The sequence below is a fragment of the Megalobrama amblycephala genome, linkage group LG18 (assembly GCF_018812025.1).
Source record: "Megalobrama amblycephala isolate DHTTF-2021 linkage group LG18, ASM1881202v1, whole genome shotgun sequence".
In the NCBI taxonomy this organism is placed as follows: Eukaryota; Metazoa; Chordata; class Actinopteri; order Cypriniformes; family Xenocyprididae; genus Megalobrama; species Megalobrama amblycephala.
In genome coordinates this window covers 31,287,779-31,359,867 of record NC_063061.1, presented here as the reverse complement: position 1 = coordinate 31,359,867, position 72,089 = coordinate 31,287,779, and the positions used below count along the sequence as shown (strand labels likewise).

Below are 72,089 nucleotides of genomic sequence, written 5' to 3'. Positions count from 1 at the left end.
AGAAATTACAAAGTATACTGTACAAAAGTAAACTAATAATAAAAAATGTCTATTGTTTAAAAAAAAAAAAAAAAAAAAAAAAAAAAAGTATAGATTAGTAATTTAAAAACTGACCTAAACAGCTCATGTAAATCAAATAATTTGAATCATATTTTTGGAAGATATTCAGATAATACATGATATATAAAAGGCCTTTAATTCAATGTTAAAAAAAAATAAAAAATAAAAAATAAAAAAACAGTGAATAGGACACTATGACTATCTTATATGGTCATCATACAAAGAAGTTAATGCAGTTTAAAGATTTAAAAATACAAACTCTAACAATATTAGAGATGCCTTTATGCTTAATGAAGGCAGCATCTGGTCAGAGCTTGTTTATTTAGCTTATGTCTTAAATGATTTTGTGTTACATTTTGTTTCTTTACATTAATGGCATTTTAAATGTATCAAATAAAATGACCATTTTATTGTTAAAACTTCTTCCTGCAAGTCTTTATTTAAAACTTCAAACAAATCCTTAAAGTATTCCAACCTGCGCCCGAATTAGTGTACTTTATGGTTTAGACTAGATTTGTTTATCTTTAGCTTACACTTTTACCAAATATACACAATTCCATTTCTCACCAGTCTAGGGGTAGGAGTGAGTAATGAATTAACAAAAAAAAATTGTGGGAAAAGGAGAAAGTGTTCCATCCATTTTCTTTATTAGTCCTTCCTACCCATAGACTGGGGAGACATGTAATAAACTGGGGGCTAGTCCGGGATCACCTGATATTCCAGAGTCTGAGAGAAAGAAAAACAGAACAAACAAAGCAAAGCAAAAAATAAAAATGCATTCCCACCTCCACTTTATATACCTGTTCGGTCACCGTGGTTGTGCCAAGTAAGACATGTTCCTGGACACATTTTAGTTCTAAACCTATCCCTTCCCCTTAAACCTAACCCTACCCGTAACTTATCCTAAAATTAAAGGGAAATGAAAGGTGAATAACATAAACTTGATATAAACTGTAAACTTGTCCCTCAAATCTGGTTGTTTGGAATGTTGTTCCAGGATTAACAAAGATGTTGATCTAGGAATATGTTGTACTTTGTGAAATCAGCATATGGTCCTAGGACATAATCTATCTATTTTACCTATATTATAGAACGTCTCGGTTACAAAGGTAACCCTCGTTCCCTGAAGGAGGGAACGGAGACGTATGTCGGACAGACCGACGAATAGGAATCTCGCTAGAGAGGCCAATCTACTTCGAGTGTAACTAAAACAAGCCAATGCACATTGGCATGCAATCATATGCATCAGCTGCTCGCCTCGCAGCGCGGGTATATAATGAGCAGCAGGTGCGTTGCATCTTCAGGTTTTCGCTGAGGAGCCGAACCGGATAGGCGGCAGCATCAGTGGGGTACAGCGACTGTGGCGACGGGACGTACGTCTCCGTTCCCTCCTTCAGGGAACGAGGGTTATCTTTGTAACCGAGACGTTCCCATTCAGTCGGTCACGTTCGACGTACGTCGGACAGACCGACGAATAGGAATCCCTACCAAAGCGCCACAGGAGCTGCCCCCTTCCAGCGCTCTGTTGTAAGCCACCTGAACCCCCTTGCCTGAGGATGGTGGGACAGGGCTAACACAGAGAGTCGATCACTGCTGTTCCCCAAAACCCATTCAGTGAGACTATTGGATAACGCTGGGAAAGCGTACCCTTTCGCTGGGAAAGGAACGCTGCGGAAGCCACATCCTTCCCCGAAGGAGTTATGTGGAGAAGTACATAGGACTAACCCTGTAGGGCTGTGCTACACATGGAAGAGCTGGGGTGACTCCAACCCGATGAAGGGTAGGTTCTCCCAGAGGGAAAGACACGGGCTTCGTTTAGGAGCAACCGTGGAACCAACCATATGGGATCCCCGTAGGGTCACACATATGGAACCCAGCCTAAACCCGGTTCTCAAGGATACAACGGAGTATAGGCCTGGCGCCAGACGCTCCGCCACGTCGACTGCCGAAGGGATATCGGAGGACTCGACAGGGTCTGCCTTGTAGGGACTCTCTGGAGAAAAGAAGCGCATGTAGCGCAGCAAGCCGACACTAAGCCGGGGCCTCTCCGTGCCTCTGACCTGTGGCGAGAACACGGGAGGAGACCGGCTCGACACGAAGGCTATAGTATCTAGCGAACGTGTTAGGTGTCACCCAGCCCGCAGCTCTACAAATGTCTGTCAGTGAGGTGCCACGAGCCAGCGCCCAGGAGGATGCGACACCTCTCGTGGAGTGAGCATGCAACCTGAGCGGGCAGGGCACGCCCTGAGCTTGGTAAGCCAGGGCGATGGCATCCACTATCCAGTGGGCCATCCTCTGCTTGGAGACAGCCTTTCCCTTCTGCTGGCCTCCATAACAGACAAGAGCTGGTCTGAGGTCCTGAGGCTTTGGGTTCTGTCTATGTACAGTCGCAAAGCGCGAACTGGACAGAGTAAAGCCAGGGCTGGGTCTGCCTCCTCCGAGGGCAGCGCTTGCAGGCTCACCACCTGGTCCCTGAAGGGAGTGGTAGGAACCTTGGGCACATAGCCAGGCCGGGGTCTTAGTACCACGTAGCTATCACCCGGCCTGAACTCCAGGCACGATTCGTCGACCGAAAATGACTGCAGGTCCCCTACCCTCTTGATGGAGGCCAATGCAACCAGCAGCAAAGTCTTCATAGACAGAATCTTTAAGTCTGCCGATTGCAAAGGCTCAAAGGGAGCAATCTGAAGTGCTCTTAGCACCAGAGCGAAGTCCCAAGAGGGTATGGAGGGGGGACGAGGAGGATTTAACCATCTCACCCCCCTAAGGAACCTGACGACCAGGTCGTGCTGACCAACAGATTTGCCATCTATGTGGTCTTGGTAGGATAGCAGCAGTATGGACTTTGAGGGTGGAGGGGGACAGCCTACGCTCCAACCCTTGCTGCAAGAAGGAAAGCACGACTCCGATCGTGCATCTTCGGGGGTCTTCTCGGCGAGAAGAGCACCACTCGATGAACAGGTTCCACTTCGAGGCGCAAGCACGTCTCGTAGACAGTGCACGTGCCGAAGTGATGGTGTTAAGTACCTCAGGGGGTAAGTCACCTAGAACCTCCGCGTCCTGTCCAGGGACCAGACATGGAGTTTCCAGAGGTCTGGACGCGGGTGCCAAAGAGTGCCCCGTCTCTGAGAAAGCAGGTCCTTCCTCAGAGGAATGGGCCAGGGAGGGGTTGTCATGAGGAGTGAGAGTTCTGGGAACCAGGTCCGGTTGGGCCAGTAGGGCGCAACTAAGAGGATCTGCTCCTCGTCCTCCCTGACTTTGCACAGGGTCTGTGCAAGGAGGCTCACTGGGGGAAACGTATATTTGCGAAGGCCCCGGGCCAGCTGAGTGCCAGTGCGTCTGTCCCGAGTGTTCCCTCGGACAGGGGGTAAAACAACTGGCAGTGGGAGGTTTCCGGTGAGGCAAACAGGTCTACCTGAGCCTCTCCGAACTCTCTCCAGATCAGCTGGACCACCTGGGGGTGGAGTCGCCACTCTCCTGGCAGCTCAGCTCGTGATAGCTCGTCGGCCACATGGCTGAGCACACCAGGGACAAGAATGGCACGAAGCGACCTCAGACGCTTCTGACTCCAGAGGAGGAGATGGCGGGCGAGTTGCGACATGCGACGGGAGCGTAGACCACCTTGACGGTTGATGTACGCAACGGTCGCAGTGTTGTCCGTACGGACCAGTACATGCTTGCCCCGTAGCGGCCCTTTGAGGCAGCTCAGAGCAAGACGTAGTGCTAGCAAATCGAGGCAATTGATGTGCCAATGCAGATGGGGTCCCGTCCAAACCCCTGACACTGCATGCCCGTTGTACGTGGCACCCCAGCCGGTGGCAGAAGCATCTGTGAATACCACAGCATGCCGGGACACTTGTTCTAGGGGCACTCCTGCCCGGAGAAACAAAGGGTCCGACCACGGACTGAAGGCTTGGCAGCACTCCTGAGTGATTGGCACCAGGAACGTGCCGCGTTGCCACGCCCATCTCGGGACTCGGCCGTAAAGCCAGTGTTGAAGCAGTCTCATATGAAGCAGACCGAGCGGGGTTACTGCCGCCGCGGCCGCCATATGCCCCAGGAGCCTCTGAAAGAATTTCAGTGGGACCGCTGTCCTGCCATTGAACGTATTCAGGCAGTTCAACACCGACTGAGCACATTCCTCTGTGAGGCGTGCTATCTGTTCGACCGAATCCAGCTCCATACCGAGAAAAGAGAACCTCTGCACAGGGGAGAGTTTGCTCTTTTCCCAGTTGACCTGAAGACCCAACTGGCTGAGGTGACTGAGCACCAAGTCCCTGTGTTCGCACAACCGATCCCGAGACTGTGCTATAAAGAGCCAGTCGTCTAGATAGTTGAGAATGCGAACACCCTGTTCTCTCATGGGAACGAGGGCTCCCTCCACGACTTTCATGAAGACGCGGGGATACAGGGCCAGCCCGAAGGGTAGGACTCTGTACTGATATGCTCGACCTTCGAACGCGAATCTCAGGAATGGCCTGTGTCGCGGAAGAATCGAAACGTGGAAGTACGCGTCCTTCAGGTCGATCGCTGCAAACCAATCTCGGGGACGGATGCACTCGAAAATGCGTTTCTGCGTGAGCATTTTGAACGGTAGCTTGTGGAGGCTCCGATTCAAAACTCGCAGGTCCAAGATCGGTCGTAACCCGCCGCTTTTCTTGGGTACAATGAAGTAGGGGCTGTAGAACCCCGACCTCAAATCGGCTGGAGGGACCGGCTCTATCGCGTCCTCCGCCAGTAGGACTGCAATCTCCGCACGCAAGACAGGGGCAACGACATCTTTCACTGTAGTGAAGAGGACGTCCCTGAACCTGGGGGGATGCCGGGCGAACTGAATCGCATAGCCGAGCCTGATGGTCCAAAGGAGCCAGCGAGACGGACTGGGGAGCGCTAACCAGGCTCGCAGAGACCGTACAAGCAGGACCAAAGGGACCAGCGGCGTACCCGCAGCAGGGCAGCGAGGTGGAACTAAGGGACGCGGCTCGGGGGGCTCTCTTTGTGAGGCGGCCCGAAGCGGCATCACAGTGTGCTAGGCAACACTTCCTGGTTCCACGGATGGACAGAGGGAGCAGTCGAGGCTTTGGCTGCCCGCTGCACGCTGCTGTCCGCTGGCGACAGAAGAGGGGGATGAGAGTGGTGAGGTTTTTCTCCTCCCACTGCTCTCCAACCCTCTTCAGACCTGGAAATGGAGGAACTGCTCTTTTAAATTTGGGTACCGCTGCCTCTTGGGTCAGTGGCGGAACAGAAACAAACCCAATAAAAGGATTTACCACCCGGCCCTCCTCCAGGGGTGGAAGAGCAGCCCCACCCATCTCTGGGTCGCCCGTCTCAGGGGTGATTCTCACCAACCACTTAAACAGCTGCAGAGACGGGAGGCGTCATCTACCCGCAATGGACACAGCAGAGCCTGCTGGGCCGGAGTTTCTTGCAGGGGACGACAACCTTGGCGACGAGCAGACTGAGGGGCGGCCCAAGAGGAACTCAATGGTTTGTCATGGGAAGCTCCCCGATCCGCTACTAACTGAGGAGAACCACTGGGCTCAGTCCTCGACAGTGTCACCGAAAAGGCCACCTTGTAAGATGGGAGCATTGAGAAAGCATTTAGCTTGACAACCTCTCGCACCTCACAAGGTAAGCCAGGGGGCACTTCTGGACCACTGAGGTGGACATCGTCTGGCTGAGGGCCTGCGCCGTGACTTTGATCACGGTTAGTCAACAAGCGCAGCTCAACCCCAGCACAGAACTACCCTCATGCAAAAAGAGTGCCTTGGCCTCACATGCAGGGTGGGTGTGGTCTGTGTACAGCCACCCCATCCAAGAGGGTAGTGAGAGAGGAAAAACTTATGGAATGCCAAAAGTGCCAAAATCTGCATATTTATGGCACCAATATACCCCCATACTGCCAAGTTTTCCATGCACATCTGGAAGACCCAGGAAAGCATGGCTGTAAACTCCGAATCTGAATCAGCATAAGCACACACCATTACAGTGGGCAGCGTCACCCTCATTTCCAGAGCATAACAGCACTCTCTCCGATGCTGCAATCGACGTTTGTCCCTCAGCTGGAGCTCTGAATGAAATGCTAGGTTCTCCTATGAGAAGGACCAGCAATCCAATCCAGAAACTGCACAGCTTGCAATGCGCTAGAGAGGGAGGGGCCCTAGGGGGTTGGTTCCCCGAAGGAACCCCTCAACCTCATGTCACCCAAGCCATATCAGCAAAGTAGACCTCTTCTGGTGCACCAGAGAGGGCGCTACAATGGAGATTATGCAAGGGAACCGCGCATCTAGAGCGCCGAGCGAGCGCTGGGTTGCTGTGACAACCCGCCCTGCAGCCCGGCAGCTCGACGGCACACGACACGCAGAGGAGCGAGAGGTCTCCCAGAGTGTCGATCGATCTCCCAGAGTGTCGGGCAGACCCGCGGCTGTGCTTATACACACACAAGCGGCAGCTGGCCAACAACAGAGGGGACTCAAGCTTCCCGGAGAAAGAAGAGTCACGACCGGCGTGTCGACGTGATCATGTTCTCATATGAAAACATGAAACACCCACGAACATCGTTTCAGCACGCGCCCAGACATGTGAAACAGTGATCGTGGCCGTCAGTGAGGACAGCAACGACCGCATCCAGAAACACAAGTAGGATGTCATCTTTAAAAAGACGCAAATCTACTTGTGTAAGCTCTTTCAGGGACTTTACTCTTTTAAAAGTGCTGAAGCACGCAGGGGAACGGCCGCCGCAACACAGACAGGGATTGTGTGCAGCCTGTCGTGTGCTCTCTCTCTCTCTTTGAAGGCGCTCACTCTTACCAGCCGTAAAAACGGCTTTTCAGCGCTCAAAAGCGCACCGTACCGGCCGTGAGAACAGCCTTCTGACGCTGTCAGACAACTATTTGCTCAAAAACGGCAAACGAAACAAAAACAGAAAAAGAGAGGACTTCGACCCCGCTGCTGTGCTGTTCGCCCGCACTCGGAAAAAAAAGAGAAGTTCAACCAAAAAGCTTGACTCGTCTTCTAGCAGACACTCGCTTGCAGAGAACAGGAACAAACACCGTTCGGCTCCGAAGCGAAAAGCTGAAGATGCAACGCACCTGCTGCTCATTATATACCCGCGCTGCGAGGCGAGCAGCTGATGCATATGATTGCATGCCAATGTGCATTGGCTCGTTTTAGTTACACTCGAAGTAGATTGGCCTCTCTAGCGAGATTCCTATTCGTCGGTCTGTCCGACGTACGTCGAACGTGACCGACTGAATGGGAACCCGACATTTTGATGTTATGTCATTTATCAATTTATCACATAAATTAAATCATTTCACAAAACATTTGAGTCTTAAAGGTTACAATCTATTAAGTAAAATTAAAGTGTGCTACAATCACTAGCTAAATTGCTTGTGGGGTTAGGAGACAATCACATATATTGTGGTTTGTTTTGTGTTTGCTTTTCATAGAAAAGTTAATAATCTCTGACACAGGGTCACCTGTCACTATGTCAGGTGTTGAATGAAAACCTACACTATTTTAAATGTAAATGTATTAGTTTTCACTATATGTTGTGGCATTTGCATCAACACCCTAGACGTTTCCAAGGCAGCAAATAAACAGCATGAGAGTTCAAAACAAGCACCTGGAATATCTACACATACCTACAACACTAGGTACTCCACAGTAAAATGCAAATGCTAACATCATTAGTATTATCTTTAAAAAAAGGTAATTTATCACCTATATCAAACAAACAAAAATACTAACTTACCCAAACAAAACAAGGGTCCACTCTGCACCACTTACATACTCTAGTCTAGAATGCTGTAAACACAGACAAGTGGAGTATAATGGTCTGATTCGATTACATGTAAATTAATTGTATACAATGAGGAAAATTTGTATTGTTTTATATACAAATATTTTGATTCTTCCTAAGAGATGGGTATCTCATATTTGCATATTAAGTTTTTATGTATATTAATATGAAAATGTGTCTTTAGGTCTGCATTTTTATGAAAAACATGGATTTGTATGCACGGATATGAAACAATATGAGGACAATTTGCATTGTTTTGTATGATTGTTACTATGAGAGGGCCATCTCAAATTTAATCTCATATTTGCATTTTAGGTTTTTTTTACATGGCATGACATTTTTTTAAGTCATACATATATATCTGAATGTGACAGTTGTGAAATCAAAATCAACACAGGGACTGAGGCCGATTCAGAGAGATCATTCAATCTTCAGGTGACACTCTTTTTTTTTTCCACTGAACAATCTATAAAAATGTCACTGTCATTACTAGGCTTAAAGATTATAAAGATTAATGTGTATGTAAAATAAGCTGTGACTACAGTGTAAATTTGTTGATTTTGATGATTCCAAAGGAAAATGATTTGTTTTACTATGCAAACGATGGCTGTTAACAACTCTTAAAAATAAAGGTTCCATAGAAGAACCATTTTTGGTTTCCCAAAGAACCTTTCAGTGATCAGTTCTAAATCTAACTTTTTTTTTCTCTTGTGTGAAGAACATTTAAAAGATCTAAAGAACCTTATTCAACTTTTAAGAACCTTTTGTGGTTCCATGGATGTTAAATCAATGCCAATAAAGAACCTTTATTATTAAGAGTGCAGAATCACACTTTTAAGTAATTTATTATTAAGATGTAGATTTGTTTTGATGTTGTTTGCAGTACAAAACACATTTATAATGTTCTCTTCCCATAGATCGCAGTTTTATTTTTGATGTTATACAAGCTTCTAAGCTGAGAAAATAAACAAGAGGAGATGAATAACTTGACAGTGAACTTCACATCTGCGGCATCTATGAACTCCACGACTCAACTGTCAGTTAACATTATAAACATTATTGTGTACGGCTTTAATTTGCTGGTTGGTCTTCCTACACACTGCTGTGTTATATGGCTCATCGTCGCAGGAAAAGGAAGTGGAGTTGCATTAGAGTTCTTCAACCTCAATCTCTCTGTTTGTGAGCTTGCTACCTGTCTGAATTGTTTGTTCTTCATATTGTCAAATTGGTTTCCAAGTATTTGGCCATTAGCAATATTTTTTGTAGGACTAGGCATCACTGGTCGTCCTCTGTTTCATTGTCTGATCTCTGTTGAGCGTTATCTGGCAGTGGTTCATCCTGTAACCTTTCTGAAGTTTAAACCACTCAGATATAAAGTGATTTGCTCCATTGCGGTCTGGATAATCACTTCTGGCTCCTGTTTAGTCTGCATGATCACAATGTTAGCTAACTTGTATACATACATATGGTTCTTCTTGATGCAGCTTCTATTCTACATCTCCATTCAGTTGTTCTGCTGTTTGAGTGTTCTCAGAGCTCTGAAGCAGTCAGGACCAGGAGAGAAAGGGAGAGAAAAAGAGGAGGAAAATCAAGTTAAAAGAAGAGCATTTTATATCATTCTAATAATTACTGTGAACATGTTTGTCATATATCTACCATTTGTTATTGCTGCCTTGTTTACCCTTTTTGCCCAAATGATTATTCAAGTACTATGGGATATTGGTTTCGTTTTTTTTGTCCTGGCTGCATTTTTACAGCCTGTTCTTTATCTTTACCGATTTGGAAAACTCTCTTGTCTCTGTTCTCCATAAAGCCTGCATGTGTGATATTTGAAGTGATATTTTATGTTACTAAATATTACTTTAAATATTACGAACATTTATTTCGGATTGAAAAATAATCATTAGACTTACAATTGGAGCTTACAAACACTTTTGTTATGATCTGCTGTTAATAGTTATGTTTTATTTGGAGGTTATCAAAGTGATTGTGTATTGCATTTCATGTAGACATTTTATATGTATTAAGCCTATTATATTTATGTCATATAAATGTAGTTTGTGATGTTGTTTGTTTGTGGTTTATTTCATTTAGTTTCTGACACTAACTTTTATCCATTTCAAGTTTTGCCATATGCATTAATAAAACCATTCATTTTGAACTGAGGTGATTTATTCAACATGTTATGTGGGAACTGAAGCTATTTAAATGCAACATGAAATATTTTTGTTTAACCATATGCCAAACGCAGAGAGAGTACACAGTTTAAATAATTCTTAACAAGCAGTACACATTTTAATTTTGTTATTAAGGTAATATTCTGATTCAAAAATATAGTGATAACTGTCAGCATATAAGACAGTATGCTATTTCCCTGCACCCTTCAGAGTATTTACTTCAAGTGCCTTTGTAGTGAGTATAGGGCATACATTTAGATCCTCAATTAAAAATTGCTCCTTTTTAAGCAACTGCTTTGATTTAAAACAATGTAACTTGATATAATATAATGGAATGTTAGACTTGCGTAAAGATGTGGTGGCGTAAAAAGAACGGCTGGATCTTTTTTGACTGATTCATTGAAATGAACCGTTCAAAAGAACCTTCCCTACACATCAATTGAGGACTGTATCCCTGTCAGGAATGAGCATATATCGGCACAGTCAGTATTTTTACATTTCTGCTTTCACTTTTGTTTGAAATAAAATAAAATAAAAAGTAGCATGTAATTATGTTTAAAATTTCAAAGAAGGACATGCCTTTTTAACCTTCTGTAAAAGTAAATATTTGCATGTCACATGTTAGGTATTTATATAACTGTGCTCTCATAGTAAATCAGTCTACAGATCACTGGTCTGGATTGACATCACTCTAAAGGTGAAAAAGTCTTTTTTGATATTTGTGGTTATCCATGTAAAAGTTGAGGCTATTTAGATGCATTAGCTATTATTTAGATTATTTTAGATTATAGATCATTATTTTTGATTTAGATTATTTGTGATTTGATTCATTCAGTCACACCCTTTTTTGTCTCGTATGACACTTATACTTCTCTTTTTGTCTCCTTTGTAGACTACAATTGCACAAATATTTACTAATATATTTGAGAGGCACTGAGCATGAACATCTCCACTGAGAAATTCACCTCACCTGAGGATCATCCTTCCACCATTGAACCTTTGTTACTGACATATATATATATATAGATTCCTAAATGTAGAGTTACTACAACATTTTTTTGCAAGGAATAGGCATCACTGGTCGTCCTCTGTTTCACTGTCTGATGTGTGTTGAGCGTTACCTGGCAGTGGTTCATCCTGTTATCTTTCTGGAGTACAAACCTCTCAGATACAAAGTTGCCTGCTCCATTGTTACCTGGATAGCAAATCTTATATCTTGTGTGTTTTGTCTGTGATTCATAAACCCGTTTTAAGGTTAATTTTGCATACTTTTACCTGTCACAGTTCTCAGTCTACCTCTCCATAAACCTGTTCTGCTGTTTGGCTGAGAGGGAGAGAGAGACATGAAGGGAAGAGCATTTTATGTCATAAAACACACTAACAACTACTGTGACTTTACTAATCGTTTATGTTTATGTCATTGCGATATATTCTGTCAATACCATCTTTCCTGGGTCTGGATTCACTGAGTATTATACTTGATTGCTGGCTTTGTGCAGCCTCTTCACTTTATTTACAGGGTTGGTAAACTGCCCTTGTGCAAGTGTAACTAGCTGCTATAACACTTTTTATTTGTAACAACTTGGTCATTTACAAAAATTTGGGTGGTGGGTATTAGGAATATCTTAACTTGTAAACTACATTTTTTTCCCCACAGTAAAAACCCTGCTGTCTTATTTCCTACCTGTCACAAATTCCCTGTGAATTATATAAAAACCATGTAAATGTCTATACTGGAAATTTGCTGATGTTGCAATTACCTACAGAGGGCACTGAAAGATGCAGCTGAAAAAAGAGAGAAATTACAAAGTATGCATATACTGTACAAAAGTAAACAATAATAATAAAATAATGTATATTGGTTTAAAAATATATATATAGATTAATAAATAAATACTGACTGAAACAGCTCATATAAGTCAAATAATTTGAATCATGTTTAGAAGATATTCAGATAATATATGGCATATAAAGGGCCTTCAATTAGATTCATATAAAAAACACTGTTTCACAGTGAATAGGACACTATGACCATCTTATATGGTCATCATACAAAGAAATTAATGCAGTTCATTTAAAACTAAAAATACATGCTCTAACTAACAATATTAGAGATGCCTTTATGCTTAATTAAGGCAGCATCTGGTCAGAGCTTGTTTATTTAGCTTGTGTCTTAAATTATTTTGTGTTGTATTTTTTATCTTTACATTAATGACATTTAAATCGAATAAAATATCCATTTTGTTGTTAAAACTGCTTTCTGCAAGTCTTTACTTAAAACTTCAAACAAAGCCTTAAAGTATTTTAACCTGCGCCCGGGTTAGTACTTTATGGTTTAGTCTAGATTTGTTTATCCTTAGGCTACACTATTACCAAATATACATTATTACATTTCTCCTCAATCTAGGTGTAGGAGGGATAATGAAAAAAACATTGTTGGAAAATTAGAAAACATTCCCTTCATTTTCTTTATTAGTCATACCCATAGACTGGGGAGAAATGCAATAAATTGGGGGCTCGTCCGGGATCCCCACCTCTACTTTATATACCTGTCCAGTCACAGTGGTTTTGCCAAGTAAGTCATGTTCCTGGATCAACATATTTCAGTCCTAAATCTATCCCTTTATCCTAAACCTAACCCTACCCATAATGTATCCCTAAAATCAGAGAGAAATTATATGTGAATAATACTGATGTAGAAGCACCTAACCCTGGTTGTAAGACATAAACTATAAACTTGTCCCTTAAATCTGATTGTTTGATTGGAATGTTGTTCCAGGATTAACAAAGATGTTGATCTAGGAACATGTTTTACTTGGTGAAATCAGGTTCACCATACAGGTCCTGGGATGTAACGTACACATATAATTATGTTACCTATTTTATAGAACCCCTCATTTTGATGTTGCATATTTTATGAGTTTATCACATAAATTAAATCATTTCACAAAAACATTTGAGTCTTAAAGCTTACAATATTCTGTAAATGTAAAGTGTGCTACAATCACTAGCTAAATTACTTGTGGGGTTAGGAGACAATCACATATATTGTGGTTTGTTTTGTGTTCACCTTTTAAAGAAAAGTTATTCATCTCTGACACAGGGTCACCTGTCAGGTGTTGCTGAATGAAAATTGCCTGTTATTTGTTTCTGTCACAGCATAGACTCACATTGGCTACACACATGTCATAAGGTTTGTTTTTGTTTTGTTTTTTACAGTACTTTAAATCTTGTCAATGTATTAGTCTCCACTATACGTTGTGGCATTTGCACCAACACCCTAGACGTTTTCAAGGCAGCAAATAAACAGCATGAGAGTTCAAAACAAGCACCTGGAATATCTACACATACCTACAACACTAGGTACTCCACAGTAAAATGCAAATGCTAACATCATTAGTATTATCGTTAAAAAAAAGGTAATTTATCACCCATATCAAGCAAACAAAAATACTAACTTACCCAAACAAACAAGGGTCCACTCTGCACCACTTACATACTCTAGTCTGGAATGCTGTAAAAACAGACAAGTGGAGTATAATGATCTGTTCTGCTTGCAATGAAAAGTCAACAAAAGAAGTAGAACAGTTAAAATTAAGATACTTGTCTGAAGGCAATCACTTTTATCCTGGAGAATGCTCAGAACAATACCAAGCAGCATTTGCATGTATATATTTATATGAAAACATGGTGTTGCCACAAATGTATTTGAATGGAAAATATGGATTAAAAATATAGTTTAGATTACATGTAAATTATTTGTATACAATTGTTTTATATACAAATATTTTGATTCTTCCTAAGAGATGGGTATCTCATATTTGCATATTAAGTTTGTATGTGTATTAATATGAAAGGTGTGCATTTTTATGAAAAACATGGATTACGAAATGCCTTAAATTGCATGTCAGTTATTTGTATGCACGGATATGAAACAATATGAGGACAATTTGCATTGTTTTGTTTACAAATTCTATGATTGTTACTAAGAGAGGGCTATCTCATATTTAATCTCATATTTGCATTTTAGGTTTTTTACATGGCATGTCATGTTCTAAGTCATGCATATATATATATTCAATGTGACAGTTGTGAAATCAGTCAAAAAATCAACACAGGGATTGAGGCCGATCCAGAGAGAGCATTCAATCTTCAGGTGACACTCTTTTTTCGATTGAACAATCTATTACAATGTCACTTTCATTACTAGGCTTAAATATTATGAAGATTAATATGTATGTAAAATAAGCTTTGACTACAGCATAGCTCAGTTTGTTTTGGACAGATGAGAAATATATGGAAATATAACAGAAAATGATTCAACTCTTAAAAATAAAGGTTCCATAGACGAACCTTTTTTGGTTTCCCAAAGAACCTTTTAGTTATCAGTTTTTGAAATATTTTTTTTTCTTCTTAGAATAAAGAACATTTTAAACTAGAACTTTGTTCCACTATAAAGAACCTTTTGTGGCTCCACAGATGTTAAATGTTCTTAATGGAACCATCAACGCCAATAAAGAACCTTTATTATTAAGAGTGCCGATGTTAAGACTTGTTTTGATGTTGTGTGCACAAGGTTCATTTATAATGTTCTCTTTCCATAGATCACAGTTTTATTTTTGATGTTATACAAGCTTCTAAGCTGAGAAAATAAACAAGAGGAGATGAATAACTTGACAGTGAACTTCACATCTGCGGCATCTATGAACTCCACGACTCAACAGTCAGTTAACATTATGGACATTGTTGTGTACGGCTTTAATTTGCTGGTTGGTCTTCCTACACACTGCTGTGTTATATGGCTCATCGTCACAGGAAAAGGAAGTGGAGTTGCATTAGAGTTCTTCAACCTCAATCTATCTGTTTGTGAGCTTGCTACCTGTCTGAATTGTTTGTTCTTCATACTGTCAAATTGGTTTCCAAGTATTTTGCCATTAGCAATATTTTTTGTAGGACTAGGCATCACTGGTCGTCCTCTGTTTCAGTGTATGATCTCTGTTGAGCGTTACCTGGCAGTGGTTCATCCTGTAACCTTTCTGAAGTTTAAACCACTCAGATATAAAGTGATTTGCTCCATTGCGGTCTGGATAATCACTTCTGGCTCCTGTTCAGTCTGCATGATCACAATGTTAGCTAACTTGTATACATACACATGGTTCTTCTTGACGCAGCTTCTATTCTACATCTCCATTCAGTTGTTTTTCTGTTTGAGTGTTCTCAGAGCTCTGAAGCAGTCAGGACCAGGAGAGAAAGGGAGAGAAAAAGAGGAGGAAAATCAAGTTAAAAGAAGAGCATTTTTTCTCATTCTAATAATTACTGTGAACATGTTTGTCATATATCTACCATTTGTTATTGCTGCCTTGTTTACCCTTGTTGCCCAAATGTTTATTCAAGTACTATGGAATATTGGTTTTGTTTTTTTTGCCCTGGCTGGTTTTTTACAGCCTGTTCTTTATCTTCACCGGTTTGGAAAACTCTCTTGTCTCTGTTCTCCATAAAGCCTGCAATAGTGATATTTTATGTTACTAAATATTACTTTAAATATTATGAACATTTATTTTGGATTGAAAAATAATTTTTAGACTTACACTCTGCTGTCCCTGTTTATATTAGTTGGCCTTAACTACTATTTACTTACATCAAAAAATAAGTACCTTGTACTTGTTGTCTTCATATTGTATTGCAAAACACTTCTGCTGCTATTGAGGTGGGATACGAGTAAGGTTAGGGAAGGTTTGGTGGTATAGGAAAGTTTAAGGGTGTACAGGTTAAGAGGTAAGGGAGGGGTCAACAGTGAAATTAAAAATTACAGAAATTTATTACAGATGTAATGACATGCAGGCATTTTTCAAATATAAGTACAATGTAAAAACATGTATGTACACAATAAGTACATGGTATTTTAGTGTAAGTACATAGTAGTTAAGGCCACCTAATATAAAGTGGGACCAGATCTGCTATAGTTGTTTTATATGCTATATATGTTTTATTTAGAGGTTATCAAAGTGATTTGTGTATAACATACAAAAACTTTAATTTCATGTAGTCATTTTATATGTATTAAGCCTATTATATGTGTAGTTTATGTCATATAATTATAGTTTGTGATGTTGTTTGTTTGTGGTTTATTTCATTTAGTTTCTGACACTAACTTATATCCATTTCAAGTTTTGCCATATGCATTAATAAAACCATTCTTTTTTAACTGAGTTGATTTATTCAATATGTTATGTGGGAATTGAAGCTATTTAAATGCAACATAAAATATTTTTGTTTAACCATATGCCAAACGCAGAGTGTAACGATCACCGTCTGCTCCTGTCACTCCCCGGACTACACTTCCCACAATTCTCCCTGTCAGTCACATGTTCACTCCACACCAATCACCTGTCGCCACATACAGCCATGCACACACTCCTCACTAATCACCACACCCAGCTGCAGCTTGTTACCTAGACTATAAAAGGACTCTCACTCACACCATCTAATTGCAAAGTCTTGTTAACTGTTGTTGCAATTCCGAGCGGTCCCCTGTGTTTACTGTCTGCCTGTTTCCTTGTTACCGTTCCTGCCTGTTCCCTGTTTATTGACCCATTGCTGCCTGTCCTGACCCTTGCTTTGTATAACGACCTGTGAGTGATATCTGCCAGTCCCGACCTCTGCCTTTACCTGGATTACGGCTCTGTCTACCCTCTGCTGTACCTGTTTGCTCCTGATTTACCCTGCCTGTATGACCACGCTTACACTGTAAATAAACGCTGCACTTGGATCCCCTGCCTGAGTCTCCATTCGCAACACAGAGAGAGTACACATTTTAAATAATTCTTAACAGGCAGTACACATTTTGATTTTGTTATTAAAGATTTAGTTCACCCAAAAATGAAAATGCTGTCATTTATTAGTCAACCTCTTGTCGTTCCACATCCGTTAGACTGTGTTGACGCGTGAGTCTGAACACAACATGCATGCGTCTTGAAGCTCTCATAAATGCATGGTGCAGATTTTTTGTAAGTAAAGTAATAAATTATGTTTTTTTTATGCAAATAAAGCACTCACGTTGCTTCATAAAATTGAGTTTAAGCCACTGGAGTCACATGGAGTACTTTAATGATGTCTTTTTCCTACCCTTCAAGACCATGGAGTGGTAGTTGTGTTGGATCTCTACGGAGAGACAGAAACCTCTCAGACTTCATCAAAAAGATCTTAATTTGTGTTCAGAAGATGAATGAAGGTCTCATGGATGTGGAACAACACGAGGGTGAGTAATTTACATTTTTGGGTGAACTAACCCTTTAAGGTAATATTCGGATTCAAAAATATAGTAGTGATAAATGTCAACATAAGACAGTATATTTCCCTGCACCCTTCAGAGTATTTACTTATTAGTGAGTATAGGGCATACATTGAGATCCTCAATAAAAAGACTGTACCTTTATAAGCAACTGTTTCGATTTAAAATGATGTAACTTGATATAATATGACGGAACGTTAGACTTGCGTAAAGATGTGATGACGTAAAAATAACGGCTGGATATTTTTTGACCGATTCATTGAAACGTTTGAAAGAACCTTCCCTACATATCAACTGTGGACTATATCCCTGTCAGGAATGAGCACAGCATCGGCACAGTCTCCTAAGGATTTGCTTATTTTTACATTTCTGCTTTCACTTTCGTTTGAAATAATATAAAAAATAGCAAAATAGCATTTCAAACAAGGACATGCCTTTTTAACCTTCTGTAAAAGTAAATATTTGCATGTCACATGTTAGGTATTTATATAACCGTGCTCTCATATTAAATCAGTCTACAGATCACTGGTCTGGGTTGACATCACTCTAAAGGTATCAAAATCTTTTTTGATATTTAATATCATTGTGGTTGTCCATGTTAAAAGTTTAGGCTATTTAGATGGATTAGCTATTATTTAGATTATTTTACATTCTAGATTATTATTTTTATTTATTCATAATTTTATTCATTCAATCACACTCTTTATCATCTCATCCTTTGTAGATTTCAATTGCACAAATATTTTCGAATATATTTGAGAGGCACTAATCATGAACATCTCCACTGAGAACTTCACTTCACCTGAGGATCATCCTTCCAACATAACACAAGAACCTTTCATACTGACAGGTTTCAGGACTGGTTTGCTATATTTTAGTCTACTGTTCAGTGTTCCTACACACTCCTATGTTTTGTGGCTTATTGCACGAGGAAGAAGAATTCCATCAGAATTCTTCAATGTCAATCTCACAGTTTGTGAGATAATTTATTCTTTGATTTTTTTTTTAATATTTTACAAATATCCCCAAATATACAGCATTTTTTACAAGGACTAGGCATCACTGGTCGTCCTCTGTTTCAGTGTCTGATCTGTGTTGAGCGTTACCTGGCAGTGGTTCATCCTGTAACCTTTCTGAAGTACAAACCTCTCAGATATAGAGTGATCTGCTGCACTGTGGTCTGGATAATCACTCTTGGTTCTTGTTTAGGCATCATGTTCACAATCTTAATATCTAACATGAAGGCATATACATGGTTAGTTTTGCTGCAGTTCCTTCTTTTCCTCTCCATCCAGTTGTTTTGTCTTGTGGCTATTCTCAGAGCTCTGAAGCAGTCAGGACCAGGAGAGAGAAGGAGAGAGAGAGAGGAGGAAAACCACATGAAGAGAAGAGCGTTTCACCTCATTCTAATAAATACTGTAACCTTGGTTGTCATGTTTGTACCTTTCATTATCACAGGATTCTACACTCTTCTGCAACAGCAAGAACAGAAAGAAGTTTCAGTGATCTTGTTTATTGGGTTTTTTTTTTTCACTCTGGCTGGTTTTGTGCAACCTCTTCTTTATATGTACAGGGCTGGGAAACTCTACTGCCTCTGTTCTTGACAAAGCAGGTGTTTTAGACAAAACACCTCTGAACCTCTGAACCTATAACTAATTTATATATAGACACACTAATGTGTTGTGTATACTGTATATGTATAGCAAGCTGGCCATAACAGCAAAATAAACTCAGAAAAGGTGATCAGAACAAATATATAGAAATATGTATTTATAGAATGATAAATTATGTAGTTTTTATATACGTTTTAACACTGGGGATGTTCAAGCTTTAATTTACACTTTAAAGTCTTTGTGACAAGAAAATTATTAAAGTCTCTGTTACTGAGGATAAGTTAAGGCACATCAGTTTTGGAAGTCTATTTGTTTATGCTTTATGGATTTTGGGTTGCATGTGTTATAATTTAAAATGAAGGTTTGTGTAAACCTTTTTTCTGTTTTATTGTTTATTATTATTTAAAATGTGTAAACCTTTAACAAACTAATTTGTTTCTATGCAAATTCTACTAAAAATGATTTTAAAATGAGGCAGATGTTTATGAATGTGTTGATTTGGTATGCTCATAATTTGTCATTTAAAGATAAATCACATAAAAGTGACGTCATCTTTTGTTGTTTTGTATTGATTCAGCTCCGTTTAAACATTTATTTCATATGTCTGGAAAGAAGACTTTTTCCATATTTTATTTATGTGTGCATGCATCACATCCCACAAGATGATTTGCCCTCCCTTGTCCCAAACGGAACCCTAAGCCCTCACTGTGTTCCTCCGTGTCCACATTTTTGTGACGTAATTCCACTTTGACCATCGGGTAGAAGTCTGCTGTGGAGCTTGTGGCCTCAGCAAAAGTGCCTATAGAGCGCATATGGGCCGCAAAGTGCTTCTGAAACCTAAAATGAAAACATGAAAAATGGGACACCCTGCACTGTAAACCCTAATAAGTTGAGATTACTCAAATGATTTGAGGAAAGTGATTCCCTCAGTTCAATTGAGTAATGGGGAAAGTGACAACTCAATTTAGTTGAGTTGACCTAAATTGGTCTTTTCATTAAATTAACTTAAATGTTTAAGTACAGATAACTTAAAAGGCAAATCCGGTCTACTGGACTTAACGGATACGCGTACATTGTAAGTCCACAAGACCACAAGTGCACATGAGTGTGCCATTTGTGACAGGGCCAGTAGTGATCCTCAATTTTGAATGAACTAACGCTGGGAAGTTAGAAATGCTTTGAGATGTGATGACATAAAAATACTAAATTGGTTTTATGATCTGGTTCATTGAACAATCTGAATGAACTAAATGAATCAGACATCCCTTTACTGCATCTACGTGCGAAATCACATAATATTTGAGTATGTAGGCCTACACCTTTTGGATGAATATTACTTTGTGACCACAAGATATGTTGTATATCACTGTCAGAAAAAAAAGGTGCTTGTCACTGGGGCAGTACCCTAAGGTACAGAGGTAAAAATGTACTAATGTGTACTTTTAAAGTACTAATATGTACCTTTAAGTTACTAATATGCACCATTTAGGGGTAAGTAAGGTACAAAGATTTGTACTTTAGGGTACTGCCCCAGTTACAAGCACCGTACCTTTTTTATGATAGTGTATGAATGTGTGCACTGTGAATGTAATCTGGACATACAGCCAAATTCTCTCCCATGGCCTCATGGGATAGTAAGTGTCCATGGGTACATCCGAAATCGCATACTTCCCTACTACTATATAGTAGGCTAAAACAGTATGTGACAAAAGAACTATGTCCAAATTCACAGGACTCATAAAAGAATGGGCAAAAAGTACCCAGATGACCTATACTTCCCCAGAGATTCTGCAGTGTGCATACAATAGACACTTTGCTATATGGTGGGGACAAGACGCGACTGACACTGGTAGATCACATGATAATGACAACATGGTGGATGTAGAACGTCTGGATTACATTCATATTAAACACATTCCTACGATATAGAACATACTTTTTTAGTAGTTGTGAAGTAATTGCTTATTTAAAATAAGTGCCTACTCAAGAAAGTATGCAATTTCGGACGCAGCCCAACAAGAATTGAACTGGAAGCAGTAAGTCCTTTTTCTGGTACTTTTCACCTACTATTTTGTGAATACTGTGTCTGACCCAATTGTTCCCCGCCACCCCATCAAGAATTGCCTAATGTTTTTTGTTTTTTTTACATTTTCAATCTAACTTTCACTTTCATTTGAAAATGTGCATGGAGGGACATCTCTGACCTGCCAAATGTCCATATTGAGCATGAAGATTATTACTATATCAATTAAAAATTTCAGTCTGCTCATCACACAATTTCAGTCTGCTCATCACACAAAGCTATCTAAGACTTCACAATATACTTTGAATATAAGGTACAAGACTAACTTGTGAAAGCCTACTTTAATGGTGCTTTTCTGGAGTTTGACCCCTGGTAAGCAATCGTTGTATTGAGCAGCGTGAATATATTTTGTGTTCCACATGAGAAAGAAAGCAATACGACACGAATAGGCTGAGTAAATAATGACAGAATTTTAATTTTTTTGTGAATTATTTTTTCAGACATTTAAAAAGCAGTATGAAAAAAAAATTGGAAATACAGGCTATTTTCATTTTAGCAGAAGCAATTCTCAAATTGTTATCATTTGGTTATTTTCTCTACACCAACTCAGACCATTGAAATATTTTAGAATTTTAAACTATTCTAAAGGTTTTCCAAGAGAGTCTGTTTTCAGACCGCTATTAGTCTTTTTGACTTTTTGTTTCTATTTCTTAATTATTTGCATGCCATATGTGAGGTGTTTATATAACCGTGCTATTATATATTTAGTCGTTCTACAGAACACTATGCAGAGGTGGATGTCTGGGGTGGCTTCAGGTAATAAACTCCTTTTGGTTTGTCATTATCCACCCTAAATAGTTTATATCATTGTGGTTATCCATGTAAGAGTTTAGTTTAGATTTGGATAAGCTTAGATCGATTAGCTATTGTATAAAATGTGTCTGAGCTTGAGTTGTTTCACCATTCAGACTTAACACATTATTGAAATGAATTCAAAGGAAAGATGGTAAAAGAAAAAAAAACATGACAAAAGGGTATCCCTGTGCCATGAATGTTTACACTTAATCTTGGGAATAGAGACATTTCTTGAATAAAATTGTTGATGGGTGATGGGTGTGATTGAATGACTGCGATTTGATTCATTCAGTCACACCCTTTTTTTGTTTCGTCTGACACTTATACTTCTCTTTTTGTCTCCTTTGAAGATTACAACTGCACAAATATTTACTTATATATTTGAGAGGCACTGAGCATGAACGTCTCTACTGAGAACTTCACCTCACCTGAGGTTCATCCTTCCACCATAGAACCTTTGTTACTGACAGGTTTCAGGACTGCTGTGCTATGTTTTGGTCTACTGTTCGGGGTTCCTACACACTCCTATGTTTTGTGGCTTATTGCACGAGGAAGTAGAATTCCATCAGAATTCTTCAATATTAATCTCACAGTTTGTGAGATTATTTACTGTCTGATTTTTTTTATTTATATTTTTCAAATATTCCTACATGTAGAGTTTCTACAACATTTTTTGCAAGGAATAGGCATCACTGGTCGTCCTCTGTTTCAGTGTCTGGTGTGTGTTGAGCGTTACCTGGCAGTGGTTCATCCTGTAACCTTTCTGAAGTACAAACCTCTCAGATATAGAGTGATCTGCTGTGCTGTGGCTTGGATAATCACTCTCGGATCCTGTTTGGTCTCCATGATTATGCTAACATTATCTAATCTGAAGGCATTTACATGGTTCTTCTCGCTGCAGTTCCTGTTCTATATCTCCATCCAGTTGTTTTGTCTTGTGGCTGTTCTCAGAGCTCTGAAGCAGTCAGGACCAGGAGAGAGAGGGAGAGAGAGAGAGGAGGAAAACCACATGAAGAGAAGAGTGTTTTATCTCATTCTAATAACTACTGTTACTTTGGTTGTAATGTTTGTACCTTTCATTATCACAGGATTCTACACTGTTCTGCAACAGCAAGAACATAGAGGAGTTTCACTGTTCTGGTTTCTTAGTCTTAGTTGTTTCATTCTGGCTGGTTTTGTGCAACCTGTTCTTTATCTGCACAGGGTTGGGAAACTCTACTGCCTCTGTTCTTGACAAAGTGAATGTTTTAGATCATTCTGTCACTAAACCTATAATTAATTCACACACACACACACACAAACTTTTGAACGGGAACATCCCAAACTTTTGAACAGTAGCGATAATATAGCAGAAGAGACTTAAAAAAAAAAAAAAAAATTAGTTCAAAAACTTTTGACCAGTATATATGGACATTATATTAGTGAATGTGAATATAAGTATATGGACATTTTATTAGTGAATTTCTCTGACACCTTGTCACAGTTTTGGATGTCCTGTAAAGAGCACATTCTGGGCTTTTCAGAGATACCAAATGTTTGGAAGTTTCACAATGACAACTTGCCTCTCCTTGGTCTTTAACCAAGGAGAGGCAGTTTTTTTGTTTTTTGTGTGTGTGTGTGTCTGTAAATATTTTCTGTTTTATTGTTTACTATTATTATTTATATACAAATAAAAATATTCATATACACAATCTAAAACTAAAACTTTTTATTTTGACTGGTCATTTACAAAAATTTGGGTGGTGGGTTTTAGGAATGTCTTGTAAACTACATTTTTTTCCCCCAGTAAAAACCCTGCTGTCTTATTTCCTACCTGTCACAAATTCCCTGTGAATTATATTAAAAGCATGTTAATGTCTATACTGGAAATTTACTGATGTTGCAAATACCTACAGAGGGCACTGAAAGATGCAGCTGAAAAAAGAGAGGAATTACAAAGTATGCATATACTGTACAAAAGTAAACAATAATAATAAAATAGTGTATATTGGTTTAAAAAAATATATAGAGATCAATAATTAAATACTGACCGAAACACCTCATATAAGTCAAATAATTTGAATCATGTTTAGAAGATATTCAGATAATATATGGCATATAAAGGGCCTTCAATTAGATTCATATAAAAAACACTGTTTCACAGTGAATAGGACACTATGACCATCTTATATGGTCATCATACAAATAAGTTAATGCAGTTCATTTAAAACTAAAAATACAATATTAGAGATGCCTTTATGCTTAATGAAGGCAGCATCTGGTCAGAGCTTGTTTATGTAGCTTGTGTCTTAAAGTATTTTGTGTTGTATTTTTTATCTTTACATTAATGCCATTTAAATTGAATAAAATATCCATTTTGTTGTTAAAACTGCTTTCTGCAAGTCTTTACTTAAAACTTCAAACAAAGCCTTAAAGTATTCCAACCTGCCCCCGGGTTAGAACTTTATGGTTTAGTGTTTATCCTTAGGCTACACTATTACCAAATATACACTATTACATTTCTCCCCAATCTAGGGGTAGGAGGGATAATGAAAAAAAAAACATTGTGGGAAAAGTAGAAAACATTCCTTTCATTTTCTTTATTAGTCATACCCATAGACTGGGGAGAAATGTAATAAATTGGGGGCTTGTCCGGGATCCCCACCTCTACTTTATATACGTACCTGTCCAGTCACAGTGGTTTTGCCAAGTAAGTCATGTTCCTGGATCAACATATTTCAGTCCTAAACCTATCCCTTTATCCTAAACCTAACCCTACCCATAATGTATCCCTAAAATCAGAGAGAAATGATATGTGAATAATACTTATGTAGAAGCACCTATCCCTGGTTGTAAGCCAAAACTTGACATAAACTATAAACTTGTCCCTTAAATCTGATTGGTTGATTGGAATGTTGTTCCAGGATTAACAAAGATGTTGAACTAGGAACATGTTTTACTTGGTGAAATCAGGTTCACCATACCGGTCATGGGATGTTACAGACACATATCATTATTTTACCCATTTTATAGAACCCCTCATTTTGATGTTGCATATTTTATTAGTTTATCACATAAATTAAATCATTTCACAAAAACATTTGAGTCTTAAAGCTTATAATATTCTGTAAATGTAAAGTGTGCTACAATCACTAGCTAAATTACTTGTGGGGTGAGGAGACAATCACATATATTGTGTTTTGTTTTGTGTTCACCTTTTAAAGAAAAGTTATTCATCTCTGACACAGGGTCGCCTGTCAGGTGTTGCTGAATGAAAATTGCCTGTTATTTGTTTCTGTCACAGCATACACTCACATTGGCTACACACGTCATAAGGTTTGTTTTTGTTTTGTTTTTTACAGTACTTTAAATCTTGTAAATTTATTAGTCTCCACTACATGTTGTGGCATTTGCACCAACACCCTAGACGTTTCCAAGGCAGCAAATAAACAGCATGAGAGTTCAAAACAAGCACCTGGAATATCTACACAAACCTACACTAGGTACTCCACAGTAAAATGCAAATGCTAACCTCATTAGTATTATCGTTAAAAAAGGTAATTTATCACCCATATCAAGCAAACAAAAATACTAACTTACCCAAACAAAACAAGGGTCCACTCTGCACCACTTACATATTCAAGTCTGGAATGCTGTAAACACAGACAAGTGGAGTATAATGGTCTGTTCTGCTTGCAATGAAAAGTCAACAAAAGAAGTAGAACAGTTAAAATTAAGATACTTTTCTGCAGTCAACCACTTTTATACTGGAGAATGCTCAGAACAATATATTTGAATGGAAAATATGGATTAAAAATATAGTTTAGATTACATGTAAATTATTTGTATACAATTGTTTTATATACAAATATTTTGATTCTTCCTAAGAGATGGGTATCTCATATTTGCATATTAAGTTTGTATGTGTATTAATATGAAAGGTGAGCATTTTTATGAAAAACATGGATTACGAAATGCCTTAAAGGTGCCGTAGAACGTCTTTTTAAAAGATGTAATATACACTGTAAAAAATTACCGTGATTTTAACAGTAAAAGACTGTAAAAATGCTGCGGTGAAAAACTGTTAATTGGTTTACAGAAAGTTTCCATACTATATACGGTGAATAACTGTAATAGATCTAACGGTACATTTAATGTAATTTTACGGTAAAATACCGTTAAATTCACAGTTTTTGAAAGTGAAAAATAACAATTCATTGTAAAATTTACAGTGAAAAACCGTAAATTGACATTCCCACAATTCCCTGCGTGACACTTCACATTTGATATATTTTTGTTGAAATAACTCTGTTTCTTCTTAGTTTTTCTCATTTTTTTCTAATCAGTTATGTACATTAGGGTTTTATGTTACATCTAATGTTGTTAAATTAATGTTTATTGCATTTTTAAAATTTCATGCATGTTACCATGATGGTGTTTAGTGTGTGTGTGAATGACACTGTGTGCTCCTTCTATATATTAGTATTGTCCTCCTCAGCTTGTGGAAAATCTGCTTGTGATGAACTTTGATTCATCATGTGACTCTCATCACCACTGTGTTTGGTGACTGTCAGTGTATTATAAAGATACAAAACAGATATTAGTACTTCATTAGGTTGGTAAATTAACATTATTTCAGTTAATGAAATATGTTATTTTACCGTAAATTTTACTGGGATTTTTTTTACAGTGTACTGAAATCCAATGTTAAATATGCCTATTTAAAATGTAAAATTCACATGTAACTCCGTAAGTATGTTTACAGTTTGATGTCATTTTTACAGTATTGTTCTGGTAACCACAGCTGCCGGAATTTTTCCGTAGAAACAACAGGATTTTTTTTACAGTGTAAGTCTAAGGTGTCCCCTGAATGTGTCTGTGAAGTTTCAGCTCAAAATATCCCATAGATTTTTTTTAATTCAGTTTTTTAACTGCCTATTTTGGGGCATCATTAAATATGAGCCGATTCAGGCTGCGCGGCCCCGTTAAATCTCATGCTCCTGCCCACGGAGCTCGCGCTTGCCTTAAACAGCATAAACAAAGTTCACACAGCTAATATAACCCTCAAAATGGATCTTTACAAAGTGATCGTCATGCAGCATGTCTAATTACGTAAGTATGGTATTTATTTGGATGTTTACATTTGATTCTGAATGAGTTTGAGGCTATGCTCCGTGGCTAACGGCTAATGCTACACTGTTGGAGAGATTTAGAAAGAATGAAGTTGTGTTTATGCATTATACAGACTGCAAGTGTTTAAAAAATGAAAATAACGACAGTCTTGTCTCTGTGAATACAGTAAGAAACGATGGTAACTTTAACCACATTTAACAGTACATTACCAACATGCTAACGGAACATTTAGAAAGACAATTTACAAATATCACTAAAAATATCATGATATCATGGATCATGTCAGTTATTATTGCTCCATCTGCCATTTTTCGCTATTGTCCTTGCTTGCTTACCTAGTCTGATGATTCAGCTGTGCACATCCAGACGTTTTGCCCTTGTGTAATGCATTGAACAATGGCTGGCATATGCAAATATTGGGGGCGTACATATTAATGATCCCGACAGTTACGTAACAGTTGGTGTTATGTTGAGATTCGCCTGTTTTCCGGAGGTCTTTTAAACAAATGAGATTTATATAAGAAGGAGGAAACAATGGTGTTTGAGACTCACTGTATGTCATTTCCATGTACTAAACTCTTGTTATTCAACTATGCCAAGGTTAATTCAATTTTTAATTCTAGGGCACGTTTAAAATGCATGTCAGTTATTTATATGCACGGATATGAAACAATATGAGAACAATTTGCATTGTTTTGTTTACAAATTCTATGATTGTTACTAAGAGAAGGCCATCTCATATTTAATCTCATATTTGCATTTTAGGTTTTTTACATGGCATGTCATGTTCTAAGTCATGCATATATATATATATTCAATGTGACAGTTGTGAAATCAGTCAAAAAATCAACACAGGGATTGAGGCCGATCCAGAGAGAGCATTCAATCTTCAGGTGACACGCTTTTTTTCCACTGAATAATCTATTACAATGTCACTGTCATTACTAGGTTTAAAGATTATGAAGAATAATATGTATGTAAAATAAGCTGTGACTACAGCATAGCTCAGTTTGTTTCGAACAGATGAATCCAAAGGAAATATGACAGAAAATGATTTGTTTTACTATGCAAATGAAGACTAATGATTACAACTCTTAAAAATAAAAATTCATGTTCCATAGAAGAACCATTTTTGGTTTCCCAAAGAACCTTTTAGTTATCAGTTCTTAAAACATTTTTTTTCCCTTAGTATGAAGAACATTTTAAAAATCTAAAGAACTTTGTTCAACTATAAAGAATCTTTTGTGGTTCCATAGATGTTAAAGGTTCTTAATGGAACCATCAACGCCAATAAAAAACCTTTATTGTTAAGAGTGCCGATGTTAAGATTTGTTTTGATGTTGTGTGCACAAGGTTCATTTATAATGTTCTCTTTCCATAGATCACAGTTTTATTTTTGATGTTATACGAGCTTCTAAGCTGAGAAAATAAACGAGAGGAGATGAATAACTTGACAGTGAACTTCACATCTGCGGCATGAACTCCACAACTCCATGAACTCCACGTCTCCATTCAGTTGTTTTTCTGTTTGAGTGTTCTCAGAGCTCTGAAGCAGTCAGGACCAGGAGAGAAAGGGAGAGAAAACGAGGAGGAAAATCAAGTTAAAAGAAGAGCATTTTTTCTCATTCTAATAATTACTGTGAACATGTTTGTCATATATCTACCTTTTATTATTGCTGCCTTGTTTACCCTTGTTGCCCAAATGTTTATTCAAGTACTATGGAATATTGGTTTTTTTTTTTTTTTGCCCTGGCTGTTTTTTTACAGCCTGTTCTTTATCTTCACCGGTTTGGAAAACTCTCTTGCCTCTGTTCTCCATAAAGCCTGCAATAGTGATATTTTATGTTACTAAATATTACTTTAAATATTATGAACATTTATTTTGGATTGAAAAATAATCATTAGACTTACACTCTGCTGTCCCTGTTTATATTAGTTGGCCTTAACTACTATTTACTTACATCAAAAAATAAGTACCTTGTACTTGTTGTCTTCATATTGTATTGCAAAACACTTTTGCTGTTATTGATGTGGGATACGAGTAAGGTTAGGGAAGGTTTGGTGGTATAGGAAAGTTTATGGGTGCGCAGGTTAAGAGGTAAGGGAGGGGTCAACAGTGAAATTAAAAATGTAATTACAGAAATTTAATACAGATGTAATGACATGCAGGCATTTTTCAAATATAAGTACAATGTAAAAACATGTATGTACACAATAAGTACACGGTATAAAATTTTAGTGCAAGTACATAGTAGTTAAGGCCACCTAATATAAAGTGGGACCAGATCTGCTATAGTTGTTTTATATGCTATATATGTTTTATTTAGAGGTTATCAAAGTGATTTGTGTATAACATACAAAAACTTTAATTTCATGTAGTCATTTTATATGTATTAAGCCTATTATATGTGTAGTTTATGTCATATAATTATAGTTTGTGATGTTGTTTGTTTGTGGTTTATTTCATTTAGTTTCTGACACTAACTTTTATCCATTTCAAGTTTTGCCATATGCATTCATTTTGAACTGAGGTGATTTATTCAATATGTTATGTGGGAATTGAAGCTATTTAAATGCAACATAAAATATTTTTGTATAACCATATGCCAAACGCAGAGAGAGTACACAGTTTAAATAATTCTTAACAGGCAGTAAACATTTTGATTTTGTTATTAAAGGGTTAGTTCACCCAAAAATGAAAATGCTGTCCTTTATTACTCACCCTTGTGTCATTCCACATCCGTTAGACTGTGTTGACGCGTGAATCTGAACACAACATGCATGCATCTTGAAGCTCTCGTAAATGCGCGTTGCAGATTTTTGTAAGTAAAGTGGTAAATTACGTTTTTTATGCAAATAAAGCACTCACGTTGCTTCATAAAATTGAGTTTAAGCCACTGGAGTCACATGGAGTACTTTAATGATGTCTTTTTCCTACCCTTCAAGACCGTGGAGTGGTAGTTGTGTTGGATCTCTATGGAGAGACAGAAACCTCTCAGACTTCATCAAAAAGATCTTAATTTGTGTTCAGAAGATGAATGAAGGTCTCATGGATGTGGAACAACACGAGGGTGAGTAATTTACATTTTTGGGTGAACTAACCCTTTAAGGTAATATTCTGATTCAAAAATATAGTAGTGATAAATGTCAACATAAGACAGTAGGCTATTTCCCTGCACCCTTCAGAGTATACTTATTAGTGAGTATAGGGCATACATTGAGATCCTCAATAAAAGAGACTGTACCTTTATAAGCAACTGTTTCGATTTAAAATGATGTAACTTGATATAATATGAGGGAATGTTAGACTTGCGTAAAGATGTGATGACGTAAAAATAAAGGCTGAATCTTTTTTGACCGATTCATTGAAACGTTTGACAGAACCTTCCCTACATATCTCTGTCGGGAATGAGCACAGCATCGGCACAGTCTCCTAAGGATTTGCTTATTTTTACATTTCTGCTTTCACTTTCGTTTGAAATAATATAAAAAAATAGCATGAAATTATGTGTAAGATTTCAAAGAAGGTCATGCCTTTTTTAACCTTCTGTAAAAGTAAATATTTGCATGTCACATGGTATTTATATAACCGTGCTCTCATATTATATCAGTCTACAGATCACTGGTCTGGGTTGATATCACTCTAAAGGTGACAAAATCTTTTTTGATATTTAATATCATTGTGGTTATCCATGTAAAAGTTTAGGCTATTTAGATGGATTAGCTATTATTTAGATTATTTTAGATTCTAGATTGTTATTTGTGATTTGATTCATCTCATTTGACACATATTTCGCTCTGTGTCTCCTTTGTAGATTTCAATTGCACAAATATTTTCGAATATATTTGAGAGGCACTGAGCATGAACATCTCCACTGAGAACTTCACCTCACCTGAGGATCATCCTTCCAACATAACACAAGAACCTTTCACAGTGACTTTCAGGACTGGTTTGCTATGCTTTAATCTACTGTTCGGGGTTCCTATACACTCTTATGTTTTGTGGCTCATTGCACGAGGAAGAAGAATTCCATCAGAATTCTTCAATGTCAATGTCACAGTTTGTGAGATAATTTACTCTCCGATTTTTTTTTTTTATATTTTACAAATATTCCCAAATTTACAGCATTTTTTACAAGGACTAGGCATCACTGGTCGTCCTCTGTTTCAGAGTCTGATCTGTGTTGAGCGTTACCTGGCAGTGGTTCATCCTGTAACCTTTCTGAAGTACAAACCTCTCAGATATAAAGTGATCTGCTGTGCTGTGGCTTGGATAATCACTCTCGGATACTGTTTGGTTTCCATGATCATGCTAACATTATCTAATCTGAAGGCATTTACACAGTTCTTCTCGCTGCAGTTCTTGTTCTATATCTCCATCCAGTTGTTTTGTCTTGTGGCTGTTCTCAGAGCTCTGAAGCAGTCAGGACCAGGAGAGAGAGGGAGAGAGAGAAAGGAGGAAAACCACATGAAGAGAAGAGCGTTTTATCTCATTCTAATAAATACTGTAACCTTGGTTGTCATGTTTGTACCTTTCATTATGACAGGATTCTACACTATTTTGCAACAGAAAGAACATAAAGATGTTTCAGTGTTCTGGTTTATTAGTTTTTGTTTTTTCATTCTGGCTGGTTTTGTGCAACCTCTTCTTTATATGTACAGGGCTGGGAAACTCTGCTGCCTCTGTTCTTGACAAAGCAGGTGTTTTAGACAACATTCAGTCTCTGAACCTATAACTAATTTATATATAGACACACTAATGTGTTGTCTATTCTGTATATGTATAGCCAGCTAGCCATAACAGCAAAATAAACTCAAAAAAGGTGATTAGAACAAAAATATAGAAATATGTATTTATAGAATGCTGAATTATGTCGAATTTATATATGTTTTAACACTGGGGATGTTCAAGATTTAATTTACACTCTGTCTTTGTGACAAGGAAATTATGAAAGTCTCTGTTACTGAGGAAAAGTTAAGGCCCATCAGTTTTGGAAGCCTATTGTTTTATGATTTATGGATTTTGGGTTGCATGTGTTATAATTTAAAATTAAGGTTTGTGTAAACCTTTTTTCTGTTTTATTGTCTATTATTATTTAAAATGTGTAAATCTTTAACAAACTAATTTTTTATTCTATGCAAATTGTACTAAAAATAATTTTAAAATGGCAGATGTTTATGAATGTGTTGAATTGGTATGCTCATAATTTGTCATTTAAAGATAAATCACATAAAAGTGACGTCATTTTTTGTTGTTTTGTATTGATTCAGCTCTGTTTAAATGTTTATTTTCATATGTCTGAAAAGAAGACTTCTCCATATTTTATTTACGTGTGCATGCATCACATCCCACAAGATGATTTGCATGAATGTAAATATGCTCTGCCTTCCCTTGTCCCAAACGGAACCCTAAGCCCTCACTGTGTTCCTCCGAGTCCACATTTTCGTGACGTAATTCCGCTTTGACCAACGGGTAGAAGTCTGCTGTGGAGATTGTGGCCTCAGCTAAAGTGCCTATCGAGGATGCATATGGCCCGCAATGGGATGGGGGCGCTTACGAGCACCCTTCTGAAACCTAAAATGAAAAATGGACACGCCATTGTAAGTCCACAAGTGCACATGAGTGTGCCATTTGTGACAGGGCCAATAGTGATCCTCAATTTTGAATGAACCAACGATGTGAAGCTAGAATTGCTTTGAGATGTGATGACATAAAAATACTGAATGTTTTATGACTTGGTTCATTGAACCATTTGAATTAACTAAATGAATCAGATTTCCCATCACTGCGGCTGCGTGCAAAATCACATAATCTTTGATGTAGGCCTACATCTTTTGGATCAGTATTACTTCATGACTGCAAAAAAAGTATGTTCTGTATCACTGTCAGAAAAAAGGTACGGTGCTTGTCACTGGGGCAGTACCCTAAGGTACAGAGGTAAAAATGTACTAATGTGTACTTTTAAAATACTAATATGTACCTTTAAATTTTAAGTTACTAATATCAAAGACTATAGAATAACACAAGTCACTCGTCACTCGTATTATTATGATTGGGAGAAAGTGTAACGCGCAATATGGCGGAATAAGTCCCACCTTCTAAATAAGAGCAAAGAATATACACTGACAAGAAGCGACACTCAGTAGAACGTTCCACTGAAACACCGGCACCCAGCAGCAGCCCTCCGTTTCCGCCATTTTGGGGTGAAAGCGAGTCGGAAGTCCACTAGTTTCTATCACAATATCAGCTGCTTTGTTAAAAAAAAATAAATAAATAAATAAAAAAACGTACATTAAAGCTGAAATTCAACCTGAATGATGACAACACAGAATAAAATACTATCACTAGTGATCATCAAATCCTTTTAACAGTTTATTTTACACACTTTGTGTTTGTCTTCCACTTTTTTTCACAAAATCTTTGCTCTCTAGAAACCCAGTCAGTTTGGGTTAAAATTCTTTAAATTCTTTATAAACACTGAATTATTACCAACATATGAAATTAAATTAAGGACATGCATCAGAAAAATTGGGAATGTTGGACAATAAATATATGAATATAACAGCTTGATTTTGCAGTGTTGTCTAATGTCCGTTAAAGAAAAAGTGTCCAAAAGTGTTTGAATTATGCGATAATGTGTGAATTATGCAATAACGGACACAGCAATGCATCATGTATTATAAGATCATTATGTTTGTACTGTAGCGTGATCAATTAAAACGTACAATATAGCCTATTTCAATTCAGACCTAGATATTATTACTATTACAGGTCTAAATATATTGTTTGCTGCAAACATGATGATCTCAAATTTATTAATTATTAATTTACTATTACTAAATGTGTAAAGTTGCATAAAATGGAAATACTCAATAAAGTAGGCTAACTACGTTACCTCAGATGGATGAATGGTTGCATTCCACAACTTGTAAAATAAATCATATAAGACAATACAACATTTACTGTAGGAGCCATACAATTTACTGGTGACTTAATTTAAAAAATTGTTCTATTGCGCTTCTGATTTGCCAGTGAAATTCGCCGATTTTGGGTGCGTAAGATGTGAAGGATTTAATGGTCCAGTTAGTATTTTCACCCCATAATGGCGGCCGCGCTACCGGAGCGCCATCTACTGGCTGTTACCCAAAAAGTATCAAAGTGTTGCCTCTTGGGTTCTAAGCTCTTTGATAAGAGCCAATCGCCGATAGACCCTTTTCACATGACGTCACACAGCTTCCGTTAGGACTCGAAGCAGTGTATCCTCACTTCCGTCAGCATAGTGGAATACTAGCGCGACTCGAATGAAGTGCACTCAATATTTGTACATATGCCACAAATGTGGTTAAAGGATGACTGTGGTCGCCCAATTTCATGTAAATTCAAGGTGAGGTATTTGGCAGCCGCAGATCTCAAACAAACTTACCGATCGGTGCGATTTGCTGCTTAAAGTCGGAGGAGTTGAATACGTACTGAAGCCATACATGCACTTTGCTATCTTTATTGCAGACGAAGCTGTTTATATATATTTGTGAAATAAACGCATGTTTCCGACATTTACGTGCAGTAAAAAACTATTCATTCAAACCTTAATGCACTACTTATTTCAGTGCCTACTACAGGCCTATGTACAATGAAGATCAACATAAGCTTATTCTTTTTAAATATCAAAGTCTATTTTTATACTTTTATTTCGATAAATATGGCATACATAATAATACAAATTGTGTTTAATATAATACTATTTCTACATGAAGACTGTTAATGTTGTAAAAACTGACTCATGTACATGGCATTTTTACCATAGTAAAAAAAACATTGTCATTCGTCTCTTTATTGCAGAACAAGATCGTCGCATACAAAAATATACAGAGGATTTACAACAGTACTCATTGTTATAGCAGCAAATGAACAAAATCAAATTATTTCTCCAGGGAATAACATTAAATGAACACATAGGCTACTTCCGTTTTGTATTTTCAATACACTTCTTACAAATTATACAATCTTAATATATTGCAGCAGTTCAGTTTAAACTGGTATGATGTAAAATTATCTCAAATCTTCACACCATTAATTCTTCTGAGTATTATATGTGGACGTGTTACTTCCAGATGTCCATTATTTGTAAATAAATCTCACAAGAACAATATCCATTATCATATAGCCTACCAATTTCTAAAAATAAAGATTTTTTTAAAGACAATATTCTTGTTATTCCAAATAGGCTAACAGATTTGTGTGGACACACAATCGTTGTGATAAAACTCAATTCAATGACAACATTGCTAAAGTTTCTGCTCGTGGAAACCCTAACCAAGGCAGTTACAGAAAGGAAATAATAAATATCATTACCAGAAGAAGCCGACTGTGTAAATCCTTGACATAAACAGTTCGCATTTAAAGTTATTAAAGCATTTTCCCGAGAAGTCGCCGGCGCGAAGGTAAGACGGAACAACTGATACACTGCTTTGCGGATAGGCGGAAGTTAACTGACGTCATTGTGAAAAGGGTCTATTGGTAAAGTCATCGCGTCACTGCAGCGGCCATTAGAATCTCCGGTTTCTATAGAAACAGTCAGACGCGCGGCTCCGAAATGAGGCACAAGAGATGCGCATTTACGACTGTGCATGCGCATTAGGTTGATCAAGCCTGAAAAATACAGTTTTTTTGTCATGATTCGAGCTTTTAGAAACAACATTTATGAGACAGTTGTTAACAGATTTCATTGGTGATTTCAAATATGATATTTAATCGAAAGCTTGGCGAACAGCTTTAGAGAATTTAATGTTTCCCCATTCAAAGAGATAGGAGCTGCACTTGGATGCCCGAGAGGCGTTTCAAAGATGGCCGCCGAGTGAAATGACTTGTCTTAAAGGGACTTTGCTAATATTCACCATTTAGGGGTAAGTAAGGAACAAAGATGTACCTTTTCACTTTTGTACCTTAGGGTACTGCCCCAGTGACAAGCACCGTACCTTTTTTTATGATTTTATGAATGTGTACACTGTGAATGTAATCTGAACATACAGCCAAATCCTCTCCCATGGCCTCATGGGATAGTAAGTGTCCATCAGTGTCTATGGCTGCATCTGAAATCGCATACTTCCCTACTAGGCTATATAGTAGGCTAAAACAGTATGTGACAAAAGAACTATGTCCAAATTCACAGGACTCATAAAATAATGGGCAAAAAGTACCCAGATGACCTATACTTCCATAGAGATTCTTCAGTGTGCATACAATAGACACTTTGCTATATGGTGGTGACGCGACACAACTGACACTGGTAGATCACATGATAATGACAACATGGTGGATGTAGTACGTCTGGATTACATTCATACTACACACATTCCTACGATATAGAACATAGTTTTTTAGTAGTTGTGAAGTAATTGCTTATTTAAAATAAGTGCCTACTTAAGAAAGTATGCGATTTCGGACGCAGCCCAACAGGGATTGCACTGGAAGCAGTAAGTCCTTTTTCTGGTACTTTTCACCTACTATTTTGTGAATACTGTGTCTGACCCAATTGTTCCCCGCCACCCCGTCAAGAATTGCCTAATGTTTTTTACATTTTCACTCTAACTTTCACTTTCATTTGAAAATGTGCATGGAGGGACATCTCTGACCTGCCAAATGTCCATATTGAGCCTGAAAGGGGATTACTATATCAATGAATTAAAAATTTCAGCATTCTCATTATACAAAGCTATATCGTATGACTTCACAAGACTTTGAATATAAGGTACGAAACTAACTTGTGAAAGCCTACTTTTGTTGTATTGAGCAGCGTGAATATATTTTATGTTCCACATGAGAAAGAAAGCAATACGACACGAATAGGCTGAGTAAACATTGACAGAATTTAAATTTTTGTGTGAATTATTTTTTAGGACATTTAAAAAGCAGTAGGGGAGAGTGGGGTAATTGTGCCAGGGGGGAAGTAGTTCCACCCATTGTTTTCTGGAAAACCATAGAAGAAATTGGTCATGTAACCACATAATTTTGAAAAGCCATCCATTTTACTCATCCTCCAAAGAAGAGAGACACATGGCATGAGAGGAAAGCACATTTTAGCTAAAAAAAAACTGTTTTTTCCCTTTCAAAGTAAAATTTCTATGATCAAGGTTTTTTGATTGTAGTGTCTGAACAATTATAAACAAGTTTGTAAACATTTCACACATGTTTTAGTGCTTTAGCAGGCTACACAATGAGTCTATACAGTTAGCATGATGTTAGCTCTTAACTGCTGGATCATGCTAGTTTTTCAAACTTGTGGGTCCGGGGTGATTTGTGCCAGAGGGCCTGGGTTAAGTTGTGCCAGTGGCACAACTCACCCCCACGTATGATTATTTTCAACATATTATTAATTTGTAATTGTACATTGTACTCTTACATTTTAGCAGTTAAACTATGTGACATTCTTGATTTTAGACCAAAACCCATCATGCCACACACTTATAAAACGCACTTTCTGAAGATGAAAAGCATGAAATGGTCCAATGTTGTGCAAAAGGCATGAAAACAACTAATATTGTGTGAAAACTGAATGGAGATTATCGAATTATCATAAGATTTGTGAGTGATTAGAGCACAGCAGAACTCGGTCAGATAAAGGCTTATTAATGAAAGTTCCTGTCAAAAAAAATGAATTGTATTAAAAGGGCAGCTATAAAAAAAGCCAGTGTTGGAGTAGCAAACAGGTATTTTCATCTTCAGAAAGATCTTTCTTCCTCCCCATTTTGCATGAAAACTGTGAATTGCTTAATAATGTGGAACAACCTCTAAGTAGGGTTTCCATAGACCTGGCAAATTATTTTGTCTGAGACTGATACCAGTTATAAGACATGGATAAATAAACAAACAAACATTTTCTTAGAAAAACTAAAATCTGAATGTTTATTCTACTGAAATCTTACTGATATGTCACTTGCATAATAATTTGGAACGTGGTGTATTCTTATATGCTATTCTTATAATTGAGAGACAGCGTTCTATGTATGTCAACAGGCATCTATTGCCAAAGCCTTTTTGCCTGAAATGATTCACAAATATCATATTTTGTGTATTTAAGTTTTTTGTGTTTTCCCAAAAACTACAAAATATGACTTAGCCTATTCCAACAGTTTAATAGGGTGACAATATCTAAATAAACCTTAAATGAGTAATTTTGTATTGAATTTGTCTTGCTTTCATATAGCATTACAGTTCATAACATTAAAATGTTCTGTTTTACTTCAGAAATGACTGGCACAAATTACCCCTACGTATTCTCCCCAAAGGCACAACTTACCCCGCACCAGGGGCAAGTTGTGCCACGAGACCACTTTTTTTCCAAAAGCTATATTTCTGAAACAATTTATTTCAGATCCAAAGTTATTGTTCTCAGGCATGCACCACATCCTGAAATATATGTACATTCTTAAGTTGAAGGCATTACTGCCATGGCCTCACTTGAAAGTCACATTGAGTAAAAACTGGCACAACTCACCCCACTTTCCCCTATGAAACACAGAACACTATGCAGAGGTGGATGTCTGGGGTAGCTTCAGGTAATAAACTCCTTTTGGTTTGTCATTATCCACCCTAAATAGTTTATAGTATCATTGTGGTTATCCATGTAAGAGTTTAGTTTAGATTTGGATAAGTTTAGATCGATTAGCTATTGTATAAAATGTGTCTGAGCTTGAGTTGTTTCACCATTTAGACTTAACACATTATTGAAATGAATTCAAAGGAAAGATGGTAAAAGAAAAAAAAAAACATGACAAAGGGGTATCCCTGTGCCATGAATGTTTACACTTAATCTTGGGAATATGTCTCTATTCCCAAGATTCTTGAATAAAATTGTTGATGGGTGATGGGTGTAATTGAATGACTGCGATTTGATTCATTCAGTCACACCCTTTTTTTGTTTTGTCTGACACTTATACTTCTCTTTTTGTCTCCTTTGAAGATTACAACTGCACAAATATTTACTAATATATTTGAGAGGCACTGAGCATGAACGTCTCTACTGAGAACTTCACCTCACCTGAGGTTCATCCTTCCACCATTGAACCTTTGTTACTGACAGGTTTCAGGACTGCTGTGCTATGTTTTAGTCTACTGTTCGGGGTTCCTACACACTCCTATGTTTTGTGGCTTATTGCACGAGGAAGTAGAATTCCATCAGAATTCTTCAATATTAATCTCACAGTTTGTGAGATTATTTACTGTCTGATTTTTTTTATTTATATTTTTCAAATATTCCTACATGTAGAGTTTCTACAACATTTTTTGCAAGGAATAGGCATGTTATATATTTGTCTGTTATATCTTTTATAACATAGTTGAGAATCATCTTTAAACAAAAAATCCTGAAACCTAAAAATTGATTGGTGATTTAAAAAAAAAAAAATCCCATTGTTTTAAGCCTATTCATGCTATTCATGTCTTTTTGTTATTATTATTATTTTTTTTTTTAAGTGAGTCCTGGTACAGAGGACATAACATATGAATAAAATATCATTTTTCAAATGATATTTTTCCATTATTTTTTTATGCTCTAAACAATGTAATGACATGAATAAATACTAAATTCACAACCTTTTTTTCTGGTTCTCAGGCGGATATATATATATATATATATATATATATATATATATATATATATATATATATATATATATATATATATATATATATACCAAAAAAGGTGGTGAAAAGCTTTTGAATGTTCTTTGTGTAATTTGAAGAATTCATATTTTTTAACACCAGAGGGTGTTTATGCTTTAATTTACACTCTGTCTTTGTGAAAATATAATTGTGACAGTAACAATATCATCATGTTACTGAGAATAATAAAAACACATTGTTGTTTTGTAAATCCGTCGGTTTACAGATTGCTTTATAGATTTTAGTTTGCATGTTTTGTTTTGTTTTTGTTTTTTAGTATTTGTGTGTGTGTCTGTAAATATGTTTTGTTGTTTACTATTATTATTTATATACAAATAAAAATATTCATATACACACACACTAAAACTAAAACTTTTTATTTTGACTGTATTTACATTTATGTTTATTATTTAAGCAGACACTTCCAATTTATTAGGCTAAAACTCGAATTGTCTCAAATTGTCATTATCTTTTAGTAATTTTCTCTATACCAAACCACAAAAATTTATATTTATATTTGTATATATATATTTACAGAATTTTAATACAATAAGAAATCTTTACATTACATATTACCAAAAAAAAAAAAAAAGAAACCCTTTTCCTTTAAAAGTAGGACAGGTTTTTCAGGGATTCTGTTTTTTTTTTTTTTTTTTTTTAACCTCATGTGTATAACACTAATTTGCATGCCACATGTGAGGTGTTTAGATAACCATGCTGTTATATCTTTACAGAACACTGTGCAGATCTGTCTGTTGTGACTTCAGCATGCGACTTCAGGTAACAAACTCTTTAAATCTCGATTAGCTATTGTATAAAATGTGTCAGAGCTTGATTTGTTTGACCTCTGTGTCTCTCCTTTGTAGATTACAATTGCACAATTATTTATTGATTAGAGAGGCACTGAGCATGAACGTCTCTACAGAGAACTTCACCTCACCTGAGGTTTATCCTTCCACCATAGATCCTTTGTTACTGAAGGGTCTCAGGACTGGTGTGCTATGTTTTAGTCTACTGTTCGGGGTTCCTACACACTCCTATGTTTTGTGGCTTATTGCACAAGGAAGAAGAATTCCATCAGAATTTTTCTATTTCAATCTCACAGTTTGTGAGATTATTAACTCTCTACTTTTTTTTGCTTTTCTTTTACAAAATTTCCCCAATCTAGAGATTTTACATAGATTTTTACAAGGACTAGGTGTCACTGGTCGTCCTCTGTTTCAGTGTCTGATCTGTGTTGAGCGTTACCTGGCAGTGGTTCATCCTGTAACCTTTCTGAAGTTCAAACCTCTCAGATATAGAGTGATCTGCTGCACTGCAGTCTGGATAATCACTATTGGATCCTGTTTGGCTGCTATAACCATACAAATTGTATCTAATCGGAAGACATATACATGGTACATTTTGCTGCAGTTTCTCATCTTCCTCTCCATCCAGTTGTTTTGTCTGGTGGCTGTTCTCAGAGCTCTGAAGCAGTCAGGACCAGGAGAGAGAGGAAGAGAAAGAGGGGAGGAAAACCACATGAAGAGAAGAGCATTTCACATTATTCTAATAACCACTTTAACCTTGGTTGCCATGTTTGTACCTTTCGTTATATCAGGATTCTACACTGTTCTGCAACAGAAAGGACAGAATGAAGTTTTACTGTTCTGGTTTCTAAGTTTTAGTTTTTTCATTCTGGCTGGTTTTGTGCAACCTGTTCTTTATCTGCACAGGGTTGGGAAACTCTACTGCTTCTGTTCTTCATAAAGTGAAGACAGAACATTCAGTCACCAAACTATACACAGTCAGTTGGTCATTCTAGCTAAATTTAAAAAAAAAATGTGATGAGGAACAAATGTCAGCTGTTGAATGTTCTTTATGTAATTTGTAGAAATCTGACTGTTAAGCATTTGTACTTTTTTTTAAACAACGAGTGTTCAAGCTTTACTTTACAATGTCATTGTAAAAATAAAATTGTGGAAGTAACAATATCATCTTTTACTGAGAATAAGTGAAGGCACAGTGTTGTTTTCTAAATCCATTGGCATATAGATTGCTTTATAGAATGTATAAACTGTATTATAAATGTATTATACATTACAAAAAAAAAAAAAAAAAAAACAGTCTCGATTACTAATGTAACCTTTGTTCCCTGACCCATATTGGGGTCTCACCTGGGAGCCCAGTCACCTCCAAGTGGTAACTAAATGAGCCAATGGACACTGGCCTGTGAGATTTGTATCATAAGCCACTCCTACCCAGACATACAGGTATACGAGGCCAGCTTGCACTCACTCATTCATGTTTGCTGAGGAACCGAGACAGGGATCCCGGCCATTCAGTAGTGGTTCAGGGCTGTGGCAGGAGGGACGTAACGTCTCCATTCCCTCGTTCACGTTCGACATTATGAAAAGTGCCACAGCCACTGAACTGTTTTGTCAGAGATACAGATACTGGCAAGCTGTAGTGTGCTCTTTTGGCAACTGTCCTCTGCACAGTCGTTACTTTCCCAACGCCCCACATAAGCCCAAGGAAATTAGAAGGGACAGGGCTTACGCTGGAGGACTGCTGACCTGCAAAGCAGACAAAGAGCTGCTCAGAGCTTCTGAAGCTCTGTGTGCAGTCCACGTAAACAAGCAATGCACAAAGTGAGACACAGCAATGCAAGGGCTGGGTCTGCCTCCTCCAGGGGCAGTGCTTGCAAGTTCACCACCTGGTCCCTAAAGGGAGTGGTGGAAACTTTGGGCACATATCCTGGCCGGGGTCACTTGAGACAGGGCCGGCCTGAACTCAAGGCAAGATTCGTTGACCGAAAATGCCTGCAGTTCCCCCAGCCTCTTGAAGGAAGTGAATGTGGTCAGGAGCACTGTCTTTAGAGACAGGATCTTAAGCTCAGCTGACTCCAGTGGCTCAAATGGAGCTCTCTGTAAACCAGAGGGGAGGATTAGGTGTGGTCTGGGAGGATTTAGCCTCGTCTCAGGAACCTGATGATCAGGTCGTGCTTTCCCAGTGACCTATCATCAACAGCATCGTGATATGCTGCAATTACAGCAACATACACTTTCAAGGTGGAGGGGGACAGCCTCCGTTATAACCTCTCTTGCAGGAAGGAAAGCACAGAACTTATCAGGCATTTCCAGTGGTCTTCCTGCTGGGAACACCACTTAGCGAACAGACTCCACTTCAAAGCATAAGCACACCTGGTAGAGGGCGTTCTAGCTTGAGTGATAGTGTCTACCACCTACGGTGGTAGGCCACTTAAATCCTCTGCATCCCATCCAGAGACCACACGTGGAGGTCCCAGAGGTCTGTCACTGAGAAAGCAGGTCCTTCCTCAGGGGAATCCGCCAGGGAGGGCCTGATTTACGAGGAGCCTCAGTTCTGAAAACTACGTCTGGTTGGGCCAGTAAGGTGCAACCATCAAGACCTGCAAGACCTCCCTTACCTTGCACAGTGTCTGTGCGAGCAGGCTCACTGGTGGAAATGCATACTTGTGTAGGCCCTGGGGCCAGCTGTGTGCCAACGCATCCATGCCGAGGGTCCCCTAAATCAGGGAATAGAACAACTGGCAGTTGAGGACTCCTGGGAGGCAATCGAATTGACTCCAGATCAGCTGGACCACGTGGGGATGGAGTCTCCATTCTCCTGGAATGTGAGAGAACGTCAGCCGCATGATTGAGCTTGCCCGAGATGTGAACAGTGACTTGAGCCGCTGCTGACTCCAGAGGAGGAGATGGCCACCCACCCAAAGAAGGGAACTTAGCTTCATCTTCAATAGCCACTCTCCGATGCAGCACTGGGTCACCCACAAGAGGGACCTGCGGCATCATTAGGCAGCTTGACATCACATGGCATGCTAGAGGTGTGGGAGGTCCGTGGGGACTGGCCCGACGGAAGCGCTCCCACTGTAACCCTCAGGTCTCCCAAAGTCTTACCCAGACCTGCAGGTCTGCTATGAGAAGCGAATTCGATACGTTTGTGAAGAGGGAAAGTCACAACCGCAATGCCAACATGGAGATGCTCTCGCAGTGAGAGCATGCACCATCCACAAATGTTTTTTCAGCATGCTCTCAGCCCAGACATGTCAGACAGCTGCTCTCTAAGGAAGCAAATCATCGCTGGATGTGCCCTCAAACTGGCAGGAGAGATCTCCTCTATAACAAGCTCTTTTAGCAATTAGAATTGCTGTTTCACTGCAATCAGGAAACCGCTTACCTTGAAGGATGGCTGGAAAAGAGCAATCGCTGTTTACAACCACGAATGATTGACCCGTATGTCCGGGTGGGATTGGCTCGGCATGCAAATCTTAGTAGCCAATGTCCATTGGCTTATTTAGTTACCAATTGGAAGTGTTTGGGCTCCCAGGCAAGACCCCAAAATGTCAGCATCGATGTAACGTTGAACATGACTAACTGGGAACTTTTTCCTTTTAAAGTTGGAAAGGCTTTTCAGGGATTCAAATATTTGTCTTTTTGAGCCTTATGGTTATAAGTTTTTGCATGTCACAGGTGTTTATGTAACCATGCTCTTATATCTTTAATCATAAAGAATACTGTACAGATCTGTCTGGGGTGACTTCACTCTTCAGGTAACAAACTCTTTAAATCGTGATTAGTTTATATTATTTAGTGATTGTATAAAATGGGTTTTTATGAATCTGAGCCATGAACTCTTACACATAATTACAGAACTTGACATCTTACTTGAATAAAATGCGCTGATAATATACACTCAACTCTATACATTATATACACAATGTACATGGGTGTAACTGAATGACTGTGATTTTAGATTCATTGAATCACACCGTTTATTGTCTCGTCTGACAGAATTCTCTCTGTGTCTCCTTTGTAGATTGCAATTGCACAAATATTTATTGATTAGAGAGGCACCGAGCATGAATGTCTCCACTGAGAACTTCACCTCAATTGAGGAACTTCCTTCCACCTGCATAACCTATGAAGCTTTGTTACTGAATGATCTCAGGACTGGAGTGCTATGCTTTAATCTACTGTTCGGGGTTCCTATACACTCCTATGTTTTGTGGCTTATTGCACGAGAAAGAAGATTTCCATCAGAATTCTTCTATGTCAATCTCACAGTTTGTGGCATAATTTACTGTAACGAAGTTCGTCAATACGGGAAGAAGGAGGCGGGAACCGGCGAACATTCAACAAAACTTTAATACCAAAATAAACAAAGAACAAAACGAAAGTAATGCCGGCAGACCCTCGCGGACGTCTGCCGGCCACACAAACATAATAAAACATAACGTAAAGTCCAGGCCTGGTCCTCTCTCGTCCTTCACTGTAGTCGCTCCTCCTTTTATGCTCCCGGAGCTCCTCCGTGAGGGACTCAAGGCCGGTGCGCCTCCCAGGTGAAGCTCATTAACACTCGCGCCACCGGCCTCGCGCCGTTCCCTCACGGCTCTCGCCCGCCCTGGTCGCCACATTTACTCTCTATGTTTTTTTATTTTTCTTTCACCAATATACCCAAATGTAGAGTTACTACATCGATTTTTACAAGGACTAGGTGTCACTGGTCGTCCTCTGTTTCAGTGTCTGATGTGTGTTGAACGTTACCTGGCAGTGGTTCATCCTGCACTGTTAGCCCAGATTTAATATCTACAAAAACAGTTTAATTGCAACATACTTAATTTTTTTAAGATTTAGTGCAATACTGTAAAAATGTAAGTAAATTCTACTACTTCTGCAGACATAGTTGAATGTGTGAATAACTTTAAGTTTAATGGATTAAATTTAAAAAGTTTTTCAACTGACCACACCCATCCACCCACCCCAGTTAGCTGTTGAGAAGTTTTAGACGACGCCATTTTCATGTGGTTGCAGCTGCATGTGGTTTCGTAGAGTTGTTGGTGAGTAGTTAGAATATAATCATTTAAATCAGCTTTTTGTTCTGTTGAGAGGCTGAGAGGCTGTTTATGAGTATAAAAAACACTGTTTTAAGTGTGTTTCGCATTTTTTACTCGTGTTCGGGTCCTAGGCTACTTCAACATCTGACACGACAGGCAAATTCGGCTGGCATAGTCATGACATCGGCTGGGTGATTGGGAGTAATGAAAAACACAATTTAAGGAATTTCCCTGGCCAACTTGCAAGATTATTCACTTGCGCAGTGAACACGATACCACTTGAATAACGTTATCTTGTGTGGCGTTCTCCGCGGCCTTTTGTAGTCTGTTTATTGTTACATTTTATTTTTTAAGAGCTGTTTGCGAGCACTACAAAAATTGTTAAACGGGTTGCGATATTTTCACCGACTAGGCTTTTTACGTGGTTGGCGTGGGCATGGTCCCGTTTTACCCGTGCGAGTTCGCCTCGCATAATTCATCGCGCCAAGCCTGAACTCACGTGAGGCGAGCTCCGCAGCCCTTTTTCGTCTGTGTATTGTTCTCGCTGTTTCATCGAGGGATTGTTTGCGAGCGTAGAAAACATACTTTAAACAGACGATGTTATTTCCAGATGTCATATAGTTGTTTTTGTCACTGGCCTGCAGCAGACACGGTCCCGTTTGATCCCATCTGAAGTGCTGCGTTTTAAACGTGTTTCCAGTGGAGCAGAAAGTTCAACAGCGTGACAAATTTAATAAATCTGGTGAGTGAATTTAAACTAACTTTAAAAACCAAGTTTTATTTAATGTTGAATTAATGTTTAAATGCAAACACAGATGAACGCTCTCTAACAGTAAATTTGTTTTGTGTTTCAGGTTGCAGGAAGGCATGCACTGGAAGTGTAAGTATTGTTCTTTTAACTGTGAAAAAAGATCACAGTTATTTAAACATTACAGACTGAAACATGGCAGTTATGCTAGAAATGAGCCATTTCCATGTTTGCATCAGGAATGTCTATGCACTTTTAAATCGTTTAATGCCTTAAAAGTGCACTTATCCCGCTTTCACTCCAAACCGTCTGGTCAGCAGAGTGTAGATGTACCAGTTAAGTTTAGCTGTCTGTCTTGTGGGTTTGCCGAGTATTGTTCTGAGGCTGATTACTTAATTCACTTGCACACTGCACATTTAAAAGTAAATCATAAAGTCAAGTGCCCTTACAAACAGTGTAACTTTGAAAGCAGTGTCTATTCCACATTCAAAGCGCACAAGAGCAAGTTACACAAGGAACAGAACTGGAAAAGATTTAAATCAGAAATCATTGGTCATTATTACACAAGCCCTGACAGTGATGCTGCAGAAGAGCAAATGTCACATGCTGAAGATCTGGAAGATTTAGAAGCCCTGAGTGAAGAAGACAGCAATAATGATCTTCCTGATTTAGAAAAACAGCTTGAGCACAACTTGGCATCTCTTCTGTTAAAGATGCAAAGTGTTTTGAACATACCAGAGAGTTCTGTACAAGAAGTCGTAGAACAGCTTTGTCAGATTCATAAACTATCACAGCCACTTTTGCACAACAGAGTCAGGGCTGTGTTAAGTAAATATCCTGACATGGATGAAACTCTTGTAAGAGAGGTTACAAGTGTTGTGTCAGAAGGTAACATTATGCATTTTTTGGCAAAAGATGGACCCTTAGGAACTGCTAAAAGAAGAGCAGCCTATGTACGCAGAGAGTTTCCTCTAGTAAACCCCATTGAATATGTTGTGGAGAAAGGACAAAAAGCACTTGCATATGTCCCCATTCTTTCCATGCTACAGAAGTTGCTTAACAAAACTGATGTGTTAAACCGAGCAATGTCAGAAAAGGTCCATGTGCTGCAGGAATACAGATCATATGTAGATGGGCAGTACTTTAATGAAAATTCTTTACTTACAAGAGATGATTTCACAATTGCTCTGGGACTTTACATAGATGACTTTGAAATTGCAAACCCACTAGGAACATCAAAGCTAAAACACAAAATGTGTGCTGTGTACTGGGTCATTGCCAACTTACCAGCAAAATATCGATCAACCCTCAACTCAATCCAGCTTGCTTTGCTGTGTAATTCGTCAACAGTCAAAAAGTGTGGTTATGCAAAAATTTTGCAACCACTTATTTATGATCTGAAGATATTGGAGCAAAATGGGGTTTACCTCGAAAAACTTGGTAAAACTGTGAGAGGTACAGCATTATTTGTTGCAGCTGATAATCTTGGTGCCCACTCTCTTGCAGGATTCCTGGAGAGCTTCTCTGTCGACAAGTTTTGCAGATATTGTTTGGCGAGCAGTGGAGACACTCAGCAGCAAGAGGTACGTTCTGGTTCCTTCCAGCTCCGAGAGAAAGACTCCCATAATAGGCAGGTGCAGGAAGTTAGACAGAACCCAGAATTGAGTCGAACCTATGGTGTCAAAGGTGCCTGCCCACTAACTGAGAATCTTGATCACTTTCATGTGGTCAGTGGGTACCCTCCTGACATCATGCATGATGTCTTAGAAGGGATTGTTCCAACCGAGTTGTCCCTGTGCCTTACAGACCTGATAGGCAAGAATTATTTCACTCTGGACATGTTAAATCATGCCATCAAATACTTTCATTACACATTTGCTGACAAAACAGACAGACCACAAGTGATTGGAAAGGGATTTTCCACCAAAGGTACCATTGGTGGAAATGCCCATGAGAACTGGTGTCTCATAAGGCTTCTTCCATTTCTCATTGGTAGCTATGTCCCTGAGGGTGACGACACTTGGGAAATTCTCATGCTTCTCAAGGACATTGTTGAGCTAGTTGTGGCACCACGGCATACTGAAGAGACACTGCATTTCCTGGAATGTAAGATAGCAGACCACAGACAGCTGCTGCAGTCAACATTTCCTGATTTCCGTTTAAAGCCTAAACATCACTATATAGAACATTACCCTCAGCTAATAAGGAAATTCGGGCCCCTGTGTGAAGTTTGGACAATGCGCTTCGAGGGGAAGCATAAATTCTTTAAAAGGTCAATTCGCAATGCACAGAATTTCAAAAATGTTGCGATGACACTTGCTACCAAACACCAGAAAGCAAACAGTTACCATCTTGATTGTAGCTCATTTTTCAAACCATCAGTTGAAGTCTCAAAGGTCACCCCAATTTTGCTTGCCTCTTTCCCCATGAATGTTCAGAGTGTAATCACTCAAAACATTCAGGATCATTCTGGATCTGTTTTTAATGCATCGTCTGTCTGTTTAGATGGAATCAAGTATAATCCAGGCATGATTCTCTGTACTGGCTCTTGCTCAGGTCTCCCTGAATATGCCCAAATTGAGAAGATTGTTGTGGCTAACACAGAAATTTTGTTTGTTTGCCACAAAATGACAGCATGGTACTCTGAGCACTTTAGATCGTACCAACTTCTCTGCAGTGATGTCACCTCGATGTGTGTGGTTAGGGTTTCAGAGCTGAATGATGTCTTCCCATTATCAGCATACAAGGTGCAAGGAGAACTTATGGTGACACTGAGACGATATGTTATCTGCTAAAAATGTCTTTATTATTTTTTCCCAGATGGCTGTCCAACAGAAACTAACCATGAGAGTTATTGTCACTGATGGAGATATAAGAAAAATGACTATGACAACACGGCCTGACAGACTTGAAGATTTGATTGGATGGCTCAAATCCACCCTCCAAACGAACTACAGCTTCTCTTTACAGTACCAAGATCCTGAATTTAACAATGAACTATGCAATCTTACAGATCTTTCTGAGCTTCCGGATAAGCCTACCATCAAAATCATCCCCATAATTGAGCTTGAACTATTTGCTTCACAAAGTGAATGTTTTAGTGAAACATGCAGCCTGGCAGACACAGAGATCCTGTCTGTCTCTTCTATGGATAGAAGTTCTCAGTGGCCAGATGTATTTTCTATTCCAAAATTTTCAGTTGATGTCGAGTATCGACTTCGTCAAGGCAACCTGCTGTATCTGAGGGATGAAACCAATCTGAAAGTCCCAAAAGAGATGAAACATGATATTCTGGAGAAACTTGCTGAGGCCATCTATGAATTTAAAGCATATCCAACGAAGGAAGAATTTGATGCTGTTGCAAAATCCTTGGTACAAACACACCCATGTCTGAAAGAGCCAGGGTCATCCTCTGGTTGGGAAGGATGGAAAAATAGTTTAAAATTCAAGATGGGTAATTATAGGACCAAAATGCGCCAGCTGGGTCGACTTGAAGTCACTATCAATGCTGGTAAACGTGGGAGGCACACTGCAATTGGCAACCCTCCCAACAAAGACATCAAGAAGCCTAGGAAAGGGGAAATAAATTTCTTACCTGAAAATCCAGAGGGGATGGATGACAAGAACCTAGAAGGAGTTCGTCAGGTTCTTGTTAATGAAATGAAGAAGACAAAGCCAAATGGATCCCTTGTCAAGCAACACATGGACATGACATTTGCTCTTCGCAGAAAAGAAGTTGTTAATGAGAAGCCTCACATCAGCCAGATGATTCTTCGATGGCCAGCTCTGTTTACAGAGAGTCAGGTACAGTATGCAAGAATTTTTTTTTTTATTGTATTGACTTACACCAGTGGTTTTCAAACCTGTCCCGGAGGCACCCCAGCTCTCCACATTTTGTGTCTCTGTAATGAAGGTTCTTTGTGTAATGGGAAGGAAGAGGACAGGGATCGGCTTTGGGCTGCTGACAGTTTATCACAGAGAAAAATATCAAACACATAAACAAAAAGACGGTCAACGCACACTAATAATTCCACATCCAAGGACGGGCTTCACTCCACGCACGAGCACAGCTCACTGTTAGTCAGCAGTCCCTCTCTCTCTCTCAGCTCCTGCTTCTCCTGGCGTTTTACCGCTCCATGCCAATTACTGGAACGAGAAACAGGTGTTCGTGATTTAATTCAACCCGTTCAATCACCGCACATCCCCAGACACTCCCTCCTGTGCAGACCCCGCTAAACCACGCCCCCCTGATCTCCCTCATTTACACACATGATCTAACTCTTCAGCTTGTTAGTTTAGACCAAGAACTAAATTGGGTGTGTCAAACTGGAGCCATACAAAATGTGCAAGGCTGGGGTGCCTCCAGGACAGGTTTGAACACCACTGGACTACACAAATAGGTATAAATGACAATGGGCATGTATAACCATTAGGGGTGGTCAGCACTGTGACACAAATCATGTGGCATTGACCATGGCTTAATATGGTTTGACGTTTTATATTTTAGGTTTATTACGAGTTCAACCGAGTAGTGGGTAAAAATCTCAGAGAGAGCTTCTTTGATGCTCTTGACCGTTACTCTCCAAATCTAATGGACATCTTCAGAAAGAAGAAAGGCCTTGCTGGTCAGCTTTTGGCTGAGCTTTTACGTAAGACAAAGGTGGGTTTATTTGTCTACATCAGTCTACCTTATTCCTCCTGTTTTTTTGTCATTCCTCTGTATTCTTTACTTGTCTGTCCACTCTTGTTTCTACTTTTTCTTTCTCTTGTTTCTCTCTTCTCTGTTGTCTCCCTTTACTCCCCTTTCTCCTTTTATGTTTGTCATTTCGTCTTGTCCTCTTCTTTACTTCCCAAACTCTAAAAATTATTAATTAAATGCATTTGTGTATTCCAACCAAACTGTTTTACAATATCTGCCATATCTTCCAGACCACTGAGCCAACAGATGTTCGGTCCCTTTGCCTTCGTGGACTGCCAGTCATTTTGGGGGATGATCCTTCCACCTTCTTTAAGACCTGCTCCGTAAGTTATTCAATTTTTTTGGTAAATTTTCCAGGTACAAAGTAAAATATTATTTCATTAATGAAGATTGCCTGCTGCTAATTTTCATTATCTTCCAAAATTTTATTTTCAGTATTTTAACCATTTTTAAATAGTTGCATTACTGGTTAATGTTGGGACAGATTGAAAATATTTATTTAAAAAAAAAAAGTAATTTTTTTTTTTTTTTTTCTTCCCCAGTTTAAATTGTTGGTTCACCAAAAAATGAAAATCATTAGTTATTAGTTATTCAAACATATTCTAAACCAATATGACTTACCTCAATTTGTGTTCTGAACATGAATGTATTTTAATGATATCTGTTTGTCTGTTCCTCCACTGTCAGTCTATGCAACTAGCACTTTTAATGTCCAGAAGGGTAAATGCATCATTTAAGAAATCCAGGTGACTCCAGTGCTTTAATCATGCCTGTGGTGCTCTTGTGAACATGTGCCAGAGAGGAATATTTTGTTAAAGGATTAGTTTACTTTCAAATAAAATTATAACATTTTCCTAATTTACTCACCCCCATGTTTAAATGTATATGCTTTATATAAACAAATGTTCACTTCAAAAAAGCTTGCCCTCCATGTTCTACACCTTCCCTATTCTACTTACAGAAAAAATAGAGCTGGCGCTGCTTTCTTTCCGTAAGTAGAATAGGGAGACGTAGGACATGCAGCGTAAGCTTTTTGAAGAATATGTAAGTGCGTTTTTGGTGGAACCACTTGGAAGGCGATCATGTGTTTATTTGAAAATGAACTAATCCTTTAATAATAATATTTTTGTTGCTGTTGTTATTGTTGTTATAATAATAATAATAATAATAATAATAATAATTATTATTATTATTATTATCTTTTTTACTGGGCACATAGTTTTTGTGTTGCTTCATTAAGCCACTAGATAACCACTGGAGTCCCATGAATTATTTTAATGATATATTTGCAACCTTTTTGGACCTTAAATGTGCTATTTGCATAGGATGTGAGTGGAAGAACACAACTTGTATTTCATTAAAAATAAAAAAAGACATGAGGGTGAGTAATTAAAGGGATAGTTCACTCAAAAATGAAAATTTGATGTTAATTTGCTTACCCCCAGGGCATCCAAGATGTAGGTGACTTTGTTTCTTCAGTATAACACAAATGATGATTTTTAACTGCAACCGCTGCTGTCTGTCAGTCAAATAATGCATGTCAATGGGTACAAAATCTAAAAAAGTAAAAAAAAAAAAAAATAAAAAAAAATAATAAATGCACAGACAAATCCAAATTAAACACTGCGGCTCGTGACGATACATTGATGTCCTAAGACACGAAACCATCGGTTTGTGTGAGAAACCGAACAGTATTTATATCATTTTTTACCTCTAAAACACCACTATGTCCAACTGCCTTGAGCATCCGGTGCGTGAGATGTGTATGTGCTCTGGTGTAGTTTAAAGGGTTAGTTCACTTTCAAATAAAATTTCCTAATAATTTACTCACCCCCATGTCATCTAAGATGTTCATCTTTCTTTCTTCAGTCAAAAAGAAATTAAGGTTTTTGATGAAAACATTCCATGATTTTTCTCCTTATAGTGGACTTTAATGGCCTCCAAACGGTTGAAGGTCACAATGTCAGTTTCAGTGCAGCTTCAGAGAGCTTTAAACGATACCAGACGAGGAATAAGGGTCTTATCTAGCAAAACATTTTCTAAAAAAAAAAATACAACTGTATATACTTGATAAACACAAATGATCACCTTCCCTATTCAACTTGCGTAACGAGTGCCAGTTCCGTTTTTTCCAAAAGTTGAATAGGGAAGGCATAGGACATACAGCGTAAGCTTTTTGAAGAATACAGAAAGCGGAAGCACGTGCAATGCAATCATTTGTGTTTATCAAGCATATACATTTGTATTTTTTTTAGAAAATGGCCGATCGTTTCGCTAGATAAGACCCTTATTCCTCGTCTGGTATCATTTAAAGCTCTCTGCAGCTGCACTGAAGCTGACATTGTGACCTTCAACCGTTTGGAGGCCATTAAAGTCCACTATAAGGAGAAAAATCATGGAATGTTTTCATCAAAAACCTTAATTTCTTTTTGACTGAAGAAAGAAAGATGAACATCTTAGATGACATGGGGGTGAGTAAATTATCAGGAAATTTTATTTGAAAGTGAACTAACCCTTTAAACTACACCAGAGCACATACACATCTCACGCACCGGATGCTCAAGGCAGTTGGACATAGTGGTGTTTTAGAGGTAAAAAATGATATAAATACTGTTCGGTTTCTCACTCAAACCGATCGTTTCGTGTCTTAGGACATCAATGTGTTGTCACAAGCCGCAGTGTTTAATTTGGATTTGTCTATGGAAGTTTTTTTGACTCAAAGATTTTGTTGCCATGCATTATAAGACTGACAGATGGCAATGGTTGCAGTTAAAAATCATCATTTGTATTCTACTGAAGAAACAAAGTCACCTACATCTTGGATGCCCTGGGGGTAAGCAGATAAACATCAAATTTACATTTTTGGGTGAACCCAACTCTGCGTATGTGAAGGGAAAACTTCATTGTATTTTGATTTTGAAGGACAGTGCTAATTTAATTTATACATTGCAAGTATTGGTTGCAAAATTGCCATAAATGTGGCCTGACATTAAAGGAGAACATTTGTTCTGTTTTGTGCATGACTTACTTAGACTGGTATTGATTGTGTGTTGGATATAGGTTTCAGTTGTCAACACAGAATTATTTAACTTGCATGATCTTGTTTCTTTCATTGTTAGGATATCACTGACGAGGACTCATTCCAGCAAATTCCAGTAGGAATCCTCTGCGTTGATGCAGAAACTCCACAACTGAACCCTTCCCAAGTGGCCATCATCTTGGAAGGGAATTCCGTTATGGAACCAGACAACCTGCCTCAGGCCTTCTGTCTAACTTTTGGACTTATTTATGGCCTTCACTTGGACTATCCTAAGTGCATGAGAAACACTTTTAATTTCATCCAGCAGGTGTTCCTTAATCTTGGAAAGGTGGAGCTGGCACCAAAAATTCAATCCTTAAAAAATCTGCTCACAATTATGTAAAATGGTGTCGTCCACTAGTCATCATTTTTTTTTTTTTTTTTTTTTTTTTTTTTTTTTTTTTCTGTGTTCCGTGGAAAAAAAAAAACCTCAAGTCAGATTTTGTTATAAGTGCTTTTATTCACAACAGTAAAAAATAAGGTGCCTTGTACTTTTTTTTTAATTTATTTTAATTTTTATTTATTTATTTTTAAATACTTTGCAGTGTTGCACTTTGAAAATAATCCAAGCACACATTTGTGCACTCACTCTGATAGTTCAGCAGACCTGAAGAAGGGTAAAAGAGTCTATAAATGTTTTTTTTTTTTTTTTTTTTTTTTTTTTTTGAGAGAGTGAGTGATGGCAATAACAAAACTAAAGTATTTTGAACTGAGGTGTGAAAAAAAAAAAAAAAGTTTGTTATATATGTACAGTACGTTCATGTGACGTTATGTTCATACAGCATGTTCATGTGCTTAATTGCAGATGTTTAAAGAACCTGTCATGTTCTCAGGGGAACAGCTCAAAAAAGCTTTTGATTAAGACTTGATATTCTGTTTGAGTAGATGCACTTTTAGAGAGGAAAAAAGGTGGAAACCTTTTAAACTTAAGGGCAAACTTGTTTAAAACTTGTCTTAATTGTACTGTTGCATTTTAAAAAGTTTTAAATAAAAAAAGAAAAGAAATCTTTTGTTTCATTGCTTTTGTATATAATTTAATGCAATTAAAAAGGCAAGTGGAGTAAGTGAACAGAGGTATTATGTAAACTTAAAGTATTTAGTCTATTCAACTTAAAATAATTATTAGAACGGCTAATATCTTTTAAGTACATTTCACTCAAGTTTATCAAGTAAACATTACTTAAATTTTTTAGGGCAACCAGTTTCCTCAAATTTTTTAAGTAAACTCAACTTATTCGGGTTTAGAGTGTGTAACCTTTCTGAAGTACAAACCTCTCAGATATAGAGTGATCTGCTGCACTGTGGTCTGGATAACCACTCTTGGATCCTGTTTGGCTGCTATAACCTTACAAATAGTGTCTAATCTGAAGGCATATATATGGTTCTTCTTGGTGCAGTTCGTTCTCTTTCTCTTCATCCAGTTGTTTTGTCTTGTGGCTGTTCTCAGAGCTCTGAAGCAGTCAGGACCAGGAGAGAGAAGGAGAGAGAGAGAGGAGGAAAATCACATGAAGAGAAGAGCGTTTCATCTCATTCTAATAACCACTTTAACCTTAGTTGTCATGTTTGTACCTTTTGTTATCACAGGATTCTACACTGCTCTGCAACAGCAAGAACAGAAAGGAGTTTCACTGATCTGGTTGCTTAGTCTTAGTTGTTTCATTCTGGCTGGTTTTGTGCAACCTGTTCTTTATCTGCACAGGGTTGGGAAACTCTTCTACCTCTGTTCTTCATAAAGTGAATGTTTTAATGCTTTAAATAAACTTTGATTTACACTGTCTTTGTGAAAACTGCAAACTGCATTGTTTTCTATGCAAATGATACTAAAAGGAAAGGATGTTTCTATATAAGTGTAGTATAAGTAAGTTCTGTAATTGAAAAGCAATTTCGGAACTGTGAATTTCAGGGAATATAATACAAATATCACAATCAGATTTTATTTATTGTTGATTGGTTTAAATCCTAACACTATATGCTCATAGTCCTTAAACAATATCTGATCTCAGTGACATGCATGTCACGTATTGAGGAATAAAATTGAATGAAATAAAATTGAATAAAAGGTTTGTCACCTGAAGATTGAACACCCAGGCTCTGTGGTCCAACTTAAATATCTGTTCTTTTCTTTGCTGACTGATTTCAAAGCTGTCACTACATTTTTGCATGACTTGGTATTGTATTTCACTTAAAACACCAAATATGTACAGTAATGTCATATATAGCTTCAAATATTATTTCAAACATTTTTATTCATCTAAAACCAGTTTAGTAGTATTGCTGTTGTGGAAATGCTGTTGGATTTTGTTTCTTTGTGAGGTGAACTTTGCAGTATGAAAAGGTATTTTTGTGTGTTTGTTCTAGGTTTTTTTTTTTTTTTTTTTTTTTGTGGTTTATGCTCTGTATTGGTTGACATTCAGCTTTGCTTATACAGTTTTTACATGGCTAAAAAGAACCTTCCCTGATTTCTTTTCATCAATTGAACATCATAGCCCAGAAGATGATTTGCATTAATGTAAATATATCAGAAACTTTCAAATGTGAATTTTCCACATTTATGTAAACTGTATAGGTTTGTATTCAAATGTTTTGTTTTTCATGTAATATGTAGCACATACATCCTTGTGACAGCATGTATAAATATCCAAGGCAGTTTAGAGATTTACAGTGATCCAGAGAGACAACCTTCACTCTTCAGGTGACAAAGCCCTTTTTAAAATTATTTATATTATTTATTACTGAGGGTTTTTTTCCAACCCAAATAATATATTACAATGTTTCTGTGGTTATCAATCAGAGTATAATAATTATGGGCAAGTTTATATTAGCTATTATGTAAATTGTGTTGAGATCTATTTGTTTCACAGAAGAGAAGTTACGGAACATTTATCATTGGTTTATCCATTGTGTTTTACTTTTGTTTTAACTATTGTAAACATTAGTAAATTGGCAAGTTAGCTTTATAATTGCTTAAGAATATAAATCTTTTAAAATGCAATGTAAATATAACAGCAGATGCCATGGTTTTCCATGAAACCGTGCAGTGAATCTTAGAATTGAATTATATTTCAAAATAATACTTTATAGTATTTAACACACCACTTTCTTTATATAATGTGAGGTGTGTCTTTTGTTGACTGGCTGTGATTTGATTGATATTTTGATCGTTTCATCCAGTCATCAGAGCAGATGAACGGCTCCAGTGGGAACTTCACCTCACCTGAGGTTCAATCTTACAGCAACATCACAACACAAACATCTTCATCACTGCAGATTATTATGCTATGCTTTAATCTATTCTCTGGTCTTCCTACATACTCCTATGTTATGTGGCTTATTGTCAGAGGAAGAAATGGAGTTGCATCAGAATTTTTCAACTTCAATCTCAATGTTTGTGAGATCTTTTTCTCAATGTCTTCTTTGGCTTTTCTGCTGTCAGTAAAGTTTCCAATTTTTATGACAATACAGAGACTTTCACTCGGACTAGCCATCACCATTCGTCCTCTGTTTCAGTGTCTGATCTGCGTTGAGCGTTACCTGGCAGTGGTTCATCCTATAACTTTTCTGAAGTACAAGTCATTTAGATATAAATTAGTCTGTTCTGTTGTTGTCTGGCTGTTGGGTGCTGGCTCCTGTTTGTTCACTCTGTTTATCTTTCCCTTAAACAACATTTTAGCATTTACATGGTTTGTCCTTCTGCAGTTTCTCCTCTTCCTCTCCTTTCAGTTGTTCTGCTGTGTGGCTGTTCTCAGAGCTCTGAAGCAGTCAGGACCAGGAGAGAGAGGGAGAGAGAGAGAGGAGGAAAACCACATGAAGAGAAGAGCGTTTTATGTTATTATGATAACTAGTGTGACAATGGTCATCATATATGCCCCTTTCATCATCTCATCAATCATCTGTATTCTGTTACAACAAGACTTTTTAGTTGTCTTGCCTATTAGTTTTGCTTTTTTTATTCTGGGTGGCTTTGTTCAGCCTATTCTATACCTGCACCGTTCTGGGAAATTCTCCCACCTCTGTTAAGCATATGCAATCGTTTCACAAAAATGCATTTTGCATTTATTGTATTTGCTCATTTATTTTTGTTAACCTTTATTTCTGAACATTAAAAAGGTATGCTTATTTCAATCTAAATAAGAGTCTTTAATCCCAGATTTCATTAGGTTGTTATTGCATTAGGACATATATTTCAATTAGATTACATTAATGGGTTTAAATGAGTGACACTGATGAACAACTCCAAAACAACATCATACATTCACAAAGCAGCAGATTACAGTTGTCAGTACTTTATCTATTTGAGTGCTTAATGCTTACTTTCACAAAATTGACAATCGGATTCTGTAACAATTTTCATGTTTCATATGTGTTGAGGGTTTTCGTGTAAGGTTTGATAACTCAGAGTCGGAGATATGGACTATGTCATCTGTCAATCTTCCACCAGAGCTGCTCTCGTCAAATTTGTGCTCTGCACGCACTCAGATATAAAAACAATGACAGTTAAATTTGATGGATTTAAGTCACTTCATTCACCATGACTATGGCTACAGGTGATATTCCTGACTATCCACCTTATCTTTCAACGTGAATGTGTGAGACATTCCGATTTATTAGCCGCTACAGGGAATTAATGAGAAGAATATCAAAGAAAGTGCAGTAAACTGTAAAACTGTTTGCGTGCGTGATTATAAGACAATACATTAAAATAAAATGGTAAGAAATACTAGTTTGCAATACACTCAAAAAAAAGATTTTTTGATGCTGCTCAGTTTATTTAAACAATTTATTTTGATTCAACACCATTGTATCAGGTTTCTGGTTTAAATGTGACTGATATTTATTCATGTTAAATTGACTTGAAACGATTACTCTTTGACTTAACTTGATGTTTTCATATTGGAATAACATTGATTTAAATCAAGTAAACCCAACCAGGACTCAGTCAAACAGGATTTTCACTTCCCATCATGCTTTGCAAAGGGGCTGAACTATGAGTGTAAATGTTGAAATAAAATGTTATTTTAAGCAGTTTTTAGGAAGATGAGAAAATGGAAAGACTTTGGTAACACTTTAGAATAACTCACGCTATGAAGCATTAGTTAAGCATTAGTAAATAGTTAATTCATCATTTATAAAACATTAATAGACATTAGTAAGCCATTTATAAATACAGCTATAAATGCTTTGTTCTTGATTTAAAAGGATATCTATAATGAGTTTAATAATTGTATTTTCATACTTTATTAATGATCAATTTATCATTTCTAAATTATGTATTACATTATTCACAAACCAGTAATTTAAAAGTTGTCAGTGGTTCATAAGCTCATTTTGGAAGTGTATAAAATATTTAAATGTACATTTATGCATCTTATTATTTAGACATATAGTATTAGTCAGTGTGTTAATAAACGCTTTATTAACATATTCCTAGTGTCAAAACTACCTCAGTACTAACTTTAAAACATTAGAGAACAGCAGTGCAGAAGATCACTGAACCTTTAAATCTCATTTATAAAAGCTTTACAAAGCATGAATAGTCCTCACTTTAGATGAGCTCACAAAAATAGTTAACTGACCACTTCTAAATGTTTTATAACTACCTGAATTAATCATTAATTGCAGTAGGAATATGTGTTAATAAAACATTTACTAACACACTAAGTAACTATTACTATGTGTCTAAATAATAAGATGTATAAATGAATGTTTAAATAGTTTATTAATCATTTACTTACACTTACTAAATGAACTACTGACAACTCCTAAATAACTGGTTTGTAAATAATGTAATACTTAATTTAGAAATGATAAATTGATTATTAATAAAGTATGAAAATACAATTATTAAACACATTATAGATATGCTTATAAATCAAGAACAAAGCAATTATAGCTGTATTTATAAACTACTTACTAATGTCTATTAATGCTTTATAAGTGATGAAATAACTATTAACTAATGCTTAACTAATGCTTCATAGTGTGCAGTTATTATAAAGTGTTACCAAGACTTTTTAATGTTTACTGTTCTATTATGTTGGTATTTAAAAGTTTCTGTTAATTAATAGTTTTAGGGTTACCATTGTGGTGAATTGTTGCACTTGTGCTTGGGTTGAGGACATGGCTAACAAACTTTCAAATTACTTTAAAAGAAAGTAATCACTGTGGTAGTGCTCTGGGTTGCATTTCCCAAAAGCACTGTAAGTCTATGTTGATTGTAAAACCATTGCCACCAATGGACTTATGATCAATTTAGGCTTTATGATGTTTTTGGTCAAGGCAAATTAGGATGAGTCCACTATCACATCTAGATTTCTAACACAGAACATCACAAAAGTTATATAAATCACAAAATTAAACAAGAAGAATTAATTGTAACAATCAATGTATATGAAAACAATTTATTTTTTATTTATTTATTTATTGATTTTTATTGATTTTCCAAAACATTGCAAATTAGTTGGGCTGACACTATTAAATTAAGCTGTGCCCAACCATAGTAAATAAGTTGAATCAACCTTAATAAATTAAGTTGACCCAACGTAAGTACATTAAATTGGAATAACAGAATTGCATAATGCTGAAATAAAGCAACTTAATCATGTGGAAATCCTTTCCATGATTTTTTTATGTTCGTTCAAAGAGTTATTTTTTTGAGTGTATCAAGCAGCATAACAAGCTTTTTTGTACAGCAAAAAATTACTGGAAGCGAATGACACCGGAAGCCAGGCACATTAAATTTACAAATGGCTGCACCCACTCTTACCTGAAAAAATAAGGTGGATAGCGAGGAGGGAAGTTAAAAATCGCCTCAGTCCACTAATATAGTTTTTACACTGAAAGTGTGAATGAAAAGAAGTGAGCAAATTCAGACATTGTTGCCTTTAATTGCTTGCTTTAATCATGTGAAACTTAGCAAACAGCTCCAGTAGTGAAAAGATGTAGGCTATCTTGAGACTAGCATGTATATTAGTTCACTTTAAAATGAAAATTACCCCATGATTTAATCACCCTCAAGCCATCCTAGGTGTATATGACTTTCTTCTTTCAGACGAATACAATCAGAGTTATATTAATAAACACCCTGATGCTTCCAAGCTTATAATGGCAGTGAACGGAGGACACGATTTTGAAGCTAAAAAAGTTCATTCATCCATCATAAACACACTCCCTACAGCTCCGGGGGTTAACAAAGGCCTTCTGAAGTGAAGCTATGCATTTGTGTAACGACTTTCTGGCAAACTTACACGATGGCAAGACGTATTACGCTTCGCCATGACGTATATCTCGTAAGTTTCATTTTAGATGTAAGTAGAATCCGTATGGCCGGACAGGGGCGCCGCTAAGTACCGGTTACATGTGAGAAGTGCCGATGCGCGAGAAGTGCGTACTGGCAGTGGGAAGCGGGCCCTTAGAATCATACACACACACACACACGTTTTTAATGACATTTTTCTCTCATTTTTAAGAATTTAAAATGGTACACTTCCCAGAATGGCAAAATTTCTAGACTTGTCAGACTTTTTAACTTCTCCTTTACAAACCTTTAAACAAAGTACCAAAATCAGGGAAAATCTACTTTGACCTTTCCTTCAGAAAAGAAAACCCACTTCATGTAGCATATATAATTTGTAATTTCATTATAATAAAGAATCGCTGCATGAGCCCAATACTGCTGTTACCACCATCACGTCAGGTATTTTGGAGAATACTGTTAAATCTATTTGTTCATTTTTAACATTGGTAATTATTATTAAAGAAAAACTTTTGTGTTGACTTGTTTATTTGTGTTACTTAGTACTTTGAACTTTGTGCAGTGTTCTGAATTGCATTCTTGTCTTCTGTTGACTGTAAATTTTGGATGAGAGCTTCAGCTAAATATATTAAATGGAAATATCATTATATTATATAATGCTGAACAGGCCTATTCAAATAGTTAGAAATGTCTTTAAATCTTCTTATTCTCATATCTGTATTGTGGTATAATGTGTGATAGTATGTACAACCTTACAAAATCTGCCAGCTACCCACTATTCAGTTACAAAACTTTTTTATTGTAAAACTATGAAGTACTATGAAGTTTTTGAACTGTTAACAAATTAATTAATAAATTTCTCATCTTCACATGATTAGTTCTATAATATAATATGATACTCAAACAAAGCATCACGGGTCTTTTTTAACTGGATGTCCGCTCAATGCGCTCATGCATAATATTTGCCTAGATTCATTGCTTCATTCATTGACAACATATTCAGCATTGAATCTGGAGTCAGAACTGCATTGTTCATCTTACAAGGCAGAGACTGAAGATTTGATCACCAAAATTCAGGTATACCTAACTTTTTTGATAAACGTCTAATGTTTTGACTAATGTATTAAATATGGCTGTTTATTATATGTTATATATTATAATATTATGTATTATCTCAAGGTTGTAAAAGCAGAATATAAATATAATAATAAAAATATAATATGTAATAATAAAAATATTTTAAGATATTGTTTGCTTATTATTTATTAACCATGGAAATATAAACAATTCAGGAGGATCAAGGGTATATTCTGAGGGTATATTCTGATGTGCATAACCCTATATTACAGCAAGTGTGTTGTCAATGTTGTGTTTTATTGCTAACTTGCAGTCTCAAGGTACATATTCATTGTTGGTTTGCGTTACAGTATCTCACAGAAGTGAGTACACCCCTCACATTTTTGTAAATATTTTATTATATCTTTTCATGTGACAACACTGAAGAAATGACACTTTGCTACAATGTAAAGTAGTGAGTGTACAGCTTGTATAACAGTGTAAATTTGCTGTCCCCTCAAAATAACTCAACACACAGCCATTAATGTCTAAACCGCTGGCCACAAAAGTGAGTACAACCCTAAGTGAAAATATCCAAACTGGGCCCAAAGTGTCAATATTTTGTGTGGCCACCATTATTTTCCAGCATTGCCTTAACCATCTAGGGCATAGAGTTCATCAGAGCTTTACAGGTCGCCACTGGAGTCCTCTTCCACTCCTCTGTGACGTCATCACGGAGCTGGTGGGTGTTAGAGACCTTGCGCTTCTCCACCTTCTGTTTGAGGATGCCCCACAGATGCTCAATAGGGTTTAGTTTTGGAGACATGCTTGGCCAGTCCATCACCTTCACCCTCAGCTTCTTTAGCAAGGCAGTGGTCGTCTTGGAGGTGTGTTTGGAGTCATTATCATGTTGGAATACTGCCCTGCGGCCCAGTCTCCGTATGGAAGGGATAATGCTCTGTTCATCCATGGTTCTTAAATGAACTGTAGCTCCCCAGTGCCGGCAGCACTCATGCAGCCCCAGACCATGACACTCCCACCACCATACTTGACTGTAGGCAAGACACACTTGTCTTTGTACTCCTCACCTGGTTGCCACCACAAACGCTTGACACCATCTGAACCAAATAAGTTTATCTTGGTCTCATCAGACCACAGGACATGGTTCCAGTAATCCATGTCCTTAGTCTGCTTGTCTTCAGCAAACTGTTTGCAGGCTTTCTTGTGCATCATCTTTAGAAGAGGCTTCCTTCTGGGATGACAGTCATGCAGACCAATTTGATGCAGTGTGTGGCGTATGGTGGCACTGACAGGCTGACCCCCCACCCCTTCAACCTCTGTAGCAATGCTGGCATCTCTCATATGTCTATTTCCCAAACACAACCTCTGGATATGATGCTTAGCACATGCACTCAACTTCTTTGGTTGACCATGGTGAGGCCTGTTCTGAGTGGAACCTGTCCTGTTAAACCGCTGTATGGTCTTGGCCACCGTGCTGCAGCTCAGTTTCAGGGTCTCGGCAATCTTTTTATAGGCTACGCCATCTTTTTTCAGATCCTCAGAGAGTTCTTTGCCATGAGGTGCCATGTTGAACTTCCAGTGACCAGGGCTGCGTTCCACTCCAGTTTTAGACACGCACTCGCGAACTTCCCTACACACTTCCCCTCGGGGGAATCCCTGCCGCCATTTTGAAGTGCGTTCCACTTTGTGAAGTGGACGCGGGAAGTTTACATGGACAGACCCTCGCTCCCTCGATTTTAACCAAGGGAGCGAGTCTACTTCACATGTACACTTCAGGCAGCTCCATAACCCACAATGCAACACGATTATGACATCACCGCATATCGCGTTTAATTTACCCTACCACAAACAATTCTATGATATATTAATTATTTTTTAAAACATTTAAAACACACATATATACATATAGAATGCTGTATTAAACAAATTTGTACGGGGAAAAAATAAATAATAAATCAGCTCCATTGCGGATTCCAAGTGATCAAGGGCTTAGGACGTTCCAGTTCAGCCCATTGCAAAGGTTCTGCCAGAAGTGGGCACTCATGCAACGTAAGCAATGACGTACATCCGAGTCAACGAGACCGAGGGAAGTTAGCGAGGGAAGGGCATTTAAAAACCGAACTGGAACGCAGCCCAGTACGAGAGAGTGAGAGGGATAACACCAAATTTAATACACCTGCTCCCCATTCACACCTGAGACCTTGTAACACTAACGAGTCACATGACACCGGGGAGAGAAAATGGCTAATTGGTCCCAATTTGGACGTTTTCACTTAGGGGTGTACTCACTTTTGTGGCCAGTGGTTTACACATTAATGGCTGTGTGTTGAGTTATTTTGAGGGGACAGCAAATTTACACTGTTATACAAGCTGTACACTCACTACTTTACATTGTAGCAAAGTGTCATTTCTTCAGTGTTGTCACATGAAAAGATATAAAAAAAATTGAGAAGAAAAGATATTGTTTTCTGACATGCATTTGTTGTACGGTATATAATTATATTCTTTCAGCAATACTGCTGTAATAGTCCTATTGCTGTTTTTCACCATATTAAATGAATCTGAACCAGTCTCTGAACCAAAAAGTTTGATGAACGTGACTCTTCTTTTATTTTTTGTGCAGGTTCAAACACAGTCAGTCACGTGATGAACATCTCAATGGAAACTAACAAAACTCCAACATGTAACATGACCAGTTTTCAGGGAGATAAAATGCTGCCTTATGATGTTGCATTAAATGCCATCCAATTCCTGTTCGGTCTTCCTACACACTCCTACATTGTGTGGCTCATTGTCAGAGGAAGAAGAACAGGAATTGCATCTGAATTCTTCACTCTGAACATCTCTGTTTGTGAGATTATGTTATGTCTGCGCTCATTGTATGCTTCAATGCTCAATATATTTCCAAGGCTCTGGACCATTGTGATATTTTTATCAGGATTTGTCATCACCGGCCGTTTCTTTTATTGTCTGATGTGTGTTGAGCGTTACCTGGCAGTGGTTCATCCTGTAACCTTTCTGAAGTTCAAACCTCTCAGATACAAAGTTGCATGTTCCATTTTGACCTGGCTGATGATTGCTCTCCATTGCGTGTTTTCTCTGGTTACACGCAACTGTTTTACCAAAACTTTTATATACTTTTACATAATACAGTACTTATTCTTCATCTCCATAAACCTGTTCTGCTGTGTGGCTGCTCTCAGAGCTCTGAAGCAGTCAGGACCAGGAGAGAGAGGGAGAGGGAGAGAGGAGGAAAACCACATGAAGAGAAGAGCGTTTCATCTCATTCTAATAACTACTGGGTCTTTACTAATCATGCATGTTCCGAGTTTATTTGTGACTTTACAAAATATTCTGCCAATGCAGAGAATTCCACTACTGGATTCATTAGGTCGCACATGTTTCATTCTGCCTGGTTTTGTGCAACCTTTTCTCTACATTCATAGAGTTGGCAAACTGCCCTTCTGTAAGTCTCTGTAATTGACATAACCCTCGTCATTTATTACCTTACTACTTCAACAGCACTTCACAAAAAGTAGTTGGTGGGTAACAGATGTCATAACACGTCTTGTTCATTGTTTGTTCTTCTCAATAAAAACAAATGTCATGTGCGCTGATTTCCATGGAGCTGCCATAAATGTCAAACTTCCATCTATGGTATAAATGGCATGAAAATGTTTTTGCCAGCAGTATGAACAGACATAGATAGATAGAAGGCATATGTTTAACTTATATGACTATATTTTAATATATTTAATATGCACTCTTAGAAGGAAAGGTTTAATATAGAACTTTAAAGGGGTCACCATAATGGGGTCCTTTTATGGATTTAGTTTTAATTAATTTTCTTTATTCTTTTTGAATTTTAATTACATTTTTATGAATTAAGCAACTCATAAAAGTACTAATATAATAACCCATTAAACATGAAAGTATTATGCAATAATTTAAGACCTTACTCCTTAAATGGCTGCCACCGCAATTCAGAGAATAGGATCTGTTGGATTAACATCACCTAAATTCACCAATTTCTCCTGAAATACATAAAAGTAAGGCACTGGTGAACTGGGGAAAGAACAAAGTAAACTGTATAGTTAACTACACAATATCTGATATAAAACATGTATAAAACAAATTTTAACTGAAGAAATTATTATTATTATTATTATTATTATTATTATCGCTTTCCATAATCATCAGTGTCTATTTAACAAAAAGTATGTTTGGCTAGTAGCCTATTTAAAGTCTATTTAAATGTCTGAAACTGAAAATAAACTTTATGTGGTTGAAAACACTGAATACTTGTGATATGAAAAGCACTGATTTGAGGGGCAATGCCCTCTTGGAGCAGGCCTGATCTATTCATTTACTTTATAAAGAGCTATAGTGTCCTGCTATTGTTCTTTAATTAGAAAATATATGCGTGCACTTATTTAACAAAAAACATTACAAACAAAAATATCTTATATTTTTTGTTTGTTTGTGGTTTTGCATTTTCATTTCAGCAGCAACGCTGTATACTTCTGTGCCTATAAATATATTACATGGAAATATCATTATATAATATAATGCTGAACAGGCCTATTCAAATAGTTATAAATGTCTTTCAAGTGTATTGTGGTATAATGTGTGATGGTAATGGAATACTGAAATTGGGGGAAATTGTAAAGATGTATGTTCAACCTAACAAAATCTGTCAGTCACAAAACTTTTTATTGCAAAACTATGCTTACTATGAAGTTTTTGAACTATTAACAAATTAATTATTTTCTCATCTTCACATGATTAGTTCTATAATATAATATGACACTCAAACAAAGCATCACAGGTCTTTTTGAAATGGATGTCCGCTCAATGTGTTCATGCATAATATTTGCCTAGATTCATGATTGATTCATGATTGATGATTGCTCTCTATTGTGTGTTTTCTCTGGTGCTGCATTCATTGACAACACATTCAGCAGTGAATCTAGAGTCAGAACTGCATTATTCATCTTACAAGGCAGATACTGAAGATTTGATCATCAAAATTCAGGTATACCTACCTTTTTTGATAAATGTCTAATGTTTTGACTAATGTATTAAATATGGCTGTTTATTATATATTATATAATATTATATATTATCTCAAGGTGGTAAAAGTAGTATGTGACAGTATGGTTTATATATATATATATATATATATATATATATATATATATATACAGTTTTTTGCTTTTCAGGAGTGTTTGAATGAGACTCATATAATAATGGTCATCACTTGTCTAGATGAGAAAGCCACTATAATGAAAATATTTTAAGATATTGTTTGCTTATTATTTATTAAACTTGGAAATATAAACAATTCAGGAGGATCTTTATGTTTTTTATGTTTTGTGCAGGTTCAAACACAGTCAGTCATATGATGAACATCTCAATGGAAACTGACAAAACTCCAACATGTAACACAACCATGCAGGCAGCTAAAATGATGCCATATGATGCTGCAATACATGCCATCCATTTCTTGTTCGGTCTTCCTACACACTCCTTCATTGTGTGGCTCATTGTCAGAGGAAGAAGAACAGGAATTGCATCTGAATTCTTCACTCTGAACATCTCCGTTTGTGAGATTATGTTATGTCTGCGCTCATTGTCTGCTTCAATGCTCAGTATATTTCCAAGGCTCTGGACCATTGTGATGTTTTTATCAGGATTTGTCATCACCGGCCGTTTCTTTTATTGTCTGATGTGTGTTGAGCGTTACCTGGCAGTGGTTCATCCTGTAACCTTTCTGAAGTTCAAACCTCTCAGATACAAAGTTGCATGTTCTATTTTGACCTGGCTGATGATTGCTCTCTATTGTGTGTTTTCTCTGTTTACACTCAACTGTTTTACCCAAACTTTTACATACTTTTACATAATACAGTTCTTATTCTTCACCTCCATAAACCTGTTCTGCTGTGTGGCTGCTCTCAGAGCTCTGAAGCAGTCAGGACCAGGAGAGAGAGGGAGAGGGAGAGAGGAGGAAAACCACATGAAGAGAAGAGCGTTTCATCTCATTCTAATAACTACTGGGTCTTTACTAATCATGCATGTTCCGAGTTTATTTGTGACTTTTCAGTATATTCTGCCAATGCAGAGAATTCCACAACTGGATTCATTAAGTCTCACATGTTTCATTCTGCCTGGTTTTGTGCAACCTTTTCTCTACATTCATAGAGTTGGCAAACTGCCCTTCTGTAGGTCTCTGTAATTGACATAATCCTCGTCATTTATTACCTTACTACTTCAACAGCACTTCACAAAAAGTAGTTGGTGGGTAACAGATGTCATAACACGTCTTGTTCATTGTTTGTTCTTCTCAATAAAAACAAATGTCATGTGCGCTGATTTCCATGGAGCTGCCATAAATGTCATTCTTCCCTATATGATATAAATGGCATGAAAATGTTTTTGCCAGCAGTATGAAGAGACATATAGAAGACATATGTTAAACTTATATAACTATATTTTAATCCGTGTTGGGCACGTAACTTAAAAATTAATAGTTATTAATATAGTTTCTAGTTACTTTTGCGTTACAGTAACTATTGCGTTACTTTAAAAAAAATTAAAATATGTCAGATAACTTGGATGCCCCTAATATATTATATATAAGTGTAAAAAGAAATTACTCTTCATCCGACTCGTGACTCATGATCCGCTCTTTCTCTGTACTGTACTATACTATACTATACGTGTTGGTAGCCATTAAAGAAAACTTAGTTTCATATTTATGTTTAAATAGTCCTATGTTATGTTTTAAATTCATCTATTTGATTACGAAAAGTGAACAGCATGAGTAAGATGCATCATAAGATGTGCAATATATCGGGAGACATGGAGTGGGTCGGACATGATTTTGACCACTTCATTAAGTTTTGTGTCTTGTAGAAAGCCTTTCTTTAAAGTGAATTTCATTTTGTAAAAATTGTATCTTAATTTTAATCAATGTTTCATCAACCAATTGCCTGGATTTAATAAATAAGAAGCATATATAGCAGACAATATAATCATAATTCATTTAATAAGATAAATTAAGTCAATAAATGTGCTCACCTTGCATAATAAACATAACATTTTTAAGCACACTACACTTAAAAATATTATGTAACAGTGAAAAATTCAAATGATTTGTATTTACATAAAGAAATTTTGTCAGCTTTACTTGAATTTCTTTTGTTCATACAACTAAATTGTACAAATGACTCAATATAGTTGACACTTGAATAATATATAATAATATATTGACACTTCTTTTTTAAGTAAATCCAACAATTAATTTTTTTGAGTGAAGGTCTTCACAGGGAAGTCTGTCTCTAGGGCTTGTCTAGTTGTCATGATCTCCATTGACATGCAGGGATATTGTGGTCGCCACTAGGTGCAGGTCCACCATCTGGTCTGGATACTGACCAGATCTGACTACGGTAACCTTGGAATAAGGAAAGAGACTAATATAAGGGTAGATGCCATTCTTCTTACGATGTAACAAGTACATCGGGTGTCATGGGAAGTGTTCCCGGTTCTAGTTGACCTAATTTAAGTTCGTTTTTTTCAGTGTTCTGTGAATAAGTAATCATATACAGCTTGTCACTGAAATGAATATGCAAAACCACAAAGAAACAAAAAATTATGAGACACAATTTTTATATATATATACGATTTTTTGTTTGTTAAATAAGCACACACATATTTAACGACAATAGCAGGACACTGTAGCTCTTTATAAAGTAAATAAATAAATGAATAGTGAGTACACTCTTAGAAAAAAGGTTCTATATAGAACGCTAGGGTTATAGATTTCATTTTGGAACACCTTTTATACCAAAAGGGTTCTATATAAGAAGAAATGGATCAAATAATTGCATAATACTTTGGTGTTTAATGGCTTATTTGATTTTTTTTATAGTGATTTTTTTTACAAGCTGCTTAATTCATAAAAATGTAATTAAAATGCAAAATGAATAATAATAATAAAAATATCTATAAAATGACCCCATTAAGGTAACCCCTTCTATAAAGAAAGTTCTAAAAAAAAAAAGTGTCTATTTACATATATTAAAATATAGTTATATAAATTAAACATATTTGTCTTCCTATATATGTCTGTTCATACCTGCTGGAGAAAACATTTTCATGCCATTTATATCATATAGTGAAGATTGACATTTATGGCAGCTCCATGGAAATCAGCACACATGACATTTGTATATATTGAGAAGAACAAACAATGAACAAGACGTGTTATGACATCTGTTACCCACCAACTACTTTTTGTGAAGTGCTGTTGAAGTAGTAAGGTAATAAATGATGAGGGTTAAGTCAATTACAGAGACCTACAGAAGGGCAGTTTGCCAACTCTATGAATGTAGAGAAAAGGTTGCACAAAACCAGGCAGAAAGAAACATGTGAGACTTAATGAATCCAGTTGTGGAATTCTCTGCATTGGCAGAATATTTTGTAAAGACACAAATAAACTCGGAACATGCATGATTAGTAAAGTAACAGTAGTTATTAGAATGAGATGAAACGCTCTTCTCTTCATGTGGTTTTCCTCCTCTCTCCCTCTCCCTCTCTCTCCTGGTCCTGACTGCTTCAGAGCTCTGAGAGCAGCCACACAGCAGAACAGGTTTATGGAGGTGAAGAATAACAACTGTATTATGTAAAAGTATGTAAAAGTTTTGATAAAACAGTTGCGTGTAACCAGAGAAAACACGCAATAGAGAGCAATCATCAGCCAGGTCAAAATGGAACATGCAACTTTGTATCTGAGAGGTTTGAACTTCAGAAAGGTTACAGGATGAACCACTGCCAGGTAACGCTCAACACACATCAGACAAAAAAAGAAACGGCCGGTGATGACAAATCCTGATAAAAACATCACAATGGTCCAGAGCCTTGGAAATATATTGAGCATTGAAGCATACAATGAGCGCAGACATAACATAATCTCACAAACAGAGATGTTCAGAGTGAAGAATTCAGATGCAATTCCTGTTCTTCTTCCTCTGACAATGAGCCACACAATGTAGGAGTGTGTAGGAAGACCGATCAGGAATTGGATGGCATATATTGCAACATCATAAGGCAGCAATTTTTTATCTCCCTGCAAACTGGTCATGTTACATGTTGGAGTTTTGTTAGTTTCCATTGAGATGTTCATCTTGTGACTGACTGTGTTTGAACCTGCACAAAAAATAAAAGAAGAGTCACGTTCATCAAACTTTTTGGTTCAGAGACTGGTTCAGATTCATTTAATATGGTGAAAAACAGCAATAGGACTATTACAGCAGTATTGCTGAAAGAATATAATTATATACCGTACAACAAATGCAAACAATATCTTTTCTTCTCAATACTGTTTTTAATGAGTTTCTATGAACATTTATTCTCACAATGAACAATGTACATTAAAGTTGTCTATAACAGCCTGCCTGGTGAAGAAATGAAAAGAATAAAAACACAAGGGACCATAAAACATAAATCATATATTAACGCAAATCAACAATGAATATGTACCTTGAGAGTGCAAGTTAGCAATAAAACACAATTAACATCGACAATAGACTTGCCGTAATATAGGGTTATGCACATCAAAATATATCAAGCAGTTTGATCCTCCTGAATTGTTTATATTTCCAAGTTTAATAAATAATAAGCAAACAAAATCTTAAAATATTTTCATTATGGCTTTCCCATCTGGATAAGTGATGACCATTATTATATGAGTCTCATTCAAACACTCCCAAAAAGCAAACTGTAT

The 72,089-nt window shown here is 37.3% G+C and overlaps 1 protein-coding gene and 1 long non-coding RNA gene across 2 annotated transcripts; both read left to right on the top strand.

Annotated features, from left to right (window-relative positions):
- The first annotated feature begins 45,779 nt into the window (after positions 1–45,779).
- Positions 45,780–49,170, top strand: LOC125253535. The gene is made up of 4 exons (XR_007181460.1): positions 45,780–46,192; positions 46,305–46,330; positions 47,705–47,781; positions 49,019–49,170. It is a non-coding gene; the product is annotated as an uncharacterized LOC125253535 (long non-coding RNA).
- Positions 49,171–49,878: 708 nt separating this feature from the next.
- Positions 49,879–54,362, top strand: LOC125253534 (sterile alpha motif domain-containing protein 3-like). The gene is made up of 4 exons (XM_048167544.1): positions 49,879–50,002; positions 50,706–50,858; positions 51,128–51,220; positions 54,017–54,362. The coding sequence occupies exons 1-4, from the start codon at positions 49,901–49,903 to the stop codon at positions 54,317–54,319; spliced, it is 651 nt and encodes a 216-aa protein (XP_048023501.1). The 5' UTR covers positions 49,879–49,900; the 3' UTR covers positions 54,320–54,362.
- The last annotated feature ends 17,727 nt before the right edge of the window (positions 54,363–72,089 follow it).

Bases quoted from the DNA above. Each gene is read 5' to 3' on its own strand.
- LOC125253534 (XM_048167544.1), top strand. From the start codon at position 49,901: ATGGACATGACATTTGCTCTTCGCAGAAAAGAAGTTGTTAATGAGAAG. The intron at 50,859-51,127 runs GTGGGTTTATTT...CATATCTTCCAG, and splicing joins AGCTTTTACGTAAGACAAAG to ACCACTGAGCCAACAGATGT. The intron at 51,221-54,016 runs GTAAGTTATTCA...TTTCATTGTTAG, and splicing joins CCTTCTTTAAGACCTGCTCC to GATATCACTGACGAGGACTC.